Source organism: Elephas maximus, chromosome 5 (genome assembly GCF_024166365.1).
Source record: "Elephas maximus indicus isolate mEleMax1 chromosome 5, mEleMax1 primary haplotype, whole genome shotgun sequence".
In the NCBI taxonomy this organism is placed as follows: Eukaryota; Metazoa; Chordata; class Mammalia; order Proboscidea; family Elephantidae; genus Elephas; species Elephas maximus.
Genome location: NC_064823.1, coordinates 34,214,025 through 34,286,113, shown reverse-complemented (window position 1 = coordinate 34,286,113; position 72,089 = coordinate 34,214,025). Strand labels below are relative to the sequence as shown.

The 72,089-nt window shown below is 37.0% G+C and overlaps 1 non-coding gene across 1 annotated transcript; it reads right to left on the bottom strand.

Moving 5' to 3' along the window:
• Positions 1 to 51,271: 51,271 nt before the first annotated feature.
• Positions 51,272 to 51,349, bottom strand: TRNASTOP-UCA (transfer RNA opal suppressor (anticodon UCA)). Its single transcript has one exon. It is a non-coding gene; the product is annotated as a tRNA-Sec (tRNA).
• Positions 51,350 to 72,089: the final 20,740 nt, after the last annotated feature.

Here is a 72,089-nt window from a genome sequence, read left to right as displayed (position 1 = left end):
TGACTTTAAATTCTCTGGTTAGATTCCCACCATTATTCCCAACTTTTTAGTGCATAAAGGGGCTAATCCTTTATGATTCCACAGGAGAAATAGGGGAAGATATTCATAGAAGACCTCAGAAAAGGAAGAGGTCCATATTTATGCCTATTTCAAAGAAAGGTGATCCAACCAAATGTAGAAGTTATCGAACAATATCACTAATATCACATGCATGTAAAATTTTGGTGATGATCATTCAAAAGCTGCTTCAGCAGTATATCTACAGGGAACTGACAGAAATTCGAGCTGGATTCAGAAGAGAATGTGGAACCAGGGATATCATTGCTGCTGTCAGATAGACCCTGGCTGAAAGCAGAGAATACCAGAAAGGTGTTTACCTGTGTTTTACTGATTATGTATAGGCATTCGACTGTGTGGACCACAACAAATTACAGAAAACACTGTGAAGAATGTGAATTCCAGAACACTTAATTGCTCATGAGGAACCTGTGCATAGACTGAGAGGCAGGTATTCAAACAGAACAAGGGGATACCATGTGGTTTAAACTCAGGAAAGTTGCACGTCAGGGTTATATCCTTTCACCATACCTATTCAATCTGTACGCTGAGCAAATAATCGTAGAAGCTGGATTCTATGAAGAACAGGGCATCAGGATTGGAGGAAGATGTATTAACAACCTGTGTTATGCAGATGACACTACCTTGCTTGCTGAAAGTAAAGAGGACTTGAAGCTTTTACTGATGAAGATCAAAGACCATTGCCTTCAGTATGGATAACACCTCAACGTAAAGAAAGCAAAAATCCTCACAAATGGAGCAATAAGCACTATCACGATAAAGGGAGAAAAGTTTGCAGTTGTCAAGGATTTCATTTTACTTGGATCCACAGCCAACACCCGTGGAAGGGGCAGTAAAGAAATCAAAAGACGCGTTGTATCAGGCAAATCTGCTGCAAAAGACTCCTTTAAAGTGTTTAAAAGCAAAGATGTCACCTTGAAGACTAAAGTTTGCCTGACCCAAGCCATGATATTTTCAATAGCCTCATATGCATGTGAAATCTGGGCAATGAATAAGGAAGACTGAACAGGAATTGATGTCTTTGAATTGTGGCGTTGGCAAAGAATACTGAATATACCATGGACTGCCAAAAGGATGAACAAATCTGTCTTAGAAGTATAGTCAGAATGCCCCATGGAAGCAAGGATAGTGAGATTATGTCTCACATACTTTGGACACGTTTTCAGGAGAGATGAATCCCTAGAAAAGTACATTATGCTTGGTAAAGTAGAAGGTCAGTGAATAAGAGGAAGACCCTTAACAAGATGGATTGAAACAGTGACTGCAACAATGGGCTCAAGCATAGCAATGATTATGAGGATGGCGCAGGAGAGGGCAGTGTTTCGTTCTGTTGTACATAGGGTACTATGCGTCGGAACCTACTCGACAGCACCTAACAACAACATATATATTTATATATAGATTAGATATTTTTAGTTCCCAAAGTTCTTCGTTTGCTGCCTAGCAAATAGGCTGTATCACTTCTCATCACTCTGCCTTTCTGGGCCTGACCTCAATGACTTCTTGCTCTTCACCAGTCACCACACTTCCGATCTCCATTCTCCAGCTTCAAGTTCTTACCTCAATTTATAACAAATTATAACAATTTGATTAACAATTTTAAAAAAAATTGACTCTACTCTCAAATTATATACTTAAACCCTTCAATATATCCAACTAATGCTTGCTTCTGGTTAACATTTTCTGCTAGTAGGACAATCTGGTAGGAAGAAAAATAAAGTGTTGGAAAGTGTGTCTGTATTCTTTGTGTTGAGACAGTAAGTTACTGAAAGCTTCATGGAGTTATGGGTTTGGGGACCATTTCAAAACAATTGTGATAAATTCACAAGTTTAAGTTGCTATGTTTTCTGAGGAAAAAATGGAAATTTATTTTAAAATTGTTAAAAATATAGATATTTGAAACTATTTGAAGAACTTTAAAATATCACATAAAATCAGTAACGTTAAATTTGTTTATGACTTTGATATGCTTAATCAAAATATATTGCAGAATGTCAGTTACACTACATTTATTACATGGTATGCAAAACATACCCAGCATACTGTCTTGTCTTTCTATTCATTTTTAAAGAAATTTTATTATACTCTATTTACTTTATATCACTGAATATTTTTTATTCTTTATTAATCTCTTTTTCTGCCTCCTCTCTCATATTCTTCTTTATATAAAAATAAACTGAAATGCTTTTATTTTCATACTTAATAAACTTTTTGTTAGAGCTTTAATTTCTTGTTCTTAACTAAAAAATTACATATAGCCAAAATGACAAGTAGAAAATTAAATTTACTTTTGATGATAAAATGAATTCCTTTATGTTGCCTTTTGCCTTGGTTCTGCGGAAAAACAGTTCGAGAGATGTTTTCTCTAAGCCCTGTGAAGTTACATTTGCCCTAGTTTTCCACCCCAGAGGATTTTTTACTTTTGTCCAGGTTGATTGACATTTCCTGGGTAAGCAGTAAACAACTTGATAGTTTGATACTTTTTGTCTGGCCCTGGGCTGTAGTCTACCCTGTGATTGTTCTATTTTACACACCTTACAGAGACTAGTCAAATAAATAAAGTCACTGTAGCCTAATATGCAAATGAAGTGGCTGTGGCCTACAGAGAGGGGGTTGGTTAGTTCATGGCCCTGGTGGGAGGTCCATGCCTTGAAACTGACCAGGAGTTTGCTTGCAAGCAGCCAACCCGCCAAGGCTGGCAGACAGAAAGAGAAGAAAAGGTAAGAGAGGCAAAAAGGTAGAAGAAGCAGAGAGAGAGAAAGTGAGCAATCTCCTAACACAGCTGTAACATGGTTCAGGTGTTGGAACACTGAAGACTTTGAGAGACCCAGAAGAGGCCCTTATTTGCAGTCAGTGGTGACAGCAGAAACCTGTTGCTAGGAATGTAGATAAGATAGCTGAACAAAACTGCTTCCCTGGTATGAGCGGTATCAGTTAGCACTGGAGAGACTCATGGCAGGGAGGATGAAGGCAGAGAGGCCTGTCCTAAGAGGGTCAAGAGAAAGCTCGTCCTGAGAGGGACAAAAAGAGGCCTGTTCTGAGAAGCTGAGAGGAGGCCTACAGGGCTGACAGAGGGCATACCTGGCAGAGAAAAGGGCCTGCTTGTTTGCTTGCATGGCCAAGAAGGTCTGAGAGAGCTGTCCTGCACTGAAGAAGGGAGAGATGTGCTCTCTTCTTCTGGGGAGCCTTCCAGACTCTGCCTACAGGCTTCTGATCCTAACCCATAGTTGTAGCCTGTTGGTCCTGATCCTGAGCTGTACCCTATTACTTCCTTAACAAACCACTTAACTGTTAGTACGGTTTGTGTGTTCTGTGTGGCCATTGCAATGGTCTATTGAACCCAGAAGAAAAGTAGAGAGCACTGTGGGAGAGAGAGCTGGTGTCAGAATTGGTAAAAAGGTTGGAGAGTACAGGCATGTCTGACCTTCACCTCATAGGGATCAGCCTTGTGCTGTTCTTGATTCTCATTATCCCCTGTAAAGTTAGACAGGTTCTGATACCACTACTACCATTTCACACTTTGGTTTATGGCTTTTTCTTTTCATTAAAGAAAGTTTTCTGCCTGTCTGTCTCTGCTTCAATCTCTATTTTTTTCCTCTCCTCCTATGCATAGTTTTATGTATGTGTGTAGGTGGGTATAGTTTTACAGCAATATAATGAACATTTAACATTATCATTAATTTTAAAATAAATATCTTTGTAAAAGCCTAACTTCATTCACTCTGTTAAAACTATAAATGTATGTATTCGAAAGGGACTTTAAATGATTTTTTTTTTCCAACCGTTTAAAAGTGCTCTTACTGATACATTTGAATGCACTCATTAATCTTGAACACACTCTTCAAGACAAATGTGCTTTAGGGTGCTGATTGATGCTCGTGATTTTGCCCACTTCCCAAATATGTCTAACATAATAATTCACTTTTCCTCAGAACTGACATTTTTATTTTGGTTAATGTGAGTAATGTAAAAACGTATCATTTTATCACATAGAATATCACATTTAATTCAATGGAAAATCTCGTCTGAGATTGCATGTGAGAAGTATCATACGGAGAAAAAAAAAATTTGCTTATCAGCCTGTAGCTCACAGGTTTTAAACAGTCTGTTCAATAATTACTGAGTTAATAGGTCCAATTGATGGTTGATATAAACACACTTCAAACAAAGAAATAGGACTGTCTTTATTCTGATTTTTTTTCAACTAAAATTTATGCTATAAATACATATATTTATATTTACATATTTGAGTGACATTTGGGATTTTCATTGAGTAGAACATTTCAAACATATCTGTCTTTTGTTTGGCAGATATGACAACAAGCTATTCCTATGGTAAAGGCTGGTTTGAAATCCTCCATTTTGCATATCTCCCTTTTTATGGTTAAGAGCTTGGCTGCTAACCGGAAGGTGAGTAGTTCAAATCCACCAGGTGCCCCTTGGAAACACTATGAGGCAGTTCTACTCTGTCCTCTATGGTGGCGATGAGTAAGACTTGATTTGACAGAAATGGGGTTTGATTTTTCCTTTTACATGGCGGCACATTTTGATGACATTTCTGATTTTATTTTCATCTAGGTTTCCTTTTTTGGTGTTATTATCTTATTTTATCACAATAATACCCAATCTGATCACACTCTGTATAATGTGCTCACTTTTTTTAGACCTTGCAATATCTATTTTATTAAGAGGTCTATTTTTTTTTTTTCTTAATTTTATAAGATTATTTTTTATATACTTCTGATATAGTTTTCTGGCTTATTTTGAAATTTCTTGTTCACGTGATGTATAACAGTGTGTGCATTTTTCACATCCTCCTAGTTATGTTAATGTTGTTTATTCCACATAGACATGTTAGGCAAATGGTTAACTCCAGAAAGTCAATTTTGTAATTCCATTTCTTGACATCTGTCCTTCAAACTAACTTTCTCTTGGAATATGTTATCTTCTGATCAAATTAATTAATCTTTTTTTGGTTACTCAAACATTTAGGTTGCTTTAGTTGTGGATTTCATCTTAATATACTACCAAGGGAAGATATACCTTATCTTTTTTTCTTGACATCATCAAATTCCATAAGTCTTGAATTTGTAAAGACCGAGGCACTGTTAAATACTTTTAACTTAGTCATTATTTTTCTTTCTTTACCTCAATTGCTTCAATAATATGCATCAATTATTTTTTGAAACATAAGCTATCTTAAACATCCCTCTTTTAGGGGATAAATTTAACAATGTTCTCCTATTCTCTCACACCTAACTTAAATTGAACTAATTATCAGTCTATTATAGTGTAACATTTAGGTCTCTGATTTAGAAACAGCATTTTTTTTTGCACAAATTTAGAGTTTTTTTTTTTTTTTTTTTGGTAAAAGCCATTCAGAGATAATGCCATTTGGTTGCTAGCCATTTGATATTGGTTGACTTAAGTTGTGACTTGGCAAAATAAATTAAAGGGTAGTATGGTGAAATGTACTAACCATACTACCAGAGAGATGATGTAATAGTATCAGCTAAAGTATGTCTGGATTAAAATTACTGAAGAAATTTTTCCTTGATTTTCTTTTTTTTTTTTTTTTTTCTTTGCATTGCTAAATAACAAAGAATTTATTTTAGGGTAATTTAAAAATATTGCAGATGTATCTAAAATAATACAAGCACAAACCAACTAATAATGCCATTCTATTATTTCTCTCTCTCTCCTCTCCAGTTGCTGTTGAGTCAATTCTGACTCAAAAGGACCATTTAAGACAGAATAGAGCTCTCTCATAGGGTTTCCAAAGAGCAGCTGTTAGATACGAACTGCCCACCTTTTGGTTAGCAACTGAGCTCTTAACCACTGTGCAACCAGGGCTCCTTTTATTATTTAGTCACCATTAATATATTGCAATATGTTGTATGTAAATTTCATATCCAGGTAAAAATGCAGAAATCATAAGTAGGCAGCCAACTGAATTTTCACAAACCAAACACAATAGTATTACAAGCACCCAGATAAATAAATCGGCATCACCAGAACTCCAGAAATGCCTTTGTCTCTTTTCCAGTCACTGTGTCTCCCAGGGTAACCACAAATGTGACTTCTAATACCGTTGATGAATTCCACATATTTGGACTTCAGTAGAGGGGTATTAATGGTTTGTATTTTTTATACTTTGTACCCGTCTTCTTTTATTCAACATTATATTTGTAGTAACATCCATAACACTGTATGAAGTTATTTGTTGTCGTTGTTAGGTGCCATAGAGTCAGTTCCAACTCAGAACTGCCTTATGTACAACAAAATGAAACACTGTCCAGACCTGTGCCATCCTCATAATCTTTGCTATACTTTAGCCCATTGTTGTAGCCTCTGTGTCAATCCATCCCATTAAGGGCCTTCCTCTTTCTTGCTGACCCTCTATTTTACCAAGCACGATGTACTTCTCTAGGGATTGATCCCTCCTGATAACATGTCCAAAGTAGGTGAGACATAGTCTCACGATCCTTGCTTCTAAGGGGCATTCTGGTTGTACTTCTTCCAAGACAGATTTGTTTGCTCTTTTGGCAGTCCCTGGTATGTTCACTGTTCTTCTCCAACACCACAATTTGAAGGCGTCAATTCTTTTTCAGTTTTCCTTATTCATTGTCCAGCTTTTGCATGCATATGAGGCAATTGAAAACATCATGACTTGGGTCAGGTGCACCTCAGTCTTCAAGGTGACATCTTGGCTTTTAAAGAGGTCTTTTGCAGCAGATTTGCCCAATGCAATGCGTCCTTTGATTTTTTGACTGCTGCTTCCATGGGCATTGATTGTGGATCTAAGCAAAATGAAATCCTTGACAACCTCAATATTTTCTCCATTTACCATAATGTTGCTTATTGGTCCAGTTGTGAAGATTTTTTTCTTTATACTGAAGGTGTAGTCTTTGATCTTCATCAGTAAGTGCTTCAAGTCCTCTTCACTTTCAGCAAGAAAGGTTCTTAATGAGTCTTCCACCAATCCTTATGGTGCACTTTTCTTGATATAGTCCAACTTCTCAGGTTATTTGCTCAGCACACAGGTTGAATAAGTATGGTGAAAGAATACAAATCCTGATACACACCTTTCTTGACTTTAAATCACACAGTATCCCCTTGTTCTTTTCCAAAGAGTGCCTCTTGGTCTATGTACAGGTTCCTCATGAGAATAAGTGTTCTAGAACTCCCGTTCTTCATAATGTTGTTATCTACACAGTTGAATGCTTTGGCATAGTCAATAAGCACAGGTAAACATCTTTCTGAGATTCTCCGCTTTTGGCCAGGATCCATCAGACATCAGCAATGATGTCCCTCATTTCACATCCTCCTCTGAATCTGGCCTGAATTTCTGGCAGTTCTCTGTTGATGTACTGCTGCAACCACTTTTGAATGATCTTCAGCAAAATTTTACTTGTGTGTGATATTGGTTTTTTTTTTTTTGATAATTTCTGCATTCTATTGGATCACCTTTCCTTGGAATGGGTACAAATTTGGATCTCTTCCAGTCAATTGGCCAGGTTAGCTATCTTCCAAATTTCTTGTCATAGATGAGTGAGTACTTCCAGTGCTGCATCTGTTTGTTGAAATGTCTCAAGCAGTAATCTGTCAGTTCCTGGAGTCTTGTTTTTCACCAATGTCTTCAGTGCAGCTTGAACCTCTTCCATCAGTACAATCAGTTTTTGACCATATGCTACCTCCTGAAATGGCTGAATGTCAATAAATCATTTTTGGTAGAGTGACTCGGTGTATTCCTTCCATCTTCTTTTGAAGCTTCCTGTGTTGTTTAGTATTTTCCCCATAAAACCCTCCCCCCCAAAATCCTTTAATGTTGCTACTTGAAGCTTGAATTTTTTCTTCAGTTCTTTCAGCTTTAGAAACACCAAGTGTGTTCTTCCCTTTTGGTTTTCTAACTCCAGCTCTTTGCACATTTCATTATAGTACTTTTCAAAGCACTATTCTTTGTCTTGTAGAGCTGCCCCTTCAAATCTTCTGTTTAGATTTTATTTTATTTTATGACTCCTTCCTCTCACTTTAGCCACTCCAAGCTCAAAACAAGTTTCAGAGTCTCTTCTGACATCCATTTGGATCATTTCTTTCCTGTTTTTTTGATGACCTCTTGCTTTCTTCATGTATGATGTCCTTGCACAACTGGTCAGGTCTTCTGTCATCAGTGTTTAATCTGTCAAATATATTCTTGAGATGGTCTGTAAATTCAGGTAGGATATCCTGGAGGTGGTACTTTGGCTCTTGTGGTCTTGTACTAATTTTCTTCAACTTCAGCTTGCATATGAGCAATTGATGGTCTGTTCCACAGTCGACCCCAGCCTTTTTCAGACTGATAATTTTGAGCTTTTCCATGTGGTCTGTTTCTACAGATGTAGTTGATCTGATTTCTGTGTATTCCATCTGGCGAGGTCCAAGTGTATTGTTGCCCTTTAAGTTGTTGAATAAAGGTGTTTGCAATGGAGAAGTTGTTGGTTTTGCAAAATTCTATCATGTGATCTCCAGAGACTTTTCTATCACCAAGACCATAATTTCCAATCCTTTTTCATTGTTTCTGACTTTCACATTCCAATCACCAGTAATTATCAATGCTTCTTGATTATATATTTTATCAAGTTCAAACTAAAGAAGTTGGTAAAAATCTTTAATTTCTTCATCTTTGGCAGTAGCAGTTGGTGCATAAATTTGAATAATTGTCATAATAACTGGTCTTCTTTTTAGGCATATGGATATTATCTATCACTGACAGCTTTGTGCTTCAAGATAGATATTGAAGTGTTCTTTTTGGTGATGAATTTGGTGCCATTCCTCTTTAATTTGTCATTCCTGGCAGAGTGAGCCATATGATTCTCTGATTGAAAATGGCCAATACCAGTCCATTTCAGCTTACTAATGCCTAAGATATAGATCTTTATGTGTTCCATTTCATTTTTGATGACTTCCTATTTTCCTAATTTCATACTTTATACATTCTGATTATTAAGGGATGCTTGCAGCTCTTTCTTCTCATTTTGTCATTTTGAGTCATGCCACATCAGCAAATGAAGGTCCCAAAAGCTTGACTTAGTCCATATTATTAAGGTAGATGCTACTTTGAGGAGGCAACTCAATGACTGAGTGCCTTCCAACCTGAAACCCTCCTTTTCCAGCACTATATCAGTGTTCTGCTGCTGTTCGTAAGGTTTTCACTGGCTAATTTTTTTTTCAGAAGGAGACCACCAGGTCCTTTTTCCTAGTCTGTCTTAGTCTGGAAGCTCTGCTGAAACCTGTCCACCAAGGGTGACCCTGCTAGTATCACAGCTTGCAGTATCACTGCTACATGCAAGTCTCCGCAGTAAGACAAACTGAGAGATTAGTGGTTGTATGAAGTTGTAGTTTGTTTATTTTCATTGTTTTTGTTGACTCTGAATATTGCTGATATGAACATTCTAATAATTTTAGTAGCTTTATGTATGCATTTATGCTGGATGTATAACTAGGGATACAATTGCTGGATCATAGTATATCAGTAAATTGTCTTAACAATTTACTCTCCAACCAGCAATGTCTGAGAGTTGAAGTTGTTGCATATCCGCAGCACTTGGTATTGTCAGTCTTTGGTTTAGTCATTCTGGAAAGTGTGTAGAGGTATCTCATCATGATTTTTATTTGCATCACCTTAGCGACTAATCAAATTAAATGTTGTTTCGTCTATTGTTTAGCTATTTAGACTGCCTCTTTTTAAGCTTTTTTTTTTTTGCTATTAAACTGGGCATCTTTGTCTTATTTATGCTCACGGGTTCTTTGTATATTATGGATGTAGGTCCTTTGTCAGATACCTGTATTGCAAATATCTTCTTTCTCCCTGAGGGTTTTCATTCTATCAATGGAATCTTTTGATGACCAGAAATTCTTTTCATTAATATAGCCAACGTTATACATTTTCCTCTTCTTCTGGTTAATATTTGTGTGTGGGTGTACTATTTGAGAAATATTTGCTTATCATCCATCATAAAGACATTCTCTTATGCTCACTTTGGAAAATGTATTATTTTATCTGTAACTGATTTACTTTCCAACTAGAAATAATGTTAATGAATGTTCTGATTTAGAAATCAAAAAACTTTCCATAATGCATATTCACGTTAGCCAGAACTAATTATTGAAAAGCCTGTAATTTTGTTAATTTTAAAGAATATTGTATTGACTATGTGATATGTAAGTTGATTCATATGTATGTTTCAAGATGTTATCTCTTCTTCAGTATTTCTTTGGTTTCTTGTCCTGTATTATTTTCTTCTATATTATTTATTGGCTTTGATTACATCCTTTATTTTATTTTATTTATTTCCTTGTAATGGAAGCATATGCCGTTGATGATTTCCTTTTTTTAAGCTGTTTAAATGTAAGCATTCAGACTATAAATTTCCTTATAGAGATAGCCTTGATTTCATCCCTCAGGTTTTAGTGCTGAATTGTAAGTATCATTTTGTTCAAAATTATTTTATGTTCTAATTTCTGTTATGACAGTTTATGCGGCTCTTCAGAAATTTAGAAGCTTATTTCTAAATTTCCAAGCAAGTGAAAATTTCCTAGCTCTCTTTTACTTTTTTACTTCCAGATAATTTTATACTGTGCTCAGAGAAGATATAATAAATGATTCCAATATTTTAAAATTTGTTGAGGCTTGTTGTATGAACAGGATATAATTTATTTATATATCGAATAAATATATAATGTTGAATACATATATATATTTGTTTTGAATATATACATATATCCAATAAACATTCTATTATATAGTCCGTTTTATTTAATTATTCTTCGTAGATGTTTTATATTTTTTGTGTTATTGTGTACTTCTTCTATTTTCCATTAAGAAAGGCAGATTAAAATTTCTGTATTTGCATATTTTGTTGGGTTTCTTCCTTTAGTTTTATCAACTTTAAATATTATTTTTTTGGGTGCATATGGATTCAGAATAGTAATATCTTCTTTTATTTAGATTCAAAATAACTGACAGTATCATGCAATATTAGGATACATAGTTACTAGTAATGTGAAAAAATCAATGGACTTTTTTTTTAATTTCTCAAAGTAAGTGTTTACTATACTCACAACTTCCCACACAATCTGTACTTCAAAATTTGCAATTACAATTTCGAACTATTTTGAGTTAAATGCCTCTGTCATTTGGAGCTGTGAACATTGTAAGTTAAGTATTTGACTATATAGGGTATTAGGACAAAAGTAAGACAAGGATACTTTTATGTGTTTGCAGGCAATGTAAGTCAAGGACAGAGAGACCAAAGCCATGTAAGTCAAGGACATAGAGACCCAAGCCGTGTAAGTCATGGAAACTTCTAACTCTTTATTATTGCTCTGGGAGCACTAGAAAACCTTATCTTTAGGGATAATTTGTTTTCACTAAATTAGTCAATATAGGCATTATTAGCAGGTGAACTGTAAGAACTAGATAAAAAATGCAAATGAATCAGTTTAACCATAAAAAAAATCCACAGTTTCCTTAAAAAATATATTTTATTATTTAAAGTAGAGTTTTCACTGTAGCCTGGAGGAAGGGGAATAACACGAGGGGACTGGTATGAAATTACATCAGAGAGATTGTAGCCTGCTATGCATGGTCTTGTATATTGTATTAATAAATTTTAAATATGGACTAAATAAATGAAAAGACATTTGAGCATTTAAGTTTGGAAGTCATATAATCCTATTTTTATTTTACATAGTAAAATTTAGTTTTAGCTTAGGAATGGATGAGAAAGTAACAAGAAAGAAAAGAAAGAAGGTAGGAAGGAAGAAAAGGAGAGAAAAAGTGAGAGACAGAGAAAGCAAGAAAGAAAAGGATGCTCAGGATCAGTTAGAAGAGGCTCTTAATCCAGTCAAGAGAAAAAATGGTATCTTTGACTTGGAGCCTTGATTAGGTTGGTAACAGTGGAGATTAGGAGTTAATTTGGTGCAAAAACTAATGAGAATACATGAATCGAATGTGGAGTTGATATGAGGGAGAACTATCAAGAATCATTTCCAGTTTTTAGACATTAAGGTCTGGGTGATAAGGGCACACTAGGAAGGGAAGGAGACCCCTTTAAAAATCTGATAAAATTCCTTCAAAAATGCTTATATCCCAAAACATTTGCAAATTTTGTTTTTACATTTATACCCTTGAAAACTGTCTACAGAACCAGATGTCAAGATATTGAGTTTATGATATAGACAAACTAATACTATATTATGACAGGATTGCTACTATCTGTACCTCCCTTCCCCTTATTTTTTTAAATCAGCAATGCTATTTTTGACTAAATTTTGACCCAGTACATGGCTGCTTAGCTATTGATTATATTTCTAGAGGTGGGCATGATGCTAGTTATTGATCAATGGTTGTTATTTATAGTTACCTCTGAGTCAATTCTGACTCATGGCAACCCCATGTGTGCAGAGTAGAACTGTTCCATAGAGTTATCAACATATGAGTTCAAATGATGCATGTACCTACAGCTTCAAACTTATTCAAATGAAGTTATTAGTGCTTTGTGTTCTGCCCCTCTCTTCTTGTTATTTTAAATACCACTGTGGAAGGGGACAATCTGAGCACAGCCTGCCTACTTTCCCTGTGACCTACAAACAAGCCTTGTGCTTAGGACCAGATGTGTTGGCCTGGCTCCTTGAATAAGGTGAGATTGTGGGCTGACTCCCTTTCTAGGGCATCTTGACCCAAAACACATCCCATAGCAGCTGGTGGCCTATCAGCATATCCCTCTTTCCCTCTTGGCTCAAGCACATGTTAACTTTTCTAGAAATAGCTTAGCAAAATGTGTGCATTGTATGGCGTCTGGCCAACCCCAGCTCTACATTTGTTCCCATCTGGGAGAGAATGAGATCTCTCAATGGCAACATGAGAAGAGGTGTGCAGAAAACCAGCCCTGTGTCAGCTGCAGGGAGTGACCTACTGGCAATGTGAGACCAACACCCACTATTGAAGCTGACCTTGGTCTGTCTCTTTTCTATGTGAGTAAAGTGTTATCCCATCACTGTTTGCAAGTTATATTTTTATTTGCAATCCCAGACATTAGCTTGGCAGTTTGGTTCAATGTGCAATGTCGACAACAAACATAGCAGTTATCCTGTTTCAACCATAGAAATGAAAAGCGACAACCTAGGGGATACTGATGAAACAAGAAGAATCAAACCTGGAACACAACCCATCTACCCCTCTTACCCCAGACTACTGCAAGAGGTAAATAAGTGTCTACCTTACTTAAGTCATTTTATTTTGGGGGTCCCTTTTTAAAAAATAATGCCTGGATTATATCTTAATTATTACTTTATGGAATATATGTAAAATTTTGAGTTTTTATGGACTTTTTAGGAGAGATTTTATAGCTTTAATTGGACATTCAAAGATCCAAACATGATTAATAACTATTGCTATAAATTATTTTAAAATTATGTTGTTGTCATAAGTTGCCATTGGGTCAATTCTGACAGTATGTGTGCATGGTAAAACTGCTCCAGAGGGTTTCTGAGGCATTTTGGAAATAGATTGTCAGGCTTGTCTTCTGGGGCACCTCTGAGTGGGTTTGAACCACGAACCTTTTGGCAACTAGCTAAGTGCTTAATCATTTATGACACCAAGAGACTCCTTGAAAATTATGTTAAGCCGTAGAGATTTTCTCATGCATATCTTGTTTAAATCTACTATTTTCTTTCTCTGTATTAGGAAAAAAAAGATAAAAACAAACAACAAAATAAAAACAACATCAGCAACTAAAACTTCTTGAAATGGTAATTCATTTTCTAATTTACCGTAGCAATGTAAAAATGAACTTTGGTTTTCACGTTAGCAAATACAAAATTAACTGGTTTTCTTCATCTGGACACACATGCCCACTTCATGAATTTGGAGTCAAAGACTCCACAGGTGCAAGAAGCCTAGGAATGTTAATTGCTTGTTCATGTAAAAAACCCTGGCACACTAAAGCCAGCATGTTTTACTGATACATGTCACTTAGAGAATCATACTTATTCAAGTACGATCATTTCCATTTATGGATGTCAACATACCTTAACAATAAGGTTGTTTTGGACATTGAAAGCAGCAGAAAGTCTTGCCAGTTATTATAAGAAAATGAAAATACCAAAGTACGATATTGATTGGCTAACCCCAAGGATTCACCTTTTTACTACTTATTTTGTTTGCCCTTCTATGAATATTTAAATCAGAAATATCTGTAACAACTACTTTTAAATTTACCTTCATAATATATCTTTTTGATTCAATCTCAACCAACAAATTTTGAATTACTTTATGGCTGTATATTTTCTGGAAACCCTGGTGGTATACTGGTTAAGTGCTATGGCTGCTAACCAAAGGGTTGGCAGTTTGAATCCACCAGGTGCTCCTTGGAAACTCTATGGAGAAGGACCTGGCAGTCTACTTCTGAAAAAAAATTGGCCGGTGAAAATCTAGTGAACAGCAGAAAACATTGTCTGATATAGTGCTGGAAAATGAGCCCCTCAGGTTGGAAGGCACTCAAAACACAGGGAATAGCTGCCTCCTCAAAGAAGAGCAGACCTTAATGATGTGGATGGAGCCAAACTCTTGGAATCTTCATTAGCAGATGTGGCATGACTCAAAATGACAAAGTTGGAAGAAACAGCTACAAACATCCAGTAATAATCTGAATGTGGAATGTATAACAAATGAATCTAACAAAATAGAAAGTCATCAAAAATGAAATGGAGCACATAAAGATTCATATAGTAGGCATTAGTGAGCTGAAATGGACTCATTGGCCATTCTGAATCAGGCAAGCATATGGTCTACTATGCCAGGAGTGACAATCGAAGAGGAAAGGTGTCACATTCATCTTCGAAAAGAACATTTCAGGATTTATACTGATGTACAAAGCTGTCAGTGATAGGATAATACCCATATACCTACAAGGAGCCCCAGTGACAAGGTGGTTAAGAGCTAAGCTGCTAACCAAAAGGTTAGCAGTTTGAATCCACCAGCCAATGCCACTCCTTGGAAACCCTATGGGGCAGTTCTACTCTGTCCTACAGAGTCGCTATGAGTCAGAATTGACTCGAAGGCAATATTTTTGTGTGTATGTGTGTGTGCAAGGAAGATCAGTTAATATGACTGTTATCCAAATTTATACGTTGATCACTAAGCCCAAAGATGAAGGAATTGAAGTTTTTACCAATTTCTTCAGTCTGAAATTGATTGAACACGCAATCAGGATGTATTGATAATTACTGGAGATTGGGGTGCAAAATTGGGAAACAAATAAGAAGGATCAGTAGTAGCTGGAAAATATGGCCTTGGTGATAGTAATGATGCCAGAGATCACATGATAGATTTTTGCAAGACCAAAGACTTTTTCATTGCAAATACCTTTTTTCAACAGCATAAACAGTGACCTCACCAAATGGAATATGCAGGAGTCAAATCAACTACATTTGTGGAAAAAGACAATGGAAAAGCTCAACATCATCAGTCAGAACATGGCCAGGGACTGACAACAGAACAAACCATCAATTGCTCATATGCAAGTTGAAGATGAAGCTGAAGAAAACTAAAAAAGTCCAGGAGAGCGAAAGTATAACCTTAAGTATATCTCACCTGAATTAGAGAACATTTCAAGATAGATTTGACATATTAAACAACAATGACTGAAGACCAGACAAGTTGTGAAATGACACTGAGGACACCATATATGAGGAAAGCAAGAGATCATTAAAAAGACAGGAAACAAAGGAAAAAAACAACAACAACAAAAAAAATGAATGTCATAAAAGACTGTGAAGCTTGCTTTTGAACATAGAGCAGCTAAAGTGAAAGGAAGAAATGATGAAGTAAAAGAGTTCAGTAGATTTCAAAGGGTGCCTCTAGAAGACAAAGAAAAGTAGTAAAATGACATGTGCAAAGACATGGAGTTAGAAAACCAAGAGGCAAGAAAAAGCTTGGCATTTCTCAAGCTGAAAGAACTGAAGAAAAAATTTGATCCTTGAGTTGCAATGGTGAATGATTCTATGGGCAAAAAAACTGAAGGACACAGAAAGCATCAAAAGAAGATGGAAGGAATACACAGAGTCACTGTACCAAAAAAAAAATTGGTCAATGTTCAGCCATTTCAGGAAGTAGCATATGATCAAGAACCAATGGTACTGAAGGAAGACGTCCAAGCTGCACTGAAGACATTTGTGAAAAAACAAGGTTCCAGGATTTGGTGGACTACCAACTGAGATGTTTCAACAAATAGATGCTGCACTGGAAGTGCTCACTCATCTATGTCAAGAAATTTGGAAGACAGCTACCTGGCTAACCTATTGGAAGAGATCCATATTTATGCCTATTCCAGAGAAAGGTGATCCAACAGGATGCGGAAATTATCAAACAATATCATTAATACCACATGCAAGTAAAATTCTGCTGAAGATCATTCAAAAGCAGTTGCAGCAATACATCAACATGGAACTGCCAGAAATTCAAGTCGATTCAGAAGAGGACGAGGAAAAGTGGATATCGTTGCTGATGTCAGATGGATCTCGGCTAAAGTAGAGAATACCAGAAAGATGTTTACCTGTTTTATTGACTACACAAAGGCATTCAGCTGTGTGGATTGTAATACATTATGGATAATATTTAGAAGAATGGGGATTCCAAAATACTTAATTGTGTTCTGGAAGAACCTGTACATGGATCAAAAGACAGTTGTTTGAACAGAACAAGTGGATACTACTTGGTTTAAAGTCAGCAATGGTGTGCATCAGGGTTGTAGAATTTCACCAAACTTATTCAATCTGTATGCTGAGCAAATAATCCATGAAGCTGAACTACGTGAAGAAGAATAGGGCACCAGGATAGGAAGGCTCATTAACAACTCGCTATATGCAGATGACACAACTTTTCTTGCTGAAAGTGAAGAGGACTTGAAGCACTTACTGATGACAATCAAAAACTATGGCCTTCAGTACGGATTACACCTCCACGTAAAGAAACCAAAAATCTTCACACCTGGACCAATAAGCAACATCATGATAAACGGAGAAAATATTGAAGTTGTCAAGGATTTCATTTTACTTGGATGCACAGTCAACACCCATGGAAGCAGCGGTCAAAAAATCAAAGGATGCATTGCATTGGGCAAATCTGCTGCAAAAGACCTCTTCAAAGTGTTAAAAAGCAAAAACGTCACCTTGAAGACCCAGGTGCTCCTGCCCCAAGAGGTGGTGTTTTCAATTGTCTCATATGCGTGTGCAAGCTGGGCAATGAATGGGGAAGACTGAAGAAGAATTGACTTGACGGCAGTGGGTTTGGTGGATGGGTTGTTGAATTATGTTAAAATATTTGTCTATTTTGAATTGCTTTTTCTGAAACTAATATTTCAAGATCAAACTTTAAGGTTGAAATATTTTGTGATTAGAATTTAAGAAATATTTTGACATGTAAAACCAAAGTCTGAGATAGTCAGAGAGGAATATTCCAGAATTTTTCTATCCTCTAGAACAAAATAGGCTAACATTGTAGGTTTTTAAGAGAATTCATTGGGATTATGCATCTTAACACAGCTAACAGAAACCTAATATCTTTGGGTAGTAAACAAAAGTGTAATTTTTCCTCGTATATCAATTTCCCCATTGGAAAATGACACTGATAATGTCAAAAATGTATTATGTGACCCAAATCAATTTTATTTGTGATAGGTGAATTTTGAGGAAACATCAACCAGGTTACTAGTTGGTTGTTATTGATGTTAAAGCAGATAAAGCAATAAGAAGGAGGATGACCAACATAACAGCATTCGAAAAGCCATACACAGCCAGGTGAAAATAAAATCTTTATGAGGAACGGAAGAGTGAGAATGAGGCCAATTTTTCTTCTTCCTCTAAATAGGCTGTCAACAAGTGTCAGTGGTCAAATGCAATTTAGAATGGTTAGGAAAAGGGAAGATCTATACATGTTGAAGAACTCTGGGCACATGAAGGTTATAAAGGTACATATTAGTAGACATAAATACTTCCATATATATACTTGAAGAACCAACATAGACGAAAGAAAGCATCTACCAATATATTTTATTTTTCTTGTTTTGCTTCCACAAAACGTAAGAATGAAGTAAAACAAAATAAGTAAATCTATTTGTCTCATTTAAAGCAGCGATGAAAACATCAATACCATTTACAAGGGAAAATTTTGTAAGGAGTGCACTTTAGAAACACTGAAAAATTCTGTCCATGAAGGGACTGTAGACTTAGGTCCCTAGGTAACATCTAGTTGTGATGCCCACAGGACACTGTGATTTAAATCATGGTTAAAAAAACATCAGAGTGGGCCACTGCAGCTGTTGCTGGGCGTCTCCATGATCTGAGCCCATAATTAACCCCGGGCAACGTCCTTTTTTTTTTTTTTTTAACGTCCACTCTTACTGAGGCGAATGGAAGCCATGAGCAGGCGGACAATCCCTGTAAGTGCTCCTCCACAGCAGTTCTTTCACAAGATGCACAAGGTGCAGACGCTGAGATCACTGGGCCTCAGGGGGGTTCCTCTTGGGAAACAGTTCTCTCAGCAAATATCCCAGGATGCCAGAGCTAGAGACCTGACAGATCATGCCTTCAGGGGCTATTGGGCTTTTCCAAGGAATCCACACTGTGAATTGAGTATGGAAACCTTGGTGGCATAGTGGTTAAGTGCTATGGCTGCTAACCAAAGGGTCGGCAGTTCAAATCTGCCAAAAGCTCCTTGGAAATTCTATGGGGCAGTTCTACTCTGTCCTATAGGGTCGCTATGAGTAGGAATTGACTCGATGGCACTGGGTTTGGTTTTTGTTTTGGTCTGCTTTAGAAATGAAGGCCCTTGCTGTGCATGGGAACCCAGGCTTCTCTGATATCTCCTGAAAAGGAAAAGAAAGGGAGGTTATTTATTTAAATTTGTGAAAAAAAGAACATCAAAATAAAGTCAAAAGTCAGGATTATTGTTAAATATTTTTGAAAATCGAATATATATGTCAAGACTGGAAGCTATTTCTTTTATCTGAAGTGAATAAAAAATTGGCAGACATAATTCGGCTAAAATAGGTCTGAAATAGCTCAAGAAAAGTAGCAGATACGTTTGGTATTTAACGGGGGAGTGCAACTGCTTAACAGGCTTAGGTTATGGAGGGATAAGATTAGCTCCTTATTATCCAGGGATTTTCATTTACGGAATAAGAAAGAGTTGCTAACAAACAGAAGACTCTCATATATGCCTCAGATAGAATAATTAAACGTGCTTCCATAGATATGTTTCAGTTGTGAAAACTGAGGACGTAATTGTGTTTTCTTCAAAGTAGAAAAATGTATGCTAAAAAATGATATAAACTTTTCAAGAATTTTTTTAAGCTGCTCTAAGAAACAAAGTATATTTTTAAATAGCCCCCAAATATTTTGTTCCTCATCTTCTTTTCATTTTGAACATTTGAATATACAAAAAAATCATGCCTAATGCTGGCATATTCTTGAAAAGTTTATATCATTTTTTAGCATACATTTTTCTACTTTGAAGAAAACACAATTATGTCCTCAATTTTCACAACTGAGCAGTTTTAGGTTGACAGAAAAACTGCACAGAAAGTAGAGAGGTTCCACATGTACTGTCTCTCTCTGTAGACTTATTCTCCTACTATTTTCATATTACATTAGTGTGATACATATGTTGCAACTGATGAACCAATATAGTACACTGCTATTAATCAAAGTCCATAGTTTACATCAGGGCTCACTCTGTGTTGCACAGTTGTATGGGTTTTGAGAAATGCATGGTGTCATGGGCCTACCATTAAAGTATCACGCAGAACAGTTTCACTGCCCTAAAAATGCCCTGTGCTCCAGCTATTCATCCTCCCCCCTACCCCCTAAACCTCGGAACATGTGTTTTGTTTTTTTTTTAATTCAGGGAATCCAGAGAAAAAATGATAAATGAAGGAAGTGAAGATTTTGGAAGAAATCAGAAAACATATAAGAAACCACCATACCATTAAACAAAGATTTCCAAGTCGCCAACAAAGGCAAAATGAGTTGTAGTTTGAATTTTTATGTACTTTTTTATTTTAGTGTTTGGCAGCCAAAATTAGAGCTGGAGGAATACCTAGAAGCAAACCAGTTGCCCGTCGAGTCGATTTCCATTCATGTTGACCGTTGTGTGTCAGAGTAGAACTCTGCCCCATGGGTTTTCAATAACTGAGTTTTAGGAAGTAGGTCACCAGACTTTTCTTCTGAGGCACCTCCAGGTGGATTTATCCTCCAACCTTTTAGTTAATTGTCCAGCAAGTTAACTGTTTGTACCACCCAGAAACTCGGAACAAACATCCGAGTTTATAATATATTATTATTGTCTAACATTTCTCTTTTATCATTTTGTTTTATTTTTACCTTCAGTACCAATCCCTTATCACTGTCAGGGATTTTTGTGTGTGTGTTTCATGCATTTTCTTTGAATCTACTATCCATAAGTTTATTTACATCCACACACACACGCACACCAAACTGACACGTATATATATGTACACACACTTTGATTTGTGTATTTAAAAATGTTATAAATAATATTTTCATATAAATTTATTGTATGTATATTTTTACTTTGGAAGCCTTGGAGGCGTAGTGGTTAAGTGCTACGGCTGCTAACCAAGAGGTCAGCAGTTCGAATCTGCTAGTCACTCTTTGGAAACTCTAAGGAGCAGTTCTACTCTGCCCTATAGGGTCGCTATGAGTCAGAATGAACTTGACGGCAGTGGGTTTTTGGTTTTATATTTTTACTTCAGAATTATATTTTAATATTTGTTTACATTTTACTTGAAGACTGTGCCTTCCTTATGACCACTACTTAATATCTTCTCAAAATTATATGTATAAATTACCATTATCTGCAAGAAGCTTGTAGATTGTTGCAAACAATTTTCTAATACAAATGGTATGGCAATAAAAATTTGAGTTAATGTCTTCTTTTGCCAGTGCAAAATTTCTCTGTAATTGGTTATATAGTTTCATATTTTTTGAAATATAACATCATACAAAATCTGAAAAATTATTTACTGGCAAATGTGAATATATAAAAAAAACTAACAAGTAATAAAAAGTGAAAGTAAATAAGAAAAATGTTAAGGTAACTGAAGTCAAAGTGAAGAGAAAATAAGATAATTAAGCCTAGTATCTACTGTTTTATCTAGAGTTATTTTAGAAAGGGCAAAAGGAATAAATGGAAAGTGAGGACTCAGATAAAATCATATGGATTAAAGTAAAATATAGGGGGGAATGTTTAAAGAGTTTATATATATATATAAAACTTTAATGTCATATATATGTATATATGACATTAAAGCTCATGATAAATGTGAGGTCAAAGCAATTACAAAGGTGTTTGAGAAATTTGAAAAAATTGAAAAAGTAAATGTAAGAAGAGATTTTTAAAAACTAATTATCATTAGAACAAAACATACCTCAGTTAAATCTAAGGCTATTGAGGGCAATCTGGAAGCAAAACAAATAATAATTTATTTTTGATTTAGCAATTGGCAGAAAATTTCATGTTACTTGGATACAAGTATATAATTAGAAGTTAAAAAGAAAATTAAATAAATTTGGGCTATTTAGCTAAAAGATTGTATAATTTTTTTTCAGTGTAAAATTAGGTATGTACTCTGAAAATCAGAAAACTTGTTAAAAAAAAAAAAGCACCCAAAGAAAAATCTCACTATATTGATATGAAATAACAGATAAATTAGGAAAAAAATTGGAGTATTTTTTAAATAATATTTCCTATTGGCAAAATAATCCTGGATTTCATGGAATTCCAGTTAGTATTACATATAAAAATCACACTCATTTGTATATGAAAACTTGTGAATAAAACACATATACCTTTTGCCATGGAGTTGATTCCCACTCATAGCAACCCTATAGGGCTGAGTAGAACTGCCCCATATGGTTTCCAAGGCTGTAATCCTTATGAAAACAGATTGCCAAGTCTTTCTTCCATGGAACATGCTGGTTGGTTCAAACTGCCAACATTTTGGTTAGTAGCTGAGTACTTAACCACTGTGTTACCAGGTATCCTTGATACACATATAATTGTCCAGTAATAATTGAATAACAATGAAATCACAAATATAATTTAAAAAGTACATTCATGTATATGAATGTGATCCAAAGAATAAAATCAAAAAGTTTTTCATAGTCAAGCAACTTTTCTATGGTGATTATTATGCAATAGAATTAAATGAACAGAAATACTAATAAAGCAGTTCAAAGGACAATTTACATTTACGTTTGATTATAGATGTCTTTTATATAACGTACAAATTTTAGATTTAAAATAATACTTAAATACATTAAAATTAAAATTCTGTTAAAACTACAAATAAGTATAAAAGTTAGGGTAACTTTATATACATGTATTGGAGTATTGGTGGTTCAGTGGTAGAATTCTTACCTTCCATGAGGGAGGCCCAGGCTCACTTCCTGGCCAGTTCACCTGCAGGTTGCTTTGATGCTGAACAAGTTTCAACAGAGCTTCCAGACTAAGAAGGACTAGGAAGAAAGACCTGGCAAGTACTTCTAATAGTCAGCCAATGAAAACCCTGTAGATCACACCAGCCCTATCAAAACTGACAGGCTCAAGACCAGGCAGCATTTCATTCCATTGTGCATGGGGCCACCCTGAGTCAGGGGCTGACTAGACGGTAGCCAATAACAACAATATTATATTGGAGAAACTTTAATGTTTATATCCTAACAGTAAATGAACTATCAAAAACATACTCCTAATTTGTAAAATAAAACAACCTTTATATTTATGTCCACCTGTCATTTCTTTGCACTCTTAAAATAAGCGTGCTTAAGATACTCAAAAGTAGTGATTTTAATTCAACAAAAGAAAAAAATGAAGACAAAAGTACACCTACAAGGTTATTTTTTTTTTCTTTTCCTCACAGAAAGTTGTCAATTTAAAGTTGTTCCATTGCTAATTATGTGATACTATTTGTTTAACCTTAAAACCTATTTTTTTCTATCCCTTCAGTAACAACACAATTTAAAATATGCTTGAATTTGATCTCTGCTGAGTAATGAAAAAAACAAAGTAGAACCCAGGAAGCTTCTGTTAGTGCTAGAATGTGTTAATTGAGATAGGCAGAAATCGATTACCTGCCAAGACTAAATTTGACATCAATTTTTTACGTGACAGAATTGGAAATGATATAATTTTTTTTTGATCCATCATGAAAATTTTCTGGTATTAAAAAATACTTTGTCCTAAATGTTGTAGAGATTAATTATTTTATCACTCTTTCACTTAAACATATCAGAGTATTTGTATTAGATAAATGTATCAGAATTTTGTCATATAGCTCAAAATGTTTAACAGACTATTTTAACTATATTGCCTAATATTCAAAAATACAACTGTCATTCAAACAACAGAGTAATAAATCCCAGTGAAAGAAACAAAACAAACAAAAACTTCAAATGTGCTCTTCTGACTAATTATGAATTGCCTATCTTATGCAAATGTGACAACTCTTTCATTTATGTGTCTGTGTTTAAAGCCCTCTTTGGAATTCTGTGGATGCTTATTCATATGCTCAGATATTTCTTGAAAGGATAAACTTCTGTTAAACACAGCTATCTACAGAAGCATTATAAAGTTTTTAATTAATCTACAGTGCTTCTGGCTCATCCAAGTTTACACCTACTTCCCGGGTGGGCTTGGGGCCAATGAATGATTAATGCAGGGATATAAAGGCTTGGCCCCTGTCCCATTACCGAACAATTATGACGGGCCCTTTCATGTCCAGAATGCCCCACTGGTATGGTTGAGCCCTTCATAGCAACTGTGTTGCAGAACAATTTCTCCCTTTGCCTAATTCTGCTTTTTTTTTAATTCCATCCAAAGGTGGTGGTCCCAAGAGGAAGCCGAATGTCAGGCTAAAGACTTAACTGTAAATACAGTAAAGTAAAGTTAAACTCCCAATGAAGGCAGTCTCCTCTGGAACCCTGACTGGAAGAGAATAAGATATGGGATAGTAGCATCTGGGTTGATACACCTGAAAATCTTGAATCTCCAGTTTCCTTTGCTCATCATGAGCCCAGAGAAGTGACCAACTATTACGTTTTGAAGACTTGCTCTTCCTTTTTTTTTGAAGTCTCCCACGCAAGCCGAAAAATCTACCCCAAGGAAGATTGTTAGGTGAAAAATTCAACATATTTATTTGATCAAGCTTACTAATTGTGTTTTTCAAATATTCTGCATAAATATTTTATTTTCTACTGAAAGTTAATTTCTGATTTTATTTTGTGAAAATATTCTACTATAGTCTTCCTGTTAGCCCAAAACTAAAACCATTCCTGAAGCCAACTCTTCAGACAAAGATTAGACTGGACTATAAGACATAAAATGATACTGGTGAGGAGTGTGCTTCTTAGCTCAAGTAGACACATGAGACTGTGTGGGCAGCTCCTGTCTGGAGGCCATATAAAAAGGCAGAGGGAGACAGGAGCTGATTGATTGGACACAGGAAATACAGGGTGGAGAGAGAGAGTGTGCTGTCACATTGTGGGGAGAGCAATTAGGGTTAACAATATGTGTATATAAGTTTTGGTATGAGAAGCTGACTTGAATTGGAAAGTTTCACTTAAAGCACAAAAAAAAAATAAAATAAATTTAAAAAATATTGTACTGTATTAGATTGTCATTTCTTGCAATTTTAATTTTACATATTGTGATGCTATGTTTTTAGATTATAAAATTTAAAATTAAATTAGATTCTTGGTGAGTTATATAATCACTATGAAATGCCTATGTGCGTACTCTTGTAAACTTTTTTACTTTGCATTCTGTTATGTCTGACCTATGTTCTTGATAATCTCATTTGCTTGATGTGTCATTTTCCATTCCTTACTTTTCAACCCTTTTTGTTCATTCTGGTTTTAGATGTCTCCTAAACTATCATACAAAATGGCTTAATATTTTTTAACCCAATTTGTCTCTGCTTTTTAAAGGGAATTTAAGCTATTTATACATTAAGTAAATTTTTTTCATTCTTTGTGTTAGCACTTTTCTGTTTTTGTTTTGTTCTGTTCTGTTTTGTTTTTTTCTGGAGTGATCTACACAATTCTTACATTACCCAGTTCACTTTTTAATATTCTGAAATTCGTGTATGTTAATACTATTGTTCTACTGCATACTCTTAAAGATTTAACACGCATAATTAGATATATTTTCATCTAAATTTGACAAGAACTTTACCATATTTTTGACAGCTCCACATACTACACTCCTTATTTTTGGATTTTCTGTTTTAGGTTTTTGTTCTTCTTACCTTATGGCAAATATAAATACATCAAATAATATAGGTTTCTTTTTTTTTCACCACTGGTGTTTAAAATCTTTCCTATTTTTTTCTCTGCTTCTGCTTAGCCTACCTCCTGTTCCCCCTTTCCATTTCATATCTTATTTGTGCTTTCAAGATTACCAAAACTATCCAGATGACAAAATAAGCCCCTTGCCGTCATTCTCATCTTATCCAAATTAATATCCCACATTGCTCTTATTTTCCAAAATCACAGAATATTCAGGCATACAATCAACTTGTACTTTGACTTTCTACAGCTGATAAAATTTCATCCAGTTGGGTCTCCTGAAATGAGCCTAGGTTACCTATAACTATGATTTTCTGTGTTATCCTTGACTGAGTTGATCTTAGATAAAGCTTATAGATTTTGAATTATTTGATGTGTAAATGATTATACCTTTTAGCATGTCTGCTGTTGCGGTTGTTAGGTGCCACCGAGTCCATTCCAACTCATAGAGATGTCAGGCACAGCAGAGCGAAACGCTGCCAGGTCATGCCCCATTCTCACTTTCATTGTTATGCTTGAGCTGATTGTTGCAGCCACTATGTCAATTCATCTCGTTGATGGTTTTCCTCTTTTTTGCAACCCTGTGCTTTACCAACCATGATGTCTTTCTACAGGGACTGGTCCCACCTGATGACATGTCCAAAGTACCTGAGATGAAGTTTCGCCATCCTTGCTTCTAAGGAGCATTCTGGTTGTACTTCTTCCAAGACAGATTTGTTCCTTCTTCTGGTATACATGGTATATTCAATATTTCTCACCAACACCATAATTCAAAGGCATCAATTCTTCGGTCTTCTTTAATCATTGTCAGGCTTTCACATGCACGTGAGGTGATTGAAAATACCATGGCTTGGGTCAGGTGCCCTTTAGTCCTCAAAGTGACATCGTTGCTTTTCAACACTTTAAAGAAGACTTTTTCAGCAGATTTGCCCAGTGCAACATGTCTTTTTATTTCCTGACCACTGCTCCTATAGGTGTTGATTGTGGATCCATGTAAAATGAGTTTCTTGACAACTTCAATCTTTTCTTTGTTTATCATGACGTTGGTTATTGATCCAGTTGCGAGGATTTTTGTTTTCTTTATGTTGACTTATAATCCATACTGAAAGCTGTGGTCTTTGATCTTCATCAGTAAGTGCTTCAAGTCCTCTTCACTTTCAGCAAGCAAGGCTGTGTTATCTGCATAATACATGTTGTTAATAAGTCTTTCTCCAATCCTGATGCCCAGTTCTTCTTCATAAACTGCAGTTTATTGGATTATTTGCTCAGCATACAGATTGAATAGGTATGGTGAAAGGATACAACCCTGAGGAACACCTTTTCTGACTTTAAACCACTTGTTCTGCTCAAACAACTGCCTCTTGGTCTGTGTACAGGTTCCTCATGACCACAATTTAGTGTTCTGGAATTCCCATTCTTTGCAGTGATATACATAATTTGGCATGATTCACACAGTCGAATGCCTTTGCAAACAAAAACCCACTGCCAACGAGTCAATTCTGACTCATAGTGACCCTATAGGACAGAGTAGAACTGCCCCATAGAGTTTCCAAGGACTGCCTGATGGATTCAAGCTGCTGTCCTTTTGGTTAGCAGCCATAGCTCTTAACCTCTATGACGCCAGGGTTTCCAAATGCCTTTGCATAGTCAATAAAACACATGTAAACTCCTTTCTGGTATTCTCTGCTTTCAGTCAAGATCCATTTGACATCAGCAATGATGTCCTTATTCCATGTCCTCTTTTGAATCTGGATTCAACTTCTGGCAATTTCTTGTTGCTGTTCTGCTGTAACCGCATTTGAATGATCTTCAGCAAAATTTTACTTGTGTGTGATTTTAATGATATTGTTCAATAATTTCTGTATTCATTTGGATCACCTTTCTTTGGAATAGGTACAAATATAGATCTTTTCCAATAAGTTGGTCAGGTAGCTGTCTTCCAAATTTCTTGACATAGATGAGTGAGCACCTCCAAGTGCTGCATCCATTTATTGAAACATCTCAATTGATATTCTTTCAGTTCCTGGGGCCTTGTTTTTTCATCAGTGCCTTCAGTGCAGCTTGTCCTTCTTCCTTTAATACCATTGGCTCTTGATCATATGCTTCCTGCTGATATGGCCGAACATGGATCAAATCTTTTTGGCACAGTGACTTTGTATATTCCTTCCATCTTATTTATTTATTTACTTGTTTATTTGTTTGCTCATTTGTTCATTCATTATTTTTTGTTTTTTATTTTTAATTTTTTTTATTGTGCTTTAAGTGAAATTTTACAGAGTAAATTCATTTCTCATTAAACAGTTACTACACTTACTTTTTCATGATAGTGGTTACCGAAACCTGCAGTGTGTCAACACTTTCCTATACTCTATCATGAGTTCCACATTTCTATTTGTCCAGCTTTCCTGTCCCCTCCTGCCTTCTCATCCTTGCCCCTGGGCTGGTGTGCCAATTTAGTCTCATATACATGGCATGTGTTATTGTTTGCTTTATAAGCCTGTCTATTCTTTGGCTGAAGGGTGAACCTTAGGAGTAACCTCAGTACTGAGTTAAGAGGGTATCCAGGAGCCATACTCTTGGTGTTTCTCCAGTCTTTGTCAGACAAATAAGTCACGATTGCCAAAGCCAGCTGGTATTCTAGGCATCATGGACCACCCTTGTGATCAATGCCTTCCATCTTCTTTTGATGTTTCCTGTATTGTTCAATATTTTCCTGTGCAATTCTTCAATATTGCAACTCAAAGCTTGAATTTTCAGTTTTTTCAGTCTAAGAAATGCTAAGGATTTTCTTAACTTTTGGTTTTCTAACTGCACTTCTTTGCACATTTCATTATAGTACTTTGCTTGGCTTCTTGAGCTGTCCTTTAAAATCTTCTGTTCAGCTCTTTGACTCCATCAATTCTTCCTTTCACTTTATCTATTCTACATTCAAGAGTAAGTTTCAGAGTCTCTTCTGACATCAATTTTGGTCTTTTCTTTCTTTTTAATGACCTTTGGCTTTCTGCATGTATGATGTCCTTGATGTCTTTCCATAATTCATCTTCTCTTTGGTCATTAGTGTTGAATGTGTCATACCTGGTCTTGAAAGTATCTCCAAATTCAGGTAGGATATACTCAAGTTTGTATTTTTGCTCTCATGGGCTTGTTCTAATTTTTTTCAGCTTCAATTTGAACTTGCATATGAGCAATTGATGGTCTGTTTGCAGTCAGCCCCCAGCTTTATTCTAACTGATGATATTGAGCTTTTTCATAATCTCTTTCCACAGATTTATTAGATTTGATTCCTGTGTATTCCATCTGGCAAAGTCCACATGTATAGCATGTGTAGCTCTGATCATTCTTTCTGTCTTCAAATGTATTTTTAAAGATTTTCTAAAAGTATATTTGGGGATATGTTTTCCTGTGTTAATCCTCTCCTCTTCCAGCTGCATTATTTTGAGTTTTTTTTAAGGGAATGGACAAACAGAAGCAAAAATCTGATGGTGGTCAAGATGAGCAACTGCTATTGATTCTGTTAGAACTCCTGCTATTTTACATTTACAGGAGTTGGGTGCTGGCTGAGACTGTCAATGCCACGAGGCCTTTATCTATATTCTTTTTAATGGTCAATCTGTCTTTTGTTTGTTTGCTTATTTTTTCTTTTTCTTTTTTTGGTGGTAGCAGTTTGGAAGATGGAAAGGAGTACTTCATAATATGAATATAAAATGAATTTTCAGTCCAAAATATGTTATGGATTGAATTGTGTCCCCCAAATAGTATGTATTAAAATCCTCACCCCATATCTATAAATAGGTCCCTGGGTGACACAAATGGTTTGCATTGGGCTAATAATCAAGAGGTTGGAGGTTCAAACTCATCCAGTTGCACCACAGAAGAAAAATATTTGGTACATTGCTTCTGTAAACATTATACTCACTCAACTCATTGCATTATAGCAAAAAAAAAAAAAAAAGCCTATGGAGCAATTCTCCTTTGTAACACATGGTGTTGCCATGAGTAGGAATCTTCTTGGCAGTGTATATATATATCACATATATATAGTGATTAAGAGCCCAGCTGCTAACCAAAAGGTCAGCAGTTCTAATCCACCAGCCACTCCTTGGAAACCCTATGGGGCAGTTCTACTCTGCCCTATAGGGTCGCTATGAGTTGGAATCAACTCCAATGCAATGTAGCCTTTTTTGGAGCACTAGTGGCACAGTGGTTAAGAGCTCAGCTGCTAACCAAAAGGTCGACAGTTCAAATCCACTAACCACTCTTTGGAAACCTTATGGGGCAGTTCTGCTCTGCCCTATAGGGTAGCTATGAGTTGGAATCAACTCCACAGTAATGGGTGGCCTTTTTGGAGCCCTGGTGGTAGAGTGGTTAAGAGCTGAGCTGGTAATCAAAAGGACAGCAGTTAGAATCCACCAGCCACTCCTTGGAAATCCTATAGGGCAGCTCTACTCTATCTTATAGGGTCGTTAAGAGTTGGAATTATCTTGATGGCAGTAGTTTGTTTTGTGTGTTTGTGTATATATATATACCTATAAATATGATACTGCTTAAAAAAAAAATTTTTTTTTTAGAGTTATGTTAATTAGGTCATACCCTAGTTGTGTGAATTCTAAATCTAATCACTTCTGAGTTATAAAAAACCAAAATGAACACACACACACAGAGGGAGAAAACAGAAGACAGGCTGTTTCATTACAAGGATTGCTAGCAGCATACTAGAAGCTGATATAGACAAGGAAGTTCCACCCTAGAGAGCCATGCCCAGAATTCAGAATTGCAGCCTTTTGAACTGTGAGAAAATAAATTTCTGTTCTTTAAAACTAACCACTTGCGGTATTTCTGTTACAGAATCACTAGATAGCTAAGACAATATATTTCTCAATTCACATGCATCAATGATTTAGTGACAGAATACCCTAGTACAAGGTTATTTTTAAAATAAAGCTTACATGGCCAAAATTTATCTTTTTTATTCTACTTATTGTCATTTTGATGTGAAGTTGTGAGAATGTAAATCAGAGATGTTTACTTCATTTTTAATACTGTTTATTTCATGTACTCATGGAAAAAATCAATCATATTGAGTAACAAGTTTATATTTTTATTTTACTTTCACATTGATCTCTGAATATTAGGGTAAAGGTGCTAAAGTTAGGATAAAAGGAAACAAACTGAACAATAACAACAAAAAAAAAAAACAACAAAAATTCCAATGCTTTTCTGTAATATTAAGAACCACTTATTTTAGCTATCTAGAAATAAGTCAACTGTTTTATAAAAATTATAACTAAAGTATGTTAAAATAGTATTTGGAAGAAAAGATTTATTAAATTAAATGTATCACCTATAATTTTAATAAAAGGTGACTTTTTTTTTTTACCAATTTATATTTTAAACACAGTTTTGACATTCCATGGTATTCCTAATTGCATGAAATATGTATTCCAGTATATTTCCCTTTAGGGGATTATGCTAACCAAGGTATATTGATGAAAAACATGGTAATGTAGATAAATTGATAGTGACAGATACAATTTCTTAGTATTAATTTATGTGAAAAACAGACCTTAAATAAGACTCTAGGGAATGATAAGCATCATGTATAAATCTTCCTTTTTTACTCCCCTCCCTTTTTGAAAGAAGTTTTATATAACAATGTAATGTTTTCTAAAATCCATAGTTCCAGAAATGGGTTCCAATTTAAAGAAAATACCCAAACCACAGTGCTTTCTGTAGTTATTGAGAAATTATTTTGTGGTCCTTCTGTATTTATTCACTATCAGAGATATTAAGAAATAAGCTATTGACTTCTTTTTTTAGTTTTTTTAAATGAAATTATGCAGCCCTCTTCTGTATGCTTATATGAGTATGCATGTGTATAAAGATATGTACTAACACTACAACTCTCAAAGAGATAACAGCCGATTATATGTTTCATAGCATCACAAACTTAGCATTGTTGAATAGAGAGCTGTACTATCTGTCATTAGGAAATGGTAAACTGAATTTATATTTAACACAGTCTTTAGATTGGGGCATGTTATGGGTTGAATTATACAATAAATAAGATGCATATTTTTATTAACTGAGATTTGACTATACGGTAATTTAATGGAATATATCATTTAGCTAAGGATCCCTAGTTGCACAGTGGCTTTTAACCAAAGGTGGCAATTCAAGCCCATGAGCCACTCCACAGGAGAAACTTGTGGCAGTCTGCTCTCGTAAGGATTATAGCCTTGGAAACCCTATGGGGCAATTCTTCTCTGTCCTGTAAGGTCGCTATTAGTCAGACTGAATTTGATGGCAATGAGTTTGGTTTGGCTGGTTTGGGTTAGTAGCTTTGCCTCTCCAAGTGAACTAGTCAAGCCAATCTTTATTAAGCCCACATTTCTTCTAAGTTTGTCTAAAAGAATTTTCTACTTCTAATATCGTTTTCATGGAGAAGAACCACTGAAGGTTTTCTGCTCTCAGGTGTACATATGTTGTTGAGAACTTATAAAATCTCAACTCTTACTGTACCTGTGGTACATGTTTCTTGTTGCATTTGGCATATCTTTTCAATTTTCAGTGATGAACTAAGACTAACTCTACCCCTTAACTTTAGATTAACAGAAGACAGACCAATGATCTGGAACAGTAAAGTCATAGTCAAGAACTTGTAGTCATGTTTACCCTGAAGAAGAATGCCTCCTTTGTGAGAACAAGCTGCCTTGGGACCACAGTGGGTAACCAGGATAGTGCTGTGGGCAGGGCAGAGGTTTTGATTCCTTCTGTCTATGAGCTGATCTATGTGTTTTTATGATGGACCTGATTTTAAAACTACATTTATGTATGCCACGAATGAGCAAATTAAAAAAAAAGCACACTTCCTTTTTTTTTGCCTATGCAAACCCAGGTATAAAACTTTCTCTTCCGCGTTATTGTTATTATTTGCCGTGGAGTCAGCTCCAAGACATGGAGACCTTATATATAAGAGAATGAAACACTGGCTAGTACTTTGCCATTTCCAGGATATTTGATATGTTTGGACCAATTGTTGAGGTTATTGTGTCAATCTTATGAAGAGTTTTCCCTGACCCTCTACTTTATCAAACATGATGACATTTTGTAGTGATTGGCCTTTGTTGATGACATGCCCAAAATAAGCAAGGATAAGGGACATTCCAGTTATATTTCTTCTAACATTTATTTGTTCATTCTTCTAGAAGTCCCTGGTATATACAATATTCCTCACCAATGCCATATTTCAAAACCATCAATTCTTCTTCAGTTTCCTTATTCATTGTCCAGCCTTTGCAAGCATATAAGGCTATTGAATGTGAGGATTGCTTATCAATCCATCCTCACAACTGGACCAATAAGTAACATCATGATAAATGGAGAAAAGATCAAAGTTGTCAAGGACTTCATTTTACTTGGGTCCACCATCAACACCCATGGAAGCAGCAGTCAAGCAATCAAATGACACATTGCATTGGGCAAATCTGCTGCAAAAGACCTCTTTAAAGTGTTGAAAAGCAAAGATGTCACCTTGAAGACTAAGGTGAGCCTGACCCACGACTTGGTGTTTTCAGTTGCCTCATATGCACGGGAAAGCTGGACGATTAATAAGGAAGACTGGAGAGGAATTGACATCTTTGAATTGTGGTGTTGGTGAAGAATATTGAATATAACATGAACTACCAAAAGAAGGAACAAATATATCTTGGAAGAGGTACAACCAGAATGCTTCTTAGAAGCAAGGATGGTGAGACTATGTCTCACATTCTTTGGACATGTTATCGGGCAGGATCAGTACCTGGAGGACATCATACTTGGTAAAGCCGAGGGTCAGTGAAAAAGAGGAAGACACCAATAGATGGATTGACACAGTGACTGCAACAACGGGCTCAATCATAACAACAATTTTGAGGATGGCGCAGGATGGGACAGTGGTTTGTTTTGTTGTGCATAGGGTCACTATGAGTTGGAACTGACTGGACAGCACCTAACAACAACAAGGCTATTGAAAATGCCACGGCTTGGGTCAGGCGCACCTTAGTCCTCCAAGTAACGTCTTTGCTTTTTAAGACTTTAAAGAAGTCTTTTGCAGCAGGTCGCTATGGGGCAGAATCAACTTGATAGCAACAGGTTTGGCTTTTGGGTTTTATATAGAGAAAAATTTATTTCAAGGAAATGGCTCACACAGTTGTGGAGGCTGGCAAGTCCTAAATCAGTGGAACAGATGTCAGGCTGAATGCTTCTTTTCTTTGTAATATTTTGTTGAATTTTTGGCAAAAGTTTACATAGCAAGTTAGGTTCCCATTTGACAATTTCCCCACAAATTTTTCAGTGACATCAGTTACATTTTTCACAATGTGTCAACATTCACTTTAATTATGTTCAGTTTGTTTCATTTCTAGTACTCTAGTTTCCCTGTCCCCTTATCTTCTCATCTTTGCCTTTTTTTTTATATACTGTAGATGAAGGTTTACTGAGAAAACTATCTTACATCAGATTACAAAATGGAGAATAATTACATAATACTGAGAATCATGGCTGACCCAAATTGACACATAACACTAACTCTCACTGTCCATCCCTTGGCAGTTTAGCATCTGTACACATCTCCTTAAACCATATATAATCTCTATATAAAGATAATAATAAAATCATACTTGTGCCAAACATGATACAAGTAACATTGAGTACAACAGAAAAGGCAGTAGCCCCATTTACGTCTTATATTTTATAATAAGCATAATGGTATAATTTTATAATAAGGAACTGCTCTGTCACTTTGTCGTACTGTGGTGGCTTGCATGTTGTTTTGATGCTGGATGCTAAGCCACAGGTCTTTCAAATACCACCAGGGCCAACCATGGTGGACAGGTTTCAGTGGAGCTTCCAGACTAAGACAGACTAGGAAGAAGGACCCGGCAATCTACTTCTGTGTTAGACCTCTAGTGCTAGTATAGCAGAAATACCACAAATGGATGGCTTAACAATCAGAAATGTATTCTCTCACAGTTTAGGAGGCTAGGAATCTGAAGTCCGGGCTCCAGCTTCACAGGAAGGCTTTCTTTTCTCTGTCGGCTATGGGGGAAAGTCTTTGTTATCAGTCTTCCCCTGGTTTAGGAGCTTCCCAATCCAGGAATCCCGGGTCTGACAGACACACTCAGCTCCTGGCTCTCCTTTCTTGGAGGAAGTAGGCCCCATCCTCTCTGCCTATTGTCTCTTTTATATCTCAAAAGAGATTCACTCAAGATACAACCTAATCATGTGGATTGAGTCCTGCCTCATCAATAACACTTCCTCTAATTTTGCCTTTTTAACATCATAGAAGTTAGGATTTACAACACATAAGATAGTCACAGAAGGGTGAACAACGACGCAATACTGGGAATCATGGCCTAGCCAAGTTGACACACATTTTTTGAGGACACACTTCAACCCATAACATTCCATTGTTGGCCCCCAATGATTCATGTCACCTGTAAAACACATTCACCCCATTATATTTTCATCCCAAAATTCTTAAATCAACTTCAAGCCCAAATTCCATCCTGGGGCAAAATTCCTCTTTATCTGTGAAATCTAGAATATGAGTTATCTACTTCCAAAGTACAAAGGTGAAACAGGCATAAGGTACACATTTTCATTACAAATGGGAGAAATTGGAGGAAAAGAAGGAATAACAGGCACCAAGCAAGTCATCAGAACACATCACATTAGCTCTCAAGGCTTGAAAATAATCTTCTGTTCTCTGAAACCATTTAGGCAATGTCCCTGCCTTTCAGACTCTGGGTGTTGGCCACACTCTCCAGATTCTGGGTGAAAATGCCTCGGCCCTGGGCTTCAGCTCCACCTTCCAGGCCCACTGGAATGGCAACTCTGGTCCTTTGGCTTTGTGTGGTCCCATTCTCCTAGTCCACCTGAGTGGCTCCTCTATCCCCTCAGCCTTGGCAGGCCCCGTTCTTCTGCCCCTTGGGCATGGCAGCCCCATACCCTCAGCTTTGGGTAGCCTATCCGGCCCCAACATCCTGCCACTCATGAAAGGCAGCCCCACACTTCAGAATTGAGTTGGTGAATATCTGACTCTGTGAAACCTAGGAGGCCACAGCAGGCTGTGGTACCATCCTTTGAGACCCCAGAGGGTCTGCTTCCTATGATCTTTGTGTCTTCAGCTTCTGCTTTCTTTTTTCTTTTCCTCTGAGCCCCTTATCCTCTTGGCCTGGCCTGGCCCCTATCCTGCTTGGGCAAGTGTTACAAAGCTCTTTAGGTACTGATGAGTGCCTAGAGGCACCCCACTCCACCAGTAAACCTCAGCCAGAAGGCACTCAGCTCTCTAGCTCTGTGGGTTGGCAATCCCAGCTCCACTGATAAGGGCCCAGAGGCATCCCACTCTGCCAGAAAGCCTCCTGCAGAAAACATTCAGCTCTCTTGCTCAATGGGTAGGCTCCTCCACCATTTTATAGCAATCTACTGGTTCTGCAGCCACTGTTTCTCTGCTGCTGCTTTTCACCGTCTGTGCCATCTCTGGTGTTACACTTCTCCTCACTTACTGCTGAGCCCTCACAAGAATTGTCTTTGATGTCCATGATTCCAAAAATAGTTTCTTCAAGGAAATTCAGGCTTTCACTATTAGGCACTTTAAAAATCCTCTAGCCTCTACCCAATATTCAGTTCCAAAGCCACTTCCATGTTGTGGGTATCTGTTAAAACAACACTCCATTTTGGGTACCAAATTCTGTTTTAGACATCTAGTGTTGCTATAACAGAAATACAACAAGTGGATGATTTTAACAAATGGAAATCAGGATCAGTCACACCTGCTAATACAGTAACTCCCTTCTTTGCCTATAGATCCAGTTCAGTGGATTCTGTGCTGCGTCTCTTGGTGGGAGCATTTTTCCCTTTGGAACTAAGACCTCTAGACAAGCAGAGCAAAGGGGTGCAGAGACAGAAGGCAAAAGTATTGCGAGTGGGTCAGTAGAGGTAGTAGTGCTACCTTCATTTCCACTCCTTGATTCCTGGACCCCTGAATCCTGGCTATAGCAAAAACAGCACCATATATTGGATACTGGTTTAGAGCATATACAGCCTCCTGGAGAACATTGCCCCAACCCTGCAGGGTATTGCCGCCTAGCTGGTACCATATTGTGTCTTTAGAAGGCCATTCCATCGTTCTATCAAGTCAGCTGGTTCAGGACGATGGGGAACATGGTAAGACCAGTGAATTACATGAGCATGAACCCACTGCTACACTTCATTTGCTGTGAAGTAAGTTCCTTGATCTGAGGCAAGGCTTTGTGGCATACTATGACAGTGCATAAGGCATTCTGTAAGTTCACAGATAGTAGTTTTAGCAGAAACAATGCATGCAGGGAAGGCAAATCTATGTCCAAACTAAGTGCCTATCACAAGAACAAGACTTTGCTCTTTCCATGATGGAAATAGTCTAATGCAGTCAACCTACCACCAGGTTGTGGGCTGATCTTCCCTAGGAGTGGAGGCATATCAGAGACTCAGTGTTGATCTCTAATGATGGTAGATTGTGCACTCAGCAGTGGCTGCAGCCCAATAGGCCTTGGTGAGTGGAAGTCCAAGTTGCTGAGCCCATGCATAACCTGCATCTCTGCTACCATGCCCACTTTGTCCATGAGCCCACTGGGCAATGACAAGAGTGGCTGGGGAATAAGTCTGACTGGTAACCACAGAACGTGCCATTTTATCCACTTGATTGCTAAAATCCTTCTCTGCCGAGGTAACCCTTTGATGATCATTCACGTAAGACACAAATATTTTCACTTCATTGGTCCATTCAGAGAATTCCATCCACATGCCTCTTCTGCATACCTCCTTGTTGCCAATTTTCCAATGGTTTTCCTTCCAAGTACCTGACCATCCAGCCAAATCACTGGCTGCCGCCCATGAGTCAGTATACAGTCACACATCAGGCCATCTCTCCTTTCGAGAAAAATGAACAACCAGGTGCAGTGCTCGATGTTATGCACACTGGGAGGATTTCCCTTCACCACTATTCCTTCAGGGGCTCCCAGAGAAGGGCTGCAAGTGCTACCGCTGTTGACTTCCGAGTGGTGCCTTTGTATTGCACAGAACCACCTGTAAACCAGGCAAGAGTTTTCCTTTCCTCAGTCAACTGATTGTGAGGAACTCTCTATGAGGCCATAGGTGAAGACTGGGAGAAGGAAAGTAATGTGACAAGAGCGGAGGCCATGGACATTTGGTCACTTCCTCATGTAACTAACTTGTGCCTTTAAATCCTGCTCTGGCCTAATCTCATATATGCCACTTCCATTCAATAATGGAGTGCTGCTGTGCCCATCTGACTTTATGACTCTGTGGGTCAGACAACACTCAGTTTATGAAGGACAGCTCAGGCCACATAGTGACTTGGTGGTCTATGGTTAAGCGTTCAGTCTTTATTAAGGCCCAATTACAAGCCAAAAGCTTTTTCTCAAAAGCAGAGAGTGGCAGAGCTTTACTCCAAAATGCTAAGGGTCTACGCTGTGATTCAACAATAGGGGCCTGCCAAAGACTCTGTCGTGGATTGAATTGTGTCCTCCAAAAATATCTGTCAACTTGGCTAAACCATGCATGAGCCCCAGTATTGTGTGATTGTCCACCATTTTATGTGCTTTCCCTATGTGTTGTAAATCCTATCACTATGATGAAATGAGATGGATTAGTGGCAGTTATATTGATGATATATACAAAATTAGATAGTGTCTTAAGCAAATCTCTTTGAGATATAAAAGAGAGAAGTGAGCAGAGAGACACAGGGACCTCATACCACTGTGAAAACAGTGCCGGGGGCAGAGCACATCCTTAGGACCTGAGGTTCCTGTGCGGAGATGCTCTCAGACCAAGAGAAGACTGATGACAAGGACCTTCCTCCAGAGCAGATAGAGAAAGAAAGCCTTCCCCTAGAGCCAGGGTCCTGAATTCAGACTTCTAGCCTACTGGACTGTGAGAGAATAAACGTCTCTTTTAAAGCAATCCACTTATGGTATTTCTGTTATAGCAGCACTTGATAACTATGACATACTCTAAACAGCATCTTTATCTGCCACTGACAATTCAAGTACCATTGGTTCAGCTGGATTATATGGCCCAAATGGCAGAGCTTCTTGCACAGCAGTCTGAACTTGTCACAGAGCCTTCTGTAGATCCTAGCCCCAGTCAAAACTAGTAGCTTTTTAAGTCACTTGATAAACCGGAGTAGCACACCCAAATGAGGGATATATTGCGTCCAAAATCTGAAGAGGCCCACCAGGTGTTGTGCCTCTATTTTAGTTGTAGGAGAGGACAGGCGTAATAAATTACTCTTCATTTTAGAAGGAATACCTACCTCAACATGCCCTAAACCACTGGACCCCTAGAAATTTCACTGAGGTGGAAGGCACCTGAATTTTTGTCAAATTAATTTCCCACCAACTAGTATGCAAAATGTCTTATCAGTAAGTCTGGCTAGAGTCCTTCACAATTCTTTCTTACTAGCTCTGTCAGCATAATGTAATCAATGTACTGGAACAGTGTGTCTTTTGGAAGGAAAAGATGATCAAGATCAACTAGGACTAAATTATGATATAAGGCTGGTGCTTTGATGCTGTCCTGAGATGAGAGAGTGAAAGGGTGTTGCTGGCCTTGCCAGCTGAAGGAAAACTGCTTCTGGTGTTCCTTTGAAATATTAATAGAAAAAAAGACATTGGCTAGATCAATAGCTGCATACCAGGTACCAGGAGATGTATTAATTTGCTCAAGCAATGAAACCACATCTGGAAGAACAGCTGTAATTGGAATCACCACCTGGTTAAGTTTGCGATAACCTACTGTCATTCTTCAAGATCTGTTTTTTTCATACACCAAATAGGCAAGTTGAATGGGGATGTGGTAGGATCACCACTCCTGCGTTCTTCAAGTCCTTGCTGGTGGCTGCAATCTGCACAATCTCTACAGGAAAGCAGTATTCCTTTGGTTTACTATTTTCATAGGTAGTGGTAGTTTTAATGACTTCCATTTTCCTACCATAATAGCTCTTACTCCACATGTCAGGGATCCAATGTAGGAATTCTGCCAGATGATGAGTATATGTATTCCAATTATGCATTGTGGAACTAGCGAAATCACTACAGGATTTGTTCAGGAAACCACTGGACCCACTGTGAGATGGACACGAGCTAAGACTCCATTAATAACCTGACCTCCATGTGCCCCACTCTGGTAGACCACAGTGATATTTCGGGTCTCCTGAAGTTAATGTCAGTTCAGAGTTAGTGTCCAGAAACCATTAAAAAGTCTGATTATTTCCTTTTTTCCCAATGAACCATCACTCTTGTAAAAGGCCATAGATCCCTTTGGGGAAGGCTGGGAGAAAAATTAACAGTATAAATCTTTGGCAGTGTAATGGAGTCCTTCCTCAAGGAAACTCAGGCTCCCCTTCATTCAAAGGTTTATGGGTCAGTAAACCTGCTTACGCCTGGTAATTCATTGAGGGACCATGACTCTCCATTCTGGTAATTCAAGTTAGACTACCGTTCACTTGAACTAAAATTCTTCTGCTTGTATGTGTCAAGTAAACATTTAGTAGATTTCCCACCTATTTTACTCCTAGTGACACCATGACTAAGTAGCCAATGCTGTAAATCTATACACATCAGGTTATTCTGATTACCTCTTTGACTCTGCTGTCCATTACAGCAACCATGCCCACCTTTTCTTTGTCAGTTGGGTGCCATCACTTGGCCCCTACCACCACAGGACCCAATCAGCCCCATTGTAGTTAGGTGTCTTAATTCAGTTAGGGCAGTTCCTACTGTCAAATATGACTTACATAAAAAAGCAATCAGTACAGTCTTCGAGGATGCCAGAGCTCCCTTCCCAAATCTGTTCCTCACAGTTGTGGTAAAAGGTATGTCCTCCGGACACTCCATGGATAGATCTGTGGGTCCAACCTGATAAATTCACTCTCACATTCCAATTTCCCTAATCCTTTGAATACTTCTTCTACAGTATAACAAGGCAGGCCTGGCATTTCAACTTGACTTATGTGCTTAATCCATGCTTCAGTGAACAAACCAAATAAACTATTAGACTCTTTTCTAACCTCGAGCTGAAACATTGAATTAAGAATCTGTTCTTAGCGGGCCAATATCAATAAACTCTGACTGATCCAACTATTTATGTTACTTATATCATTATCCTATACCTTTAATAGCCATTCAAATACACATTCCCTAAGTTTCCATTTGTATATATATATATTAGAAAAGTCTAGGAGTTCTTTTGGAGTATAGTGTGCCTCCTCCCAGGCCACACTTTGTAGTTTGCCTATTGGTGCTTGCTGGGACTTAAATCTAGCTATAGGCCCAGAAGCAGAAATGGGTGGTAGGGATGGATCCTGGTGACATTCAGCAATGTCCTGTAAGGCATCTGCCTCAGGTGATGCCCCAGGCACCACCCCAGATGATATCTCAGGCAAAGGTTCTTCAGGCATAAAAAAAAATAAATTTTTTTATCATAGCTGGGTTAATCTCATCAAATGGGTGTGGAAGAGACAATGGTTTTACTGGGAAAGATGGTTTAGTAGACAAAGATGGAATAATCTTTTCTGATGGGAGTAAGTGGGCTGGTTCTGTTGGCAGGAGTGATTCAGCAAAATTTAGGTGCTCAATGTCTTGAGTTTTCTGATTATCTGCCCCTATGTCCCCATCCCAAGTTTCGGAATCCCATTTCTTCCCAATCAATGCCCTCACTTTAACTTCCGATACCATTCTAGGTTGGGAATTTAATTGGCTTGATAATTTAGTCACTCTAAGGTCAGAGTCATCAGCCCCTTTAAGACTAGCCAGACTTGAGAACCAATTCAGAAAACTCAACCTGACGTTCTTGTTCCTCTAGAACCACTCTTGGCACCAAATGTCTTACACTGGGTTCTTTAGAGGAAAAAAACCAGTGAAGCATACATGTATAAATGTATATAGAGGAAATGACTCAAGCAGCTGAGGAAATTAGAAAGTCCCAAATTCATGGGACTGGATTTTTCTGACTTAGGTGGTCGAATGGGCTGAGAAACCAAAAATGTGCTGGTCAGATGGTAGGCTGCTGGCTCACGTCTCAAGAATCAAAGGTCAGAGGATGACGAGTAAGATGCAGGATTGAGAGAGGGCAAGCTTTGCCAGAACCTCCTTATATACTGAGTGCAGGCCACACCCCCAGGGAAACTCTCCTTACATTAGATAGCAAAATGAGCATAAATACATAATACTGAGAATCACGACTGAGCCAAGCTGGCACATAACATTAGCCACCAGACTAGGTGGTACTAATGCTGCCACTGTCTGGACCACATTTTGAGTACCAAAAGTTCATTGGCTCAAGAAGCGCAGGTGTGATATACGTAAAGAATAACAGGGATGCCAAACGTTTGAGAATATTTTCATTCATTTGGAGGGTCTCATTATCATATTATCCCAGAGAGTTAAGTAGGAAAGGAAGAAAGTAGCACCAGCATTTGGAAGTCACAAGAATTTCACTGCTAGAAATTCCCAGTAACAGTTATGAGTTGGGGGAGAGGGTGAAGGATGGGGTTGGCTAGAAGGTGAAGGGGCACTTTGAGTGCAGTTATAAATATTGCTTTAGAGATGGGTTAAGAGGCTTAAAAGGGTTATCATTCTCTAATAATAGTACAACTTGAATGAAAAGAGAAATCTGGGCAAAGTCTTTGATTGTTTTCATCACATTAAGTATATTTGCAATAACCAAAAAAAAAAAAAAAAAACAACTCATTGCTGTCAAGTCGATTCTGACTGATAGCCACCCTACAGGACACGTAGAACTGCCCTGTAGAGTTTCCAAGGAGTGCCTGATGAATTTGAACTGTCAAACTTTTGGTTAGCAGATGTAGTTCTTAACCACTAGGCCACCAGGATTTCCATATTTGCAATATAATATATAAAATGCCATACAGGCATTTTTCATTACCCTTTCTGTCTTCTCTACAATCGTCCTCTTTCACTTTCTCCCGTTGATCTTGGCCTTCTATGGGAGCTCAAACATGCTTATTTAACACTCTTAACTGAAGAGCTTCTTGTAAAAACCCACTTTTTAATTAAAAACATATTTAATTTTGTGCCTTCTTACAATGCTTTTGTACCTGCTTAAGTTTTTACTCAGTTTAGATTCCACTTGCTTACTTTTTAAAAAATGTTTTTAATTTGGTATTTAATTTTTTTTTTTCTCTCAAAGTGATTCAGATACTCTCTATATAGAGCAGAACTCCTTAACTCTGGGTGCACATTGGTATTACCTAGGAGATGAGAAGACATAAACAAGTAAAAAAGGATGAATGCCTAACCCCACCCCCACCCCAGATGTTTGATTTAATAGTTCTCCGTGCTAGTAGGTGTTAAAATAATCTCTCTTGATAGTTTTAATGTAAAGACAGAGATGACAACCAAACTACAAACTACAGATTCATTCCCAGGCTTTGGAGAGCACCATTCCAACATTTTGGTGAACTGGCTACAGCTACCACAGCACTTGGCAGTGCTTCTCATGAATAAGAAATTCTGTACAAAAGCCAATCAGCAAAAACACTTAGAGCTTTAGGTTGTCAGTAACATTCATATGATCTTTTTTTTTTTTTTTTAAATGAACGTAATAGCCTAATCAGCTTCATCATTTGGTCCCAATAATGTGAATACTAAATCACAGGCAAACCCAGTGCAGCTGCGTCCATATTGTCCTCATTGTTTCATTCATGAATAAATACACACAGTAATAAACTACTATAAATAAAATTAATCACATACGCTTGTGCACAGAATAGAAGCCTGCTGAAAGTCAGGCTGTTTTTGAATCTATGGACCTGTCGGTTCCATCTTTGTGGGTAAACATTCACAGATGGATACATACATGTTCTCTACTAAAAACACCTGCGAAGAGATCCTGGAAAAGTTTCAGAAAAAGTTGAATCATTTCAAAATTTATTTTACACTACCTGGGGATTGATAACTTTCCTAGAGTTTTCCTTAGGGAAGCATGTTTAGAATACTAAAATTTGTTTATTGGTGCAAAGAAAGGAACTCTGATATAATAAATGTTATTGTTTTGTCTTTCCTTCATTCCTTATATGCTAATTTATTCCTCCCTCACTTAGTCATTCTTTACTTACTGCATAGAAATAATTCTCTAAACAAGTGGACAAAATACAAAAGATTCTGCCAAAATGTACTTTGTATCTCCTATCCTAATAAATAGAATTAATTCTTGTATATTGTTAAAAAAAAAAAAAAAAATTTTTTTTTTTTTTTTTTAAATTGTTAAAAGTACTGCTTAATTCAAACTCGATCTTTCTTATTCTTAGGCTTAATATTGTTCCTGCTTAGATTTTCAGATACTTACATTCTTTAGTTAATAAGAAAATAAAAAAAAAAACAAAACTGTGGATTAGGTAGCTGTCTCACTCCTATTTTTATTTAATATTTTTTCACTTCGCTTATAATTAGGCCCTCAATCTAAGAGCTGTTCTACTCTGACCCTATCCTATATCCTTACATTTGTTCTTGACTCATGAACAGATTTTAAAGACAAGTTATGTTCACTCCTATAGAGAAAAAATGCCCCCTCTAAAAACGTTTTAAGCTCCAGGGTTGCTATGGTTATTACCAACGACAAAAGTTAAATAGGCTTGATCACCATACTAGGTAATTAGGCCCAGAAACAGAACAAGCATCAAAAATGTTCATGGGTTAAGAATGCTGGGAAGCCATCTCTCAATATGATGTTTTAATGTGATCTGTGTTCACGGTGTTGTGACACATTTGTTGACAGCAAAATAAGTAAATATTCTGTTTAGGAAAATAGTTTCCTGCAGAAAAATAACAGCTTACCTGAGCTTGACTAACCATCTACCCCATGCTGAGCTGTCGTACCAGACTATGGTGACTTCTGTTGAGTTGATTTTGAAAGCAATAAGATCCGCCTGGCACTTACACTGCCTGGCAGCATTTCACATGCTGCTCTACTTTCTTTGGTTGTTGTTAGCTGCTGTCAAGTCAGCACCCAACTCATGGTGCTCAATAGGATAAGGCATTGTGATTCACAGGGTTTTCTTTAACTGATTCTTGGAGGTAGACAGCCAGGCCTTTCTTCCTAGTCTTTCTTAGTCTGAAAGCTTCACTGAAACTTGTTCAGCATCATAGCAAACACACAAGCCACCAGTAACAAAGAAGTGGTTGTTTCACTTGAGGTGCATTGGCCAAGAATAGAGCCCAGGTCTCCTACATGAAAGGCGAAAACTCTGCTACTGAACCATAATTGCTCCCACTTTTCCTGTCAGCCTTGCAATAATTCTAATCATTAAATATAATCAGTGGATGCAATTATTTATAGCAAAATATAATATATGTATGTCTTAGTCACCTAGTGCTGCTATAACAGAAATACCACAGGTGGATGGCTTTAACAAACAGAAATTTATTCTCTTACAGTCTTTTTTTCTAGTAGGTTACATGTCCAAATTCAGGGCGTCAGCTCCAGGGGATGGCTCTGTCGGCTCTGGAGGAAGGTCCTTGTCCTCAATCTTCCCCTGGTGGAGGAGCTTCTCAGGTGCAGGGACCCTGTGTCCAAAGGACCCACTCTGCCCCTGGTGCTGCTTTCTTGGTGGTATGAGGTCCCCAACTCTCTGTTTGCTTCCCTTTCTTTTATCTCTTAAGAGATAAAAGGTGGTGCAGGCCACATCCCTGGGAAACTCCCTTTACACTGAATCGGGGAGGTGACCTGAGTAAGGGTGGTGTTACAATCCCACTCTAATCCTCTTAACATAAAATTACGATCACAAAATGGAGGAAGACCACACAATACTGGGAATCATGGCCTAACCAAGTTGACACATTTTGAGGGGGGGACACAATTCAATCCATGACAATGTAATAAGTGAATAGCATGAGTCTGACTCTGTCCATTCAAGTCCTCAGAGAAGCAAGATGAAATTAGATATGAATGAGGTGTATTAGGAGAAAACCCTGTGTGAGAGAAAATGGAGAGGGAGCCAGGAAAGGTTGGGAGACTTAGGTGACTGATATGCAAATCTGACCTAAATAAATGAGTGAGGGAGGAAAAGTTGGGGGGAAATGTTGTAGACTTTTGTGCAGACTAAGGAAGGTTCAGCAAGGCTACCTGGGAGTCTTCGAGCCAAAATCATCCATCAGGGAGTACTATCTCTCTAAGGAATGGGCCTGATTTAATATCCCTGTCAAACTCAGTTGTTAGCTGGGAGCAGTCCATGGAAGTTTAGTTTCAATGTGAGTGCAGTTATGGATTTTAAAGCAGAGCATTTGGGGCCAACAGTTAATTATGTTCAAACCAGTTGAAGGTGTCAGAAGCACCTACTCAGGGCTTCAACAGTCTAACCCTTGTGCACACAGATCTATCTAGTTTTCACACAATTTAGTAAGAAGCTACTCCATGTTTCCAGACCTATATTGCTGAGGAGTTATCCAGCTACAAACTAACCTAACATTATAAGAACAGTTTTACACATGCTTCTTCCATAGTCATTGATGTGCGTACTGTTAAGTGCTATTGAGTTTGTTCCACTCGTAGCCACTCTATGTATAATAAAACAGAGCACTGCCTGGTCCTGTGCTAGCCTCAAAATAGCTGCTATGTTTGAGGCCTTTGTTGCAGCCACTGTGCTAATCCATCTTATAGGGGAACTTCTTTTTCTCTGACTCTGTACTTTACCAGGCATGATGTCTTTCTCCAGGGACAAGTCTCTCCTGAAAACATGTCCAAAGTATGTTGTGAGACAAAATCTCCCTATCCTCCCTTCTAAGGAGCCTTCGGGATGTATTTCTTCCAAGACAGGTTTGTTTATTCTCCTGGCAGTCCATGGTATATTCAATATTCTTTGCCAATGACATAATTCAAAGGATTCAATTCTTCTTTGGTCTTCTTTATTCACTGTCCAACTTTCGTGTGCATATAAGGTGATTGAAAATACAATGGCTTGGGTCAGGCATCCCTTAGTCCTCCAGGTGACATCTTCATTTTTAAAACTTTACAGAGGCATTTTGCAGCAGATTTGCCTAATGCAATGAGTCCTTTGATTTCTAGACTGCTGCTTCCATGGGTGTTGATTGTGGAGCCAAGTAAAATGAAATCTTTGACAGCTTCAATCTTTCTGTTTATCATGTTGCTTATTGGTCCAGTTATGAGGGTTCTTGTCTTATTTGTGTTAAAGTGTAATCCATATTGAAAGCTGTAGTCTTTGATCTTCATCAGTAAGTACTTCATGCCAACTTTCAGCAAGCAAAACTGTGTTATCTGCATATCGCAGGTTGTTAATGACATTTCCTCCAATCCTAATGCCGTGTTCTTTTTCATATAGTCCAGCTTCAGGGTTATTTGCTCAGCATACACACTGAATAAGTATGGTGAAAATAGACAATCCTGAACCACACATTTCCTGATTTTAAAACATGTGGTATCCCCTTGTTCGATTCTAATGACTGCCTATTGTCTTGGTCCATGTACAGGTTCCTCATGAACAAAATTAACGTTCTGGAATTCCCATTCTTAGCAATGTTATCCATAACTTGTTATGATCTGCATAAGTGAATGCTTTTGCATAGTCAATAGGACACAAGTAACTATCTTCTGTCATTCTCTGCTCTCTGCCAAGATCCATCTGACAATGATATCCCTGATTCCACATTTTCTTCTGAATTTGGCTTGAATATCTGGCAGTTCCATGTCGATGTACTACCGCAACCATTTTTGAATTATCTTGAGTAAAATTTTACTTGTTTTTGTGGTATTAAGGATATTGTTTGATAATTCACACATTCTGATGGATCACTTTTCTTTGGAATGGGCACAAATATGAATCTCTTCCACTCGGTGGGCCAGGTAGCTGTCTTCCAAATTTCTTGACATAGACGATATAGCACTTCCAGTGTTGTATCCATTTGTTGAAATATCACAATTGGTATTCCATTGATCCCTGGAGCCTTGTTTATCACCAATGCCTTCAGTAAAGCTTGGACTTCTCCCTTCAGTACTGTTGATTCTTGATCATACTCTAGCCTCTGAAATGGTTGAAAGTCAACCAGGTTTTTTTGGTACAGCAACTCTGTATATTCCTTCCATTTTCTTTTGATGCTTCCTGTGTCATTCAGTATTTTGTCCATCCCGTTGCTATCAAGTCAATTGCTACTCATAGTAACCTTTCTTCAGTATTGTACCTTGAGGCCTGAATTTCTTCATCAGTTCTTTCAGGATGAGAAATGCTGAGCATGTTTTTCTTTTTTGGTTTTCTAACTCCATGTTCTTGCACATTTCTTTATAGTACTTTACTATATCTTCTTGAGCCACCCTTCAAAACCTTATATTCAGCTCTTTTACTGATATGTTCAAGAGCATGTCTCAGAGACTCTTCTGACATCCATGTTGATCTTTTCTTTCTTTCATGTCTTTATAAAGACCTTTTGTTTTCTACATGTATAAGGTCTTTGATGTCATCCAACAACTTGTCTGGTCTTTTGCAATTATTGTTCAATGCATCAAATGTATTCTTGAGATGGTCTCTAAATTCAGGTGGGACATACTCATGGTCATACTTTGGTTTCGTGCACTTGTTTTAATTTTCTTCAGCTTCAGCTTGAGCTTGCATAAGAGCAATTGATGGTCTGTTCCGTAGTTGGTGCCTGGACTTGTTTTGATGTTTGATATTGAGCTTCTCCATCATCTCTTTCCACTGAAGTAATTGATTTGATTCTCATGTATAGTCAGTCACCTTTTATGTTATTGAAAAAAAATATTTCCAGTTAGTAAATTATTGGTATTGCAAAATTCTATCATGCGATACCTAGTATTATTTCTATCACCAAGACCATATTTTCCAACTTCTGATCCTACTTCCTTTTTTCAACTACTGCATTCCAATCACGGGTATTTGTTAATGAAACTTGATTGCATATTTGACCAATTTCAGACTGCAGAAGTTGGTAAAAATCTTTAATTACTCTATCTTTGGCACTTGTGTTTAGGCCATAAATTAACTGGTCTTCCTCGTAAGGCTATGAATATTATCCTACATATCACTGACAGCATTGTTCTTCAGGATAGATCTTAAAGTGTTCTTTTGGAAATCCAATGCCATTGCACTCAATTTTTTATTACAGTTACAGTAGACCATATGATTGTCTGATTCAAAATGGCCAATACCTGTCCATTTCAGCTTACTAATGCTTAAGGTATTGATCTCCATGCTTTCCATTTCATTTCTAATGACTTCCAGTATTCCTAGATTCGTACTTTGTACATTCCACATACTGATTATTAATGAATGTTTGCAGATATTTCTTCTCATTTTGAGTCAAGCCACTTCAGCAAATGAAGGTCGTGAAATCTTGATTCTTTCCATGTCGTTGATCCACTTTACTCTGAGGAGACAACTCTTCTCCAGTCATATTCTGAGTGCCTCCCAAACGGAGGGTCCCATCTTCTGGCACTATATTAGAAAATGTTTTGCTGCTATTCATAAGGTTTTTGTTGATCCTGGATACCTGGAGTATCACCTGAGTTGGCTATGGGCTTGTTGTATATTTGTGCCCTTGACCTGTAAGGCCCTCAAAAGTGGAGTTGCAGAGTAGGGCTCCTGATTATGACTTTAAAGGAACTTCAGAAGAAGAGATGGTGTGTTCTAAGTTATTATTGAAAAATTAAAATATTTTCTTGACTGCCAAGTAGCATCAGGATTGGAGGAATATGCATTAACAACTTGTGATATGCAGATGACACAACCTTGCTTGGTGAAAGTAAAGAGGACTTGAAGCTCTTACTGATGAATGTCAAAAACTACAGCCTTCAGTATGGATTGCACCCCAACATAAAGAAAACCAAAATCCTCACAACTGGACCAATAATCAACATTATGATAAATGGAGAAAATATTGAATTTGTAAAAGATTCACTTTACTTGGTTCTACGATCAACACCCATGGAAGCAGCAGTCAAGATATCAAATGATGCATGGCATTCGGCAAATGTGTTGCAAATGACCTCTTTAAACAGGTCTCTTCAAAAACAAAGATGTCACACTAAGGACTAAGGAGTGCCTAACCTAAGCCATGGTGTTTTCAATAGCTTCATATTCATGTGAAAGCTGGACAATGAATAAGGGAGACTGAAGAAAAACTGAATCCTTTGAATTATATTGTTGGTGAAGTATATTAAACATACCATGGACTGCGAGAAGAACAAACAAATCCATTTGGAAGAAATAAAGCCAGAATACTCATTAGAAGGGAGGGTGGCGAGACTTCATCTCACATATTTTGGATGTGTTATCAGAAGGGATCAGTCCCTGAAGAAGGACATCAAGGTTGGTAGAGTAGAAGAGTAGAGGGTCAGTGAAAAAGATGAAGACCCTCAACTAGATGGATTGACACAGTGGCTGCAACAATGGGATGTCACCTAACAACAGTGTCTCTGCCCAGAATAGAGAAAACGTTTGACACAGGATAGTTTTCCTTGATTGTTCTCCAGCTTTCAGACTGTGGCCCATGATCTAATGTCATAAAATAATTCCTCTCATTGTGAAAACATCAATCCATCAATTGTTATTTTGTGAAAATTTTTATTTTAAGAATATAGTTCTGTCTATGTTTTTGAGCATGTGTTTGTCTAGATTCAGGTCAAAGATTTAGGAAAGGTATCTAAATGTATTCTTTATAACTATGAGGAGCTATGATTTTAGTGCCTATATATAAATCTAGGCATTTTTTTAGCCTAAGTTTACAAATAAAAAATCCTGAATGAACAAATATGAACAGTGATTTTCTTTGAATGTTACAATGTGTGTATGTGTGCATTTTCCTAAATTGTATGCAGTTATTATGTATTAGTTTTTTTAATGATTAGAAAGAAAAAAAATAACAAGAGTTCAAATATTTCAGAAGTGCTTGAAATGATTGTGTGTTACGGTTGCAATAATTAGGAAAATATAAATAGAGGGGTTCAGAGACTAAAGAGATAACTTCGTTTTTTAGGGAAAACAGAAAAGCCCTCATGGTGGTGGAAGTTTTGAATGGGCATTTGAATGAGGGTTGGAGTTTAGATATAAAAATAAGGAAGAAAACAAAACAAATCCTGTTGTTGTCAAGTTGACTATGACTAAGGAAAGGGATATTAATGGCAAGTGAATCAGTTTAAGGGATACCACCAAGGTCTTTATTGAATAGAAATCTGAAGACAGTTTACTTCCCCTAAACCTAAACCATACATGGTAATGAAGGTAAAATTGTGCACTTTTTAAAGGGTGATACACACACACACGTACACACACACATGCATATATAACCCTGTTTGTTGTTTCTTAACTTTTTTCTTTGACACTACAAATACTTTTTCAGATTATACTGGGCAACATAAATATTTTGTAATCTTTTTCTTAAGGTAGTAATAAAAATAAAAAATATTTTTTCAATATGCCTGAGTATACACAGACTCACAAGTATTACCTTGCTTTAGACAAGAGTTCAGAAACTACAATCTCAATAAACATATTTTATCATCGAAGATTTCATAGATAATTCAGCTTAAACCCAGCGCCATCAAGTCGATTCCGACTCCTAGTGACCCTATAGGACAGAGTAGAACTGCCCCACAGAGTTTCCAAGGAGCACCTGGCAGATTTGAACCACCGATCCTTTGGTTAGCAGCCATAGCACTTAACCATTATGCCACCAGGGTTTCCCCTAAGGTGATGGTCTGTCACCCAAAAGGCGACACTCTGTTGCTAGACAGCTACAGGTTTGAAGCCTGCACCCCAGGCCATTGAGGATCATCAGACCTTCATTTCTAAATTTCACTATTAACTTTAGAAAAAATGAAATAAATATTATGCATAAAATTATAAATATTATCAAAACGGAGTCAAGATGGTTTGCATTTTTTAAAAATTTGGATTGAGCCAAGATTTCTTAAGCATGATTTTATGAAATTGTAATAAAAGAATCCAACAAAATCAACAATTGGAAATATTCTGGGTCACAGCACTGGTCACAATTACTACTTTAAGTATAATTTTTTTAAAAGTGTATTAATGAAATTACATTTACACACATCATATAACCAGTTGCCAGTGAGTTGATTCTAACTCATGGGGAACTTATCTGTGTCAGAGTAGAACATTATAGGATTTATAATAGCTGTTGTTTTGGAAGTAGATCACCAGGCCTCTTTTTCAAGTCACCTCTGACTTGAACTGTCAACCTTTCAGTTAGCAGTCAAGCTTGTTAACCTTTTGCATTACCAAGGGACAACTCTTAATTGAGTTACAAAATATAACACCCTAATTATGCTAACTCAACACAAATATTAATAATTTCATATTACTTTGAATTATTTGTAGAATTAGAGTCTAACTCAAATGTTTAAAACTTTAGGAACATCTCAACTAGCTATATAAAGGTCTACCACGTTTTAGCACAAATAATGCACACATTCTGCATTTATTTTCTGGCCTCACCCTCCCCTCAGGAGGCACCCTCACAAGGGCCACCATATCAACCCTCTTCCACATCTTGCTTTAAAAAAAAAAAAAAAAATTTGCATAGCGCACTCAGGAAAATACCTTGTTGGGGGAGGGTGTGGCAGGCAAACAGATGCAGATGTGTGTTATTTGCATAAAAATGCAGTTTATGCAAAAAACTACAAATTACTGAAGAAACACACCAAAGGTGTTTTAAATGAATTAAGAGATATGCTGTCTTCATTGACCAGAGCCTTAATATCTTTAACATGTCAATTCTTTTGAATTTCAGTCTAATTTAATGGATACAGGTTGTAATTTATTCTCTAGCAGAGGAAATATAAAGAACAAATACAGTTTTAATTTATTATTGCTTAACTTAAAGTTTTGGGCTATTAAATGTCTATTATGACACCAGATTATATCTTGGTAAGTTCATTCTGATCTTCAAAATAAACCAATAAACAAAAACAAAAAAAAAACAATACTATTAATTACTGCAACTATAATCACAGAATTAATATGTTCATAATGAATTTTAATGTGAAAACACCAAACCAAAAAACCAAACCTGTTGCTGTCTAGTCGATTCCAAGTCATAGAGACCCTACAGGACAAAGTAGAGCTGCCCCACAGGGTTTTCAAGAAGCAGCTGGTGGATTTGAACTGCCAAACTTTTGGTTAGCAGCCATGATAGCTCTTAACCACTGTGCCACCAGGGCTCTTGTGAAACATGTTTGCTAATATTTTTATTGCTACAGAAATAATATTCTTTGAGTGTAGGAACTAGCATGATGTCAACTGTCAAAAACACACGGGTCTCACAATGAGATAGCTAAGGTTTGGTTATTTTAAAGGAAAAAAACTTTTTAAAATGGTATTTATCTTGAAGCTTTCTTTTTTAATGCTCTTAATAATCTCATCAATTAAAAATCCTGTGAGTTATTAAGTTACTCAGCTTTGGTTACACATGCTTTTTATTTCTACATATATGAATCAAATATCCTTGATATATATTAAATCAGAAAGAAGAAAAATCCAGTTAAATTTTATCATCAGTGTTTTTTTTTTCCCACGGTGTCAAACTAAATGACTCAGACACAAGAAACTAAAGTCTCCAAAACATATTTTATGAACATAGAAGAAAAAAACAGCAAGTAGATGGACTCTGAAATAGAAGGATAATATTAATAACTGTAGTATTGCTCTTACAACTCTATGGAGTAAGTGGTGCATACTGTTTTCATTTCATGGCAAGTACACTGAAGCATACCCAGTCCAGACCCAGTGCCGTCGAGTCAATTATAGAGATATTAGTTGTGTATCCTGACAATCTGACTCAAGAACTAGTAGTGGTGCCTATGGTTAAGGCGCTCAGCTGCAGTTCAAGTCTACCCAGAGTCATCTTGGAAAAAAGGGCTTGGTGATCTACTTCCAAAAAACCAGCCATTGAAAATCCTGTGGAGCACAGTTCTACACTGACACACACGATGCCTTCATGAATTGGAATCCACTTGACAGCAACTGACTTTTGGTTTTTGTAAATGCCTCAGGAGGGATCAGTCCCTTGAGAAGGACATCACACTTGGCAGAGTACAGGGTCAGCGGAAAAGAGGAAGACCCTCAACAAGGTGGATTGACACAGTGGCTACAACAACGAGCTCAAGCATAACAATGATTATAAGGATGGCGCAGGACTGGGCAGTGTTTCGTTCTGTAGTGAGTAGGGTCGCTATGAGTCGGAATCGACTCGACGGCACCTAACAGCAACAACAGTATAAGCAATGTGTTGTTTTGCCATTGTGATGAGAGCCATTGAGAGACTGTAATTTTATTGCTGAAGAAGTTAGATTGTTTCAGAAGTTCTCATCATGAGACCAGTATGTTCAATAGGTAAGTAACCAAAGTAAACTCTAAAGAATTTAACCGGCATATTCCAGTGAATATCAACTCAATCATTTATGTTCAACTCCAATTTATATCACTTACTAGATGAGCAAGACCTCAACGAGATGGATTGACACAGTGGCTACAACAATTCTGAGGATCATCCAGGACCAAGCAGACCAAGTTCTGTTGTATGTATGATCACTATGAGTCAAAACCAACTCAGTGGTACATGACAAAATAACAACACCTAAATGTATAACTTTTATAAAATTAATATATTTTCAAATGCTTGCATATAACATTTAAATATTAACAAACCCTATATTTTTTAGGTCCACTGTGAGACTACAATACATAATTTTTAAAAAACATTGATTAAATTTTCAACTTCTGAATGAAATTGATAGAAACAAATAAGCAATATAGTTGGAATTGACTTGAAGCTAACACCGATAACAACAGTATAACATTTATTAAAATGCCCATGAAATAGTTAATTTTCAGATCAACTACTGAGCCCTTCATCCACTCAAAAATTTACGTTATGAATGGATGAGAGAAGGTAGTCCTTCAGTGGCTCAGAAGGCTATGATTACTCCCTGTTCCTTCCCCCCTTACTAGCATCTTTGGGCTTCAGAACAAACCATTGCTCCTTTTCCCTGAAACCTAATGGTTTGTCTCAATAAGCAGCAAAGCTAAACAGATACAATTCCAGGCTAGCGATTCCAGCCTGGTGCCCTCATGTCTGACTATTCTCCTCTTCAAGCGATCAGGTGGAAAAACTTGCACTGTGCTCTGTGCAATGAAATATACAAGCCCTGGAAAATAAAATCAGGTCGGGGAAGAATCTTGAGATCCTTTGTCCACAGGGAAAAGAGAGGGGGTGTCGGTGGAAGTTTTCCAACCCACCTGGAAAGCTTTTCAGCCACGGGAGACTGCTTATGTACACTGTGTTCTGTGAGTAATTGTACTGTGTTGTACACAGTTTTCTGTGAGTAATTAAAATACCTTACTATTGTCAACATCATGTATGTGTTTTTGCATAAGACTTGATCAGGATAAATGGACGAGACACTCATGGAATGTGTGAGATTTAAGGTTGTGTGTCATTTTGGCTGGGCCATGATTCTCAGTGGTTTGCAGTTATATAGTGATGTAGTTATCCTCCATTTTGTGATATCATGTAAGCACCTCCGTGATGTGATCAACCAATCAGTTGTACGGGGAGTTTTCTCAAGAGCGTGGCCTGCGTTTAAAATATATGAACGTTCTGGCAAAGCTTGCTGGCATTTGCTCACTCTGGATCCTGCATCTGACTCATCATTATCTGACCTCCAGTTCTTGGGACTTGAGGCAGTGACCTGCTGTGATACCTGCTGATTTTAGATTCATCAGCTTCCACTGTCGGTGAGCCAGCAGCCTTCTATCTGACCTACCGGTCTTGGATTTGTCAGTCCCTGAAGATATGTGAGAAGCCTCACAGCTTGACAACTGACCCAGGGACTTGTGAGTTATTTCCTTGAGATGAATCTATATATCAGTCTATCTATACTCTTCACTGGTTTTGCTTGTTTATAGAACCCAGCCTAAGACAGAGTGGTTGGAACCAATGGGTGGAATTCTCGCCTCAGTACTCTGGTGTCTATTTGGGATCTGGAAACAGCTTTTAAGGCAACCTGCATTTATAATGCAATGGAAATTTTGCAGAATTATACTTCAAAATATTTCCATGACATCATCTGCTTCAAACTAAATATCCATACTATTTTTCGAAAGTGGTTATGATGTCATGTATTATGAGGCAGTTTTTACTTAGAACATTTTGACTTTAACACTTTAATCATACTTTTGAATCAAGTGTGGATAGCATTATATACATTTATAGTTGGTTCTTAGGAGCCCTTAGTAAACTATAAAATCTTCAAATGATGAACAGTAAATAGCTAGGCTTAGGATCACTGTAAAGTGTGAAGATCATTCTATCCAAGCAAGAAAATCTGTTGCAAAATTCAATACAAGATGTGATGATGACAGCAATCAATTGACAACCCACAATACAACCTGGTGTGAACAATCTAGCATGCTTCAAGCACAATCTCACATGAGTCTTCCACTTTTGAAGCAAAGTTATAACCAAACTTGCTGTAATGAGCTATACTGTTGATATGAAATTATGATTATTAGTCAACGTGATGGTATCTCATTCTTATTTTAAAAATTAAACACCTGAACATTTAATTGGTTTTGTTAAACTATCAGTTGTCATTTAGAGCAAATCATTAAGGTAATGCATAGAAAACCAAGGCAGCTGTCTAGAGGCCAAGAATAATTGCCGCTGAATTCATACTGAAACTGAAGCTCAGTTTTTCCATCAGGTCAGAAAGACCCGATGTGATTAAGCATTTAATGTCATCAAAAAAGAGAAAATAATTTGATCTGCACATTTCATTTTAGTTGGACTAATTCCCATTGGTTGGAGTATATTGAGAATTCCCTCCCACTACTGAATTAACTTCTAACTAATAAAACTGATGTTTACAAAAGCATTTTAAATCAGTTTAATGTCTATAGAATGATAGAATCTAGTCAGATCTAGACTTATACAGATGGAAACAAAATTGCAGCTACTGGAAATATTTTAATGGGCTATCACCAAAAAAATTTTTTTTTTATCACCAGATTGGAAGATGGCAAGACTTTGTCTCACATATTTTGGACTTGTTATCAGGGGGGATCAGTCCCTAGAGAAAGACATTATGCTTGGTAAAGTAGACAGTCAGTGAAGATGAGGAGACCCTCAAAGAGATGGATTGACCCAATGGCTGCAACAATGGGCTCAAATATAGCAATGATTTTGAGGATGGTACAGGGCCAAGCAGTGTTTCCTTCTGTTGTGCATAGGAACTGACTAAATGGCACCTAACATCAACAACAACGTCACCAGATCAGGCTTTCCCAAAATTAGTTTTCTCACTATTTTGTGGAAATGTTACCATTATTTTTTATCTACCCTTAAACTATCTCCATTTGTTATCCCTTTGGATCAAAAAACAGGTTAAAAAAAAAATAGTCTTGAGAATGCCACTGTAAATATTCAATTAATGGAAAAAGGGATACAGATTTCGCTACTCTTATCTCATCAGCATTTGAATCAGCTTCTCTGATTTCAAAACTGAAGACACCTTCATTGAGAAAAAACAACTCAAAGTCTGAAAACATTGTGTGCTTATCACGGTAGTAAACAATTATAGAATTTTAATGAAGAGTATAAGAATATAGGATTGGAGGGCTCACATTAAGATCACAAAGTGTAAAATAGAGAAGGATGATATTGTGATAATTAGTTTTGTGTGTCAATTTGGCTAGTGTCTAGCACTCAGCTATTAAATCAAACTAATCTAGATGTCCCTGTGAAGGTATTTTGTAAATGTGATTAACATCTACAATCAGTTGACTTTAGTAGAGTTTATGCTCAAAAATCTGGGTGGGCTTCATCCAAAACTGAGGTTTTCCTAAGAAAGTAGAGATTCTTCCAGTGGATTTCAGAGTTAGCTCCTCCCCTACAGTTTCCAGCTTATTAGCCTGCTCTACACAATTGGCTTTCTAGCCCCCACAATCATATAGACAGATTTCTTGAAATAAATATCTGTCTCTCTCTCTCTTCTCTCTTTCACTGACTATAAACCAAAAACCAAATTTGTTACCATCAGGTCGATTCTAATGCCCTAGCTGTTCTGTGTCTCTGGTAGAACCTTGACAAGTATAGATATGAAAGATGATTTTTGCTTGAATCAATATTTAACAATGATTTTTAAAAAATTCTGCTAAATAATTTAATAAAGCTTTCCTTTGAGTTTCAGAAAATATTTGTCATTAGATATGAAACTTGGTGTAAAACACTGAACCCTTCATTTTATGATCATTCCCTGGCAAACTCAGGTGATAATGTTTTGCAAATACATTTTTTTAGAAGTCTGAAGTCATAAACATCACTATAAGCACTGATCCCAGACTACCATGCAATCAATACTACCTTCATTTTGGGATGAGATATATCAATTCTTAGTTACCACTGATAGTAATTATACAATTGAAATATATGGATCTTATTTATGAATTGTTCATCTTCTAGTCTTGAAAAATGCATACTGTAATTTTTTTTTTAATACATTAGATATAAGTAAAATACCAAAGTTAACATTTTCATGGTGACATTTAAAATAAATACTAAACTATGTTAATGCGCATTGGTTAAATTATTTCAAATACCAAGCGTAATGTTAGCACGTTTTTTCCTCATGGAATGATGGGTTTATATTAAGAAGTGTAGAATTGTCTGCTAACTTACATAAAGCTAGTCTCATGAAATTAAGCTAGCCAATTAAAGACTTCTTATGTTTTTAGACTTCTAACCTATTTTTCAGATATGCAATACAGATAAGAGCTATATTAAAAGGAAAACAATGATAATTGACAAGTCATAATTGGATTGGGGCTAATTAAAACACAATCAAATTTCTTTAAATGGTTTGTGTTGAGCAATAGTTCAGCTATGTCTTACCAACACTTAAAATGTTTTTCAAGCTACATTATTTTCATTGTTTTTTTTTTCCATTACTCAGTTACTGTCAATAGGAGATTATGTGTGTGTAAGTGTACCTTGTGCACTTAAAACATGGACTTTCCTAATGAAATAGCAATGTATTAGCTTTTTCGAAGAGCACGTTTTATTTTGTTCATAAAAAATATTTGATAGAGGTATTTTAGTAGTAAGAATGTTGCAGATTTTTTAAAGAATGTTGTTATGGATTGAATTGTGCCCCCCCCCCTACCAAATGTGTGTCAACTTGGCTAGGCCATGGTTCCCAGTATTGTGTGGTTGTCCTCTATTTTGTGATCTGATGTGATTATCCTCTATGTTGTAAATCCTAACCTGTAATATTAATGAGGAAGGATTAGAGGTAGTTTGTTAATGAGGCAGGGCACAATTTACAGGATTAGATTGTATCTTGAGTCAATTTCTTTTTAGATATAAAAGAAAGAAGTGAGCAGAGAGAGTAGAGTAACCTCATACCACCAAGAAACAAAAGCCAGGACCCCTTTGGACCTGGGGTTCCTGTGCTAAGAAGCTCCTTGACCAGGGAAGATTGATGACATGGACCTTCCCCCAGAGCCTACAGAGAAAAGGCTTTCCCCTGGCACCCTGAATTCAGACTTCTAGCCTCTTAGAGTGTGAGAGAATAAATTTCTCTTTGTAAAAGACATCCACTTATGGTATTTCTGTTATAGCAGCACTAGATGGTTAAGACAAATGTTTATGAGAAAGCCTAAGAGATAAAGAGTTGAAATTTCACTGAGTTTGCAAAAATATCTTTATGATGGTGCAAGACTGGTAATATATGTTATATGTACACAGAAATTACAACTGAAACTAATTTTCGTTGTAAAATAACACCTGGTAACCAGGTCATATGGAGCCCTGGTGGTGCATTAGTTAAGTCGTGCTGCTAACTAAAAGGTCAGCGGATTGAACCCACAAGCTGCTCTGTGGCAGAAAGATGTGGTGATCTATTTCTGTAAAGATTACAACCTTGGAAACTCTTTTGGGCAGTTCTACTCTGTCCAATGGAAACCCTGGTGTCATAGTGGTTAAGTGTTATGGCTGCTAACCAAGAGGTTAGCAGTTCAAATCCACCAGGCGCTCCTTGGAAACTTTTTGGGGTAGTTCTACTCTGTCCTATAGGGTCGCTATGAGTCAGAATCGACTTGACGGCAGCGGGTTTGGTTTGGTGGGTTTACTCTGTCCTATAGGGTCACTGTAAGTTGGAATTGGCTTGAAAGCAACAGGTTTTGAATGGTTTGGTTTAAACAGTTCATGGTATATCTATAGCTAAAATATAACTTCCTGAGCAGAGTCTAAAGACATTAACAAAACAACTCGACTATTTGTGGCTAAATTCGGCCTGGTCATTTCAGAAAACAGTTCTAAGGGTTCTCCTTACTAAAGAAAAAAAAAAAATCATTGGTCACAGTACCAATGGTTGTAACCAGTTAATAAGGGTGTGTGTGGGGGAGGCAGTAATGATAGGAGCATGGCCCTTTTCCTTTTTCTCCTTCTCTTTTTCTTTCTTTGTTTTGAAGAGTTTCTTGGTTGGAGTTGATATGAAACAAATTGGAAGACCATTTCTCAGTAGGAAAAAAAAAAAATTTTTTTTTTTTTTTTTGTGTAATTGGCCAGCTCACAAAGAGTAGAAAGTTCAGCTCTCCTACCTTTCAACTTTCCTTCTTTGGGGTCACCTGAACTTCTATGGTTGTATGCTGTTAGCAATCTCTTCCATGTAAAAGGATTTCTGCAAGTGCTCCAACTAGTTTACTAGGTTTTCCTTTGGATCAATTAAAAACAAACAAACAAAAAAAAACTGCTGTCATCAAGTCCATTCCTGTTCATAGCGACCTTATAGTACAGAGTAAAACTGCTTCATAGTTTCTCAGGAGCAGCTGGTGGATTTGAACTGCCAACCTTTAGGTTAGTCGCCCTAGCTCTTAACCCCTGTACCACCAGGGCTCCTTTGGATTGATATGAAAGCTTAATCATAACTCAGTATTCTTTTGGCTGACTTTTCCCCTGGGTGAGGCAGTGGTTAAGAGCTATGGCTGCTAACCAAAAACATCAGCAGTTTGAATCCACCAGCTGCTCCTTGGAAACCCTATGGGGCAATTCTACTCTGCCTTATAAGGTTCCTATGAGTTGGAATTAACTTGACATCCATGGGTTTTCCCAGATTTTCAAAAGGAAATTTTATTGAGGCTACTCATTAAATATTGTTTTAATATTACCCCTCTCCCAGAACAAAAAATAATTTCTAAAATAGGAAATAAAAAAAGAGAACATTTAAAAAGATGGCATTGGAAAGAAAATATGGATGAAATTTCATTTAAATTTCAATATTACTAAAAGCACAAGAATGCATTATAACAAAATGAATGAGTGTAATGTAGGTTTCAATTATAATGTTAAATATTTCAGCTGCCAGAATTTAAAGAAAACTAGAAAAAACTCGATGGCACTGGTTTTTTTTTTTTTTTTTTTTTTAGATCTATAGCTCTATCTTAATTATAAATTAACATGAAAATCCTAAATAATATCTTAGCCATGATAATTCAACAATATTATAAAAGAACTCAATATTATGACTAAAAAGGGAAGGCACATGTGATTACTGTGATGTTTCAGAATTTAGAAAACTATTAGCCCAATTTCTCATGACAAAGTGATAAATCTTCAGTTCATATCAAAGTTTGGAAAAATCAAAGTTTCAACACTCATTATGATATTAAACAGTAATGCAATAAAGAGAAAAAGCACTCTATTAAAATGAGAAAAATAACACAAATTTACACAAATAAACTAAATCTCATTTTCTTTCTATTAAATTCAGAATAATTTAGGTTAATACCTATCAACACTACGATTTTACAGGTTTTTTTGTAGGTACTGTCAGTGGTTAAAACTCAGCTGCTAACCAGAAGGTCAGCAGTTCAAATCCACCAACTGCTCCTTGGAAACCCTATGGGGAAGTTCTACTCTGTCCTATAAGGTCGCTATGAGTTGGAATCAACTCAATGGCAATGGGTTTGGCTTTTGTTTTTGTCGTAAATGAAAATAGAAAGGAAATTCAATAATAGGGATAAATCTTGGAAATAAAGGGGCAAAATTTGCAACTCCTAGATGAGGATGTAAAAATGACAACAGTTACCATGACCACTTACTTAGCAACTTTGAACTTTGGTGCTTGGTAAGGACGTAGAAAACAAACAAAAAAAATTGTTTTTAATACAGAAAATATCAAAAAAGGGAAAAATTTTATTAGTTATCTGGAATATTGAATATTAAAATATCAAAGGAGCAGACTTTCCTCCCTCAAAGGAGTCCACACTGACCAAGGCTTATTTATTTACAGCCACATTTACATCAAAGGGTCTTTCAGTTCAGGTTTTTCATCACTTTAACATTCCACATTTATTAGAAAAGCACGTTCAAAACACTGTATACAATTCTCCTTCTCTTCACACATGCACACACACACACACATACGCACACACACACAGAGATAAACATGTTCAGAAGTAGATAAACCATAGCTTAATTAAGATCTCTTTTGAAAGTTGGAAAATGGAAAAAATAGTTATTTCAATCTAACCCATGTCTCTATCTTTTCATAATATAAACTTAAAAATGAAATTCATATACATACTTAAAACTGTAACTGTATTTACTTATTTTGGCTGTCTAATATCCATTTCTCAACACCTTTTGTAAGAGTACCATAATTTTGGTTTTGATTCCCACCTTTTCCCCAAGAGTATCAAGTGCTTCATAGTAAATGGATACCATTCCATTATGAAGTTAGGAAAGACTGATTTTCTTAATTTGATTAGTATTTCTCATTTCCTTCCCAGAGTAATTGGCTAAAGGGTGGGCATTAAGTCTTACTTTTTTTTGACTGATTTCTGAGGTAAAGTTTACTGTGACTCCTAGAAAAGACTCTTCATTGATATTCCATAGATGCTACGTGGCGAGACATGAGTAAGGAAGCATATTGCCAACAGAGGCTGCTGGCAGTCATCCTGCTACCGTAAGGAAAGTCAGTCTTAGAAGGAAGAAGATATTTTAGAAGACAAGTTTCATAAGAAGAAAATCTGTCTTTTTTGTTGTTACCATTGTAAAACCTGGATCAACCTTTACATTAAATTGATCAAATACATGGACATTTCAGTTGAGTAAATATTACAATTGTTTTAGCCTATTTAAATTGAGTTTATTTTTAGCTTACTTCTAAAAAAAAAAATCCTCTATTTGTAACCAAAAATCAACTATTTTTCACATTTTTTTTGCAAAATAATGTGTGTTAAAAGTGATAAAATTTTCCCAGCCAACTATGTAAACTGAGGATGCTGCTCATAGCTGGAGATGAATATCTGAAGATTTTCCACTCCTCATTATTTAGTGAAGATTAAGTTTATGCATAAAAAAAGGTGCGATATCTCCTGAGCATTCCAGTAATTTCTTGGAAGTGTTAGGCAGTTACATATTACAAGCTAAGAAAATCAGATACTAAATTTCATATTTCTAGATCATAGCTGCTATAATAAATCATATTGATTAAAGGACAGTTTTAGAGGGGTTATTTTTTACATATTAAAGTAAAAAATTAAGTTTAAACCGTCTTTGCTAAGGAGGTCATTTTTATCTGTGATGATTAAGGTTGTGTGTCAACTTGGCTGGGCCATGATTCCATGAATCTCAGTGGTTTGACAGTTATGATATAGTTTGGCAGCTATGTAATGATGTGATCACCTACATAATGAGATTTGGTATAATGTAATCACTTCCATGATGAGACCTGCTATGAGCTGCCAATCAGATGAAAGGGAGTTTCGTTGCGGGGTGTGGCCTGCATCTAATGCACGTAGACTTTCTGGGAAAGCTCTTGGGCTTTTGCTTGCTGTGGATCCTGCATCTGGCTCTTGATCACCTGACCTCAGATTCTAGGGACTTGAGCTAGCACCTTACCTGGTGATCTTGGGTTCGTCAACTCCTGCAGCTACGTGAGTTAGGAGAAGCCTCCAGCCTGACCCATGGACTTGGGACTTTCCAGCCTCTACAACAGCATGAGTCATTTCTTTGTTATAAATCTCTCTCTCCATATAAATATGTATAAATAAATGTATGTGCATACATATAAGTATACATATAACCCAGTGCCATCGAGTCGATTCCGACTCATAGCGACCCTATAGGACAGAGTAGAACTGCCCCATAGGGTTTCCAAGGAGCACCCGGCAGATTCGAACTGCTGACACTTTGGTTAGCAGCCATAGCACTTAACCACTATGCCACCAGGGTTTCCCAAGTATACGTATACCTGTGCATATATATGTATACACATAGGTACATACACACTTCACTGGTTTTACTTCTCTAGGGAACCCAGCCTAAGACAGTACCATTTTAATCCATAAGCAGTTATGCACCATAACATCACAGTAACAAATTGCATTCTTTTTTTTTTCCCCACATTTTTTTTAATTGTGCTTTAGGTGAAGGTTTACAGAGCGAATTAGCTCCTCATTAAACAATTGATACATACACTGTTTTGTGATATTTGTTGCCAACCCCATGATGTATTAACACTCTCCCCTTCTTGACTTTGGGTTCCCCATTTCCATTTGCCCAGCTTTCCTGTCTCCTCCTGCCTTCTTGTCCTTGCCCTTGGGCTGCTGTACCCATTTAGTATCATACACATGGTTGAGCTACACGTATTATTGTTTGTTTTATAGGCCTGTCCAATCTTTGGCTGAATGTACTTTAGATGAAGGTTTACAGAACAAACTAGTTTCTCATTAAAAATTAGTACACATATTGTTTTATGACATTGGTTAACAACCCCATGACATGTCAACAACCTCCCTTCTCAACCTTGGGTTCCCTATTACCAGCTTTCCTGTTCCCTCCTGCTGTCTAGTCCTTGGCCCTGGGCCGATTTGCTCCTTTAGTCTCATTTTATTTTATGGGCCTGTCCACTCTTTGGCTGAAAGGTAAACCTCAGGAGTGACTTCATTACTGAGCTGAAAGGGTGTCGGGCCCATACTCTCAGGGTTTCTGGCCCATACTCTCAGGGTTTCTCCAGTCTCTGTCAGGCCAGAAAGTCAGGTCTTTCTTTTTGAGTTAGAAATTTGTTCTACATTTTTCTCCATCTCTGACAGGACCATCTATTGTGATCCTTGTCAGATCAGTCAGTGGTGGTAGCTGGGCACTATCCAGTTGTACTGGACTCAGTCTGGTAGAGGCTGTGGAAGATGTGATCCATTAATCACTTGGACTAACTTTTCCCTTGAGTCTTTTGTTTTCTTCATTCTTTCTTGTTCCTGAAGGGGTGAAACCAGTGGAGTATCCTACATGGCCACTCACAGGCTTTAAAGAGCTCAAACACCACTCACCAAAGGAGAACATAGAACATTTTCTTTATAAATTGTGTTATGCCGGTTGAGCTAGATGTTCCCTGATACCATGGTCCCCTCAGCCCTCAGCCCAGCAGTTCAGTTCCCTAGGGAGTTTGGATGTGCCTGTGGAGCTTCTATGACCTTGCCCTGTATTGTGTACTGTCTTCCCAGTATTGTGTGCTCTATTGTGTTCTGGCTTCCCTGGTATTGTGTACTGTCTTTCCCTTCATCAAGGTTACCACTTATCTATTGTCTGTAACATGGATGAATCTGGAGGGCATTATGCTGAGTAAAATAAGTCAATCACAAAAGGACAAATATTGTATGAGACCACTATCATAAAAACTCATGTAAACATTTACACACACAAAAATAATCTTTGATGGTTAGGAGGGAGTTGAGTGAGGATGGAAATATTTTTAGCTTTTTAAGGAAACGTCGTCTTGTTCTCCACAGTGGTTGTACCATTTTACATTCCCACCAGCAGTGCGTAAGAGTTCAAAACTCCCCATACCTCTCCAACATTTGTTATTTTGTGTTTTTTGGACTAGACCAGCCTTGTTGGGGTGAGATGGTATCTCATTGTAGTTTTGATTTGCATTTCTCTGGTAGGTAATGATTGCGAGCATTGCCTTAATGGTCTGTTAGCCCCCTGAATGTCTTCTTTGGTGGTCTGTTCATATCCTTTGCCCTTTTTTAAAAAAAAATTGGATTATTTACCTCTTTGTTATTGAGGAATTGCAGTATCTTGTAGATTTTAGAGACTAGACTCTTATCGGATATATCTTAGCCAAAAAGTTTTTGCCCGTCTGTAGGTTCTCTTTTTACTCTTTTGATGAAGACTTTTGATGAGCATAAGTGTTTGATTTTTAGGAGTTCCCATTTATCTAGTTTATCTTCTGGTGTTTTTCTTCCATGATATTTATAATTTTAGATTTTATATTTAGGTCTCTGATCCATTTTGAGTTAGTTTTTGTGTATGATGTGAGTATGAGTCCTGTTTCATTTTTTTACAGATGGATATCCAGTTATGCCAGCAACATTTGTTAAAGAGACTGTTGGACTTTGGGCCTTTGTCAAATACCAGCTCCTCATAGGTGGATGGATTTATGTCTGGGTTCTTGATTCTGTTCAATTTGTCTATGTGTCTGTGGTTGTACCCGTACCAGGCTGTTTTGACTACTAGGGCAGTATAATAGGTTCTAAAATCAGGTAGTGTGAGGCCTTCCACTTTGTTCTTCTTCAGTAATGCTTTACTTAAAGGGGCCTCTTCTCTTTCCATATAAAGTTGGTGATTTGTTTCTCCATCTCGTTAAAAAATGCCATTGGAATTTGGATTGGAATTGCATTGTATCTGTAGATCACTTTGGGTAGAATTGACATTTTCACAATGTTGAGACTTCGTATCCATGAGCATGGCACGTTTATTCACTTAGGTAATCTCCTTTGGTTGCTTGCAGTAGCATTTTGTAGTTTTCTTCGTATAGGTCTTTTATGTCCCTGGTTAGATTTATTCCTAAGTATTTTATCTTCTTGGAGGCTACTGTGAATGGTATTGATTTGGTGACGTTCTCTTTGTTGGTGTAGAGTAATCCAACTGATTTTCTTGTTTAGCTTGTATCCTGATGCTTTGCTGAAATCTTCTATTCCAGTAATTTTCTTGCGGATTCTTTGGGGTTTTCTGTATATAAGATCATACCATCTGCAAATAGGAATACTTTTTCTTTACCACTTTGGATGCTCTATATTTCTTTTCTTTTTTGCCTAATTGCTGTGGCTAGGACTTCCAGCACAACGTTGAATAAGAGTGGTGATAAAGGACATCCTTGTTTGGTTTCTGTTCTCAAGGGAAAGACTTTCAGCCTCTCCCTGTTTAGAATGATATTGGTTGTTTGCTTTGTATAAATATCTTTTGTCATGTCGAGGAATTTCCCTTCTATTCCTATTTTGTGGTTTTTCTTTTTTTTAAATCAGGAATGGGTGTTGGATTTTGTCATGTGGCTGTTTTGTTTTACGTATGTGATGGCTTAAGTTGATTGATTTTTTAATGTTGAACCATCCTTGCATACCTGGTATGAAACCCACTTGATCATGATGTATTATTTTGGTATGTTGTTGAATTCTGTTGGCTAAAATTTTGTAGAGGATTTTTCATCTATGCTCATGAAGGATACTGGTCTGTAATTTTCTTTTTAATGGTGTCTTTACCTGGTTTTGGTATCAGGGTTATGCTGGCTTCTAGAGTGAGTTCTGGAGTAGCCCCTCCTTGTCTATGTTCTGAAATACCTTTAGTAGTAGCGATGTTAACTCTTCTATGAAAGTTTGGTAGAATTCTCCTGTGAAGCCATCCAGGCCAGGGCTTTTTTTGTTGGGAATTTTTTAATTACCTCTTCAATCTCTTCTTTTGTTATTTTTTTATTAGTTTTTCTGCCTAAAAAAAAAAGTAAATTTTTTTTCTACCTTAGTTTGTGTTAATTTAGGTAGGTAGTATGTTTCTAGTAATTTGTACATTTTATGTTTTCAAATTTGTTGGAGTATAATTTTTCATAATATTCTGTTATGATCTTTTATTATTTCAGTTGAGTCTTTTGTGATATCACCCATCTCATTTCTCATTCGGGTTATTTGCTTCTTCTTCTTTTCTCTTTTGTCAGTTTTGGTCAGTGGTTTGTCGATTTTGTTGTTCTTTTCAAAAAAGAAACTTTTGGTCTTCTTGACTATTTTAATTGTTTTTGTATTCTCTATTTCATTTATTTCTGTTCTGATCTTTATTATTTCCTTTCTTCTTGTGCCTGAGGGCATCTTTGCTGCTTTCTTTCTCTTTGTTTAAGTTCTGAGATTAATGTTTTGATTTTGGCCCTTTCTTCCTTTTGGATGTGTGCATTTATTGCTAAAAATTTACCACTAAGCATTTCTTTTGTTATGCCCCAAAGGTTTTGGTAGAATGTGTTTTCATTCTTATTTGATTCTATGAGTCTCTTTATTCCATCCTAGATTTTCTCTATAACCCTGCAGTTTTTAAGCAAGGTGTCGTTCAGTTTCCATGTATTTGATTTTTTTTCCTTGCTGTTTCTGTTATTGATTTCTGCTTTTATGCCATTATGATCAGAAAGATGATTTGTGTTATTTTAATGCTTTGGGTTCTGTTAAGACTTGTTTTGTGACCTAAAATGTGGCCTCTTCTGGAGAATGTTTCATGTGTGTTGGCAAAGAATGTATACTTGGCTGTTGTTAGATGGAGTGTTCTGTGTATGCCTTTAAGGTCAAGTTGATTGATTGTGGCATTTAGTTCTTCCATATCTTTTTTGAGTTACTTTCTACGTGTTCTATCCTTCACCAAAAGTGGTGTGTTGAAGTCTCCTACTATTATCATGGAGCCATCTATTTCACTTTTTAATGCTGTTAGAGTTTGCTTTATGTATTTTGGAGCCCTCTCATTGGGTGCGTATACATTTATTACGGTTATGTCCTCCTGGTGTATTAACCCTTTATTCATTATATAGTGTCTTTCCTTATCCTTTGTGTTGGATTTTGTTTTCATGTTTATTTTGTCAGAGATTAATGTTGCCACTCCTGCTCTTTTTTTTGGTTGTTGTTGTTTGCTCAATATATTTTTTTCCATCCTTTGAGTTTTAGTTTAGGTCTTTGTGTTTATGGTGTGTCTTTTTAAAAGCATAGAAATGGATCATGTTTTTTTTATCCATTCTGCCACTCTGTCTCTTTACTGGTACACTTAGGCCATTTACATTCAGTGTAAATATTGATAGATATGAGTTTACTGTGGTCATTTTAATTTTTGTGTGTGTGTGTTGACAGATTCTTTATTCCACTTAATTTTCTGTGCTGAGTTCTTTTTCCTTACGGATTTTCTTTTCATCTTTTTCATTATTGTTGATTTTGTGTTTGCTTAGTCTTTATGTTTTTCTTTTTTTATTTTGATGTGGTTTCTTAGCTTCCTTTGTGGTTACCTTGAAATTCACCTTTATTTTTCTAAGTTTAAACCAATCCTTTATTTCTTGTTATTGCCTGAACTTCCTCTTCATATGGAAGTTCTATGACTACACTGTTTATTCCCTCTTTTTTGTTTTGACATTGTCATCATTTACATATTGACATTTCTGGTTCCCTATTTCAGTCTTTCAGCTTTGTTTTTGTGAATTCCCTATCTGGGGTGAAAACTGGCTCATCTATCCAGTGTCCTAGTCTTGAATTGTTGGGTGATGTTGTTGATTCGTTGATTCTGTAACCAGAGAACTCCCTTTAATGTTTCTTGTGATTTTGGTTTGGTTTTTACAAATTTCCTTAACTTCTGTTTATCTGGAAATGACCTAATTTCACCATTGTATTTGAGAGACAGTTTTGCTGGATATATCATTCTTGGCTGGCTATCTTTTCCGTTCAAGGCCTTATATATGTCATCACACTGCTTTTTAGTCTTCATGGCTTCTGCTGAGTAATCAGAGCTTATTCTTATTGGTTTTCCTTCGTAGGTGACTTTTTGTTTATCCCTAGCCACTCTCAGGATTCTGTCTTTGTCTTTGGTTTTTGCAAATTTGATCATGATATGTCTTGGTGAACTTCTTTTGGAGTCTATCCTGTATAGGATTCGTTGAGCTTCTTGGATAGATATCATCTTGTCTTTCATGATATCAGGGAAATTTTCTGCCAGAAAATCTTCAACAATTCTATTTGTGTTTTCTGTTTTCCTTCCCTGTTCTGGTACTGTGATCACTTGTAGGTTTTTCCTCTTGATAGCGTCCCATATATTTCTTAGGCTTACTTCATTTTTTTATTCTTTTGTCTGATTTTTCCTCAAATAAATTGGTGTCAAAGTATTTATCTTCTATCTCACTAATCCTGACTTCCATTGTCTCAATTCTTCTCCTACAACCTTTTATTAAGTTGTCTAATTCTGAAATATTATTGTTAATCTTTTGGATTTATAGTTGCTATTTTTTTTTTTTATCTCTCTATGGTTTACAGCAACCTGTTAATTTTGTTGTTTTGATCTTGTATTGTTTTCCTGAATTCTTTTATTTCTTTTTTATGTGTTCCTTGGCTTGCTGTCAGTTTTGCCAGATCTCCTTCCTGGTCTCTTAAAGAGCTCTGTATATTAGTCTTTTGAATTCTTTCTCAGGTAGTTCCATTACCTTATCATCCTCTGGAAGGTTTCTTGATTCTTTATTTTGGTCACTTGCTGGAGTCATCTTGACCTGCTTCTTTATGTGATTTGATATTGACTGTTGTCTCTGATGCATCAATAAGTTATCATATCTATCTATCTCAAACAATATCACGAATATCAAATGTAAGTAAAATTTTGCTGAAGATCATTCAAAAGTGGCTGCAGCAGCCTATCAACAGGGAACGCAAGAAATTCAAGCCAGATTTAGAAGTGGACATGGAACAAGGGATATCATAGCTGATGTCAGATGAATCCTGGCTGAAAGCAGAGAATACCAGAAGGATGTTTACCTGTGTTTTATTGGCTATGCAAAGGCATTCAACTATGTGGATCATAACAAATTATAGAAAATATTGTGAAGAATGGGAATTCTAGAACACTTAATTGTGCTCATGAGGAGCCTGCATGTAGATCAACAGGCAGTCTTTCAAATAGAACAAGGGGATACTAGATGGTTTTAAGTCAGGAATGGCACATGTCAGGGTAGTATCCTTTCACCATATCTATTCAATCTGTATGCTGAGCAAATAATCTGAGAAGCTGGACTATATGAAGAAGAATGGGGCATCAGGATTGGAGGGAGACTCATTAACAACCTGTGTTATGCAGATGACACAAATGTGTTTGCTGTAAATGAAGAGGACTTGAAGCACTTACTGATGAAGATCAAAGACTACAGCCTTCAATATGGATCACACCTCAACACAAAGAAAACAAAATTCCTCACAACTGGACCAATAGCAACATCATGATAAATGGAGAAAATATTGAAGTTGTTAAGGATATCATTTTACTTGTATCCACAATCAACACACATAGAAGCAGCAGTCAAAAAATCAAAGGATGCATTGTGTTGGGCAAATCAGCTGCAAGATATCCCTTTAAAATATCAAAAAGCAAAGACGTCACCTTGAGGACTAAGGTGCATCTTACCCGAGCCATGGTGTTTTCAATTGCCTCATATTGCATATGATACCTGGACAGTGAATAAGGAAGAACAAAGAATTAACATCTTTGAATTGTGGCATTGAAGAAGAATATTGAATATACCATGAACTGCCAAAGGAATGAACAAATCCATCTTGGAAGAAGTACAACTAGAATACTCCTTAGAAGTAAGGATGGTGAGACTACATCTCACATACTTTGAACATATTATCAGGAGGGATCAGTCCCTGGAGACGAACAACATGCTTGGTAAAGTGGAGGTTCTATGGAAAAGAGGAAGACCCTCAACAAGATGGATGACACAGTGGCTACAACAATGGGCTTAAGCATGGTAATGATTGTGAGGATGGAACAGGACTGGGCAGTGTTTCGTTCTGTTGTACATACAGTCACTATGAATCAGAATTGTTTCAACAGCATATCACAGCAACAACATCTATCTACCTATCATCTATCTATTTATTGCATGTTTGTTTACTGTGTCCTGAATTTTCTGTCGTTTGTTTGTTTGTTTGTTTTGGTATGCCCAAGTAGGCTGAGTGTGTGAGATACTTCAGTTGTTGGCATCTTTAAAGCTCTCATGTCTTGTCTACAGGTGGTAAGGGCATCTAGTAGGCATGTTACCCCAGGAATCTGTTCATGTTTCTTGTAGGGGAGCAGCACATGTGTCCAGGCTGTTGGTCACCAAGTGTGTGGTACAGACTCTCACCTAGAGTCCTAGGCTGGCAGTGCTGCATAGGGGTGTTCAGAGCAGGCATAGGTACCTGGCTACAATGGGGGACTATGCGTGGAGCAAGGCAGTGGGCAGACAGCTGCCCCTGAGTGCCTGGGTGGAGGGCTTGTCCATGTTCCCTAGAGAGTGTGTTGGTTGGGGGGGAGTATTGCAGCTGGTCCTTGGGCATCTGTTGGCTATAGGGCCTGAGAGTCACCACTAATTCTCAGACACCTGTCACAGGTGGCTAGATGGAGTGAGTGGTACCGCCAGCCTTCAGGCTCCTGGTGTGGGTGGATGAGGCCCATGCTGGACAGTGT